The sequence below is a fragment of the Protomyctophum bolini genome (genome assembly GCF_963924005.1).
Source record: "Protomyctophum bolini genome assembly, chromosome: 4".
Lineage (NCBI taxonomy): Eukaryota > Metazoa > Chordata > Actinopteri > Myctophiformes > Myctophidae > Protomyctophum > Protomyctophum bolini.
Window position 1 is genome coordinate 33,506,481 of NC_137865.1, and position 72,089 is coordinate 33,578,569.

General features: G+C 45.6%; 1 protein-coding gene across 1 annotated transcript; it reads right to left on the minus strand.

Moving 5' to 3' along the window:
• Window positions 1-6,306: 6,306 nt before the first annotated feature.
• Window positions 6,307-29,578, minus strand: tle3a (TLE family member 3, transcriptional corepressor a). Its single transcript, XM_080761545.1, has 21 exons — window positions 29,196-29,578; window positions 28,548-28,728; window positions 27,853-27,953; window positions 27,563-27,626; window positions 26,018-26,062; window positions 21,235-21,297; window positions 20,846-20,950; window positions 15,794-16,002; window positions 15,009-15,012; window positions 13,399-13,521; window positions 12,764-12,814; window positions 12,133-12,285; window positions 11,523-11,655; window positions 10,425-10,600; window positions 10,221-10,294; window positions 9,860-10,109; window positions 9,217-9,464; window positions 8,935-9,082; window positions 8,641-8,791; window positions 8,245-8,321; window positions 6,307-7,098 (listed from the first exon to the last, which is right to left on the minus strand). Exons 2-21 carry the CDS (start codon window positions 28,569-28,571, stop codon window positions 6,991-6,993), a joined length of 2,307 nt encoding a protein of 768 aa, XP_080617671.1. The 5' UTR covers window positions 28,572-28,728; window positions 29,196-29,578; the 3' UTR covers window positions 6,307-6,990.
• Between the last annotated feature and the right edge of the window lie 42,511 nt (window positions 29,579-72,089).

Here is a 72,089-nt window from a genome sequence, read left to right on the forward strand (position 1 = left end):
CAGCCTCCAGCCTTCCCCAGAAGACATGGCCCTGTTTATTTGATCAACGCCGGAAAGCAAACAGTTTCTCCATGATACACAAACAGGCTGGCCCGGGCTGGGCCGGGCTGGGCTGGGCCTGCTGGGTGGCCACGGAGCATGGGCTGAGGACACGCACGCAGATAACCACCCCTGTCACGTCCACCATGTCCATTAAAAGGGGGGAGGGTAGTTTGGAGGCAGAAGAGACACAATGTGAATAATGATATTGCTCAACGCACAGTAAATAAAGGTCACACAGCATCATAGAGATGTATTACGCCTCTCCGTGCTCCCTCCTTCCCATCCAATTTAGTTCTCAGGTCATACATTTACAACTCGGGAGAGGAGGGGGAGGAGTTATAGAGAGGAAACGCTGCTCTTCACCGGGAATAGAGACAGGCTAAAGTAAAGAGGGGGAACAAATGAGGTCTGTGATCCTGCCTCCGCCTCCGCCTCCCCCTCCCCCTCCAGCCCCAATCAGGCTGAACCGCTGCTCTCAGTGCGACAGCCAGGCCTTTGTTGCCATCTGAATGGAGGTTAAATATCCCTCGAAATCAGAGCTCTTTGGCTTTCTGGATGCATAGTCAGAGCCCTGGTGCCTTTCACATGCTAATACTCGTGTTTTTTTATTTCCTTTGTAACCATGGTTAGACAGCGGTATCACGCTGAAGGGCGATGAATAAAGCTGGTGAATTTGGGTTTTTCTCAGCTTATATTGCTCCCGCTTTCTCTCTGCTCTTTCTCCCATCCCTCCCTCCCTCTTTCCCCTCTCTGCCTCTTTCCTCTCTCCCTTTTATCGTCATCTCTTCGAGCCAGGGCACATTCCACCCCCCCTCCTGCAGGGTTTTTAAGAAAGCACAGATGGTCTCTGCTGACCCGCTATTCATCATTGTGTCAAAAGCTTTGTCAGAGTGATGCTTCTCAACAACAAGCCGAGCCATTTTTATTTGTTTCTATTGACGGGGCCCGTTAATTTCACAGACTTCTCATTAGGCTTAAACCAGCAATTAATTTCTTTTGTTCTCATTAAATGGCTAATTCTACACATGAAAACCGTGCTATGACAATGAGTGGCGCTCAGAGATGCCGTTCGGAACCAGACAGTGCTGCTCTCGCCACAGCCGCTGGAGCGTGAAGCAGACAGGTAGAGAGGGAGAAAATTGAAGAGCAGGAGGAGAGGGGGAGGAAAAAAGAACAAGGAGATAGGAGGTGAGGGAGGAGGGGTTGAGTGAGGGGAGAGAGGAGGGGAGCCATGACAAAAGCCTCTGTTAATTTGTAGATGCCCTTAACACTAGGCATGGATGGCAACTCATTAACTGCTCGCACATGTTTTTTTTCCCCAGTCGGGGGATCAAGTGGCTCTCAGGAGTAAAGGTTGCAATCATCTGTTGGTGGCAGCAGCCAGTACTCAGCTCTGAATAACAACGAAAATAAAAATGATAGCAGAATAAATCAAAATACAAATGGGAGTATGGGGGTGGGGTGGAAAAAATAAAGGAAAGGAAAACGCAGTCTGGGAACCAAGGCGGTAATTTTTCTATTGGAAGCGCGTTCACAAAAACTATCTTGTGCCTGCACTCCATTATGGCAGTGCAAGCTGTCATTACGGCTGAGGATATACGGGAGCCTCGTAATATCCAGAGATTGGTAGTTTGTTAGACAGGACTGTACAATTTGCTGCAGCCTTGAAGCATCCTTGAGCCTCTCTTGACGATTTACCGAGGGAATTGCCGGAGCGTTGCCTTTTGTCTGCTGGAGACACAGGGGCAATTATCCAGCCTCCTGTAATGTTTCCCTGACTTTAATCTCCTGGCTGAGAGTGGAAAGCAGAATGGGCTAAGGTTTCAGAGTGCCTCTGGGTTCTATTAACACACAACTGCTGTTCCTGCTCAGGCCGGGCAGCCGAGAGAAGGCTGCAATCTGACAGCCAGGCCTCTCCTGGGCCTTTAGGGGAGAAAACATGATTATGTCATAATATATTTTCGAAAAGAGATCCATTTGAAAGATTGCTCCTCTGTCTTTTCAATCTAACATGGCTCTGCTTTTGTCAGGCACAGTGGGAGTACTGTGAATGACAGATGCTTCAATGAACCAAGTAGGACTGGAAATGCAGTGTTTTGGTGTCTTAGCCAGAAAACATACAAAATGCTGGAGACGGAGGGGGAATCATATTTCATGTGCAATTTGCAGTGCCCTGTATATTTATAGGTTTCCTTCAATTTAGTTATTACAGAAGCATACCCAAACTTATAGGTATAACTCATGACTTAAGTCAAATGTATTTTTTTGGGTACAAAAACACTAGCAATGAACAATGAACAACTATATTTTAGATCAAAGGTGTGAGTGCTTCTTTGCTTGAGATCCATTGGGCATCACTGTTCCAAGCGCATATATTTCGGTTTCAAGGATGCCACTTTAGTTTTCAGTATATTTGCACAACTCTCCAGGATAGACATCACACAGCTACTCCATCCACCTCTGGGTTCAAGAGCTCTCCTAAAGCTAAAAGCCAAGCGACAAGTATGGGCAATTTTGTGATCAAAGTGCACCCCTCTCAGCATGCACTTTCCACCATACTCTAGTGATGACCACTAGAGGCTACATCATAAAAAGGAAAAAAGAAAGAAAGAAAAAAAAACACCTCACTGAAGAAAGAGAAATGTCCACTGTTACAGCAAATAAAAGCAAGAGAAACTAAGCCAACTTGGGTTAATTGAGTAATAATTATCTCTCAGGTGTTGTCATAGTGTCCTACTTAGCAATCTATGGCAAGAAAATAACCTATGAAGATTCTTGGCCCAGATCCACTTAAGGAAGCTTATTTATAGTAAAATTGTGAAAATAAAAATAAATCTAGAGTAAACACAGGCAGAGGAAGTGGCCAAGGGATTCCAGCTCCAACCACTTGAGCACAATACCACCATTTCCTTTCGTAATTAGTCGTGTAGCTTTTACACCTCCAGCTGTGCTTAAATCAAAGAACTTGTGTGGAAATATAATTAACATGTTAGCATAATGCATATAATAAGAGTTCTTGTAGTTGTCTTGATCTTGACATCAAAGAGCAGGCTTCTTCTTTCTCAGGACGTAAGTATCACAATAATCTAATTACTGTTGATATTGAATTACTGGAGTCTTCTGCAGATATTTGGAATGGACACAAAGGAAGGTCCTGACGGTGAGTTGACTTTCTAAATTTATCCATAGAAAACAGGCAATACCGAGAAGGCATACACAGGAAGCACGCGGTGAAACAACATCCTGATGATGTGTGGGGAGATCTTGAGGAATGGTGCTTTGTCAGCCTTCAAGCACCCTTCCTTCTCACCTCCCCATTTGTGGAGACACAAACCTGCCTGCCACAGATAGTTCCTTGACCTCAATATCTAAAATGGCAGCCATTCTATTACCGTACCTGTGTCCTCTGACTAAGCTCAGAGACTCGACAAGGGTGAACTGCGACATCAAGCTCTAATGTAAAAGGTCTTGTGGACATCAGTAGTCTGAGCACAATAGCAACAGCAACAGCAGCAACGAAGGCGGAGTCAGAAGCAAGCTGCAATCCAGCCTAATCCAAATGAATCCAGGACTCCCAGGTTTACTCATGCTGGTTGGAGGGTGATGACTGCTCTGCTGGGGTGCTTATCTGCCAGCGGTGGTCGGTGGGTGTACAGGCCCCCGTGTTATCGGGGCTCAGCTTGCTTGGGGATTGGAGGGCCCGTGGAAAGTAAACATAGAACCTGTCCTCTGCTTATCTCTCCCAGGAGAGAGAGAGAGAGCGTGTGTGCATGTGAGAGAGAAAGAGAAAGGGAGAGGAAAAACTCGTTTCCATGGCAACCTCCTCCCTTAACCCGCACCACCCCACTCCTCCCCTCCCCTCCGGAGGAGAGCCCTGGTGGTCTTTGTGTAATGCGATTCCACTAGAATGCACTGTGGATTAGAGCAGCACTGCCTTCAGGCCCTAGGCAGGGCAACAGTAAAGACATTATTACCCAGATCAAACGCTGTAATCACTCGGCACTGGGGGCTTTCACATCCATTGCAGATAAAACCCAGCACTGGCAATGCTCAGGTGATTAGGGGATTATTATTCTGCATTTCAGCATGGTGCCAGTCCCTTTGCCATTGAAAAAAGGAAAAAAAGGCCCTGATTCTCCATTTGATGGATGGGGGAGTGAAACACAGTATACCAGCCAAAATGAACCAGCCAGACTTCTGGTGGACTGAGATCAATGCCTGGCAGCTAAAACTAAGAAAGCCTATTGAGTCAGGGGGGGTGGATGCGCTCACCCCTACATTTTGGCATTATATGGAACCCCTGATCCTCTGTAATGTCTTTTGAGTCTTGCTCAAGCAGTCTAAGCAGAATTAGAGGAACGGGTTAGGTTCTTATGTTCAGAGCTGCTGTAAAACACTTAGGCCACTCTAGCATCTTATGCTGGCGCTGTGGCCACCCCTAAATAGAGCCAGGGCAGCGCCAGGCCTTTCACATGAGAACCTGCTGAAAGCTCTCCACTGAGAGGTGGATGAGCGGAAGGCGAGACAATGACCCCTCAGTGTTCAGCGACAGACCCCGAGAGCCACAACCTTTCATCTCCAGATATTCCAGTGTTTGATTAAGTGAAGAGGAAAAAAATTCAGGCTCGAGCAAGGAGCTCGGCCTTACAAACGCTCTCAGGAAGTGCACTTCAGGGATGTGGGAAAAGAAAGACTATAGCCTGTAACAAATGAGCCCGTGAGAGCGGAGCACCGTGGTTGGCTCCACGCTGAAAGCATCCGGCCTTGCTTTTATAATCCAACAACAACATCTCTGAAGTGGTGGCCCGGGCCGTGTGAGGGGCTCGCAGCTTCAGGGACAGAGTCCTAAGAGCCTCAGACTTTGGAGTGGAGGCTGGAGGGACAGGGCCATTCATCTCAACCCACCCCAAAAGCACTCAACTGCCAAAAGACCACTCAAGAGGGCTGGAGAGCAAAGGGTTTGCGTCACGCACCTGAAGTGGCACCGCATACTTATGCGGCTTATTGTATCACTGTTCAATTGCAATATGACCACACAACATACAGACAGAATAAAAATAGTAACCGAATCAACCACAAGTGCACAGGGCTGCTGCCCACTTGATCCAAGTTCATATCTCAAATATTAACGGGATGCTCTGTCATTTCATAAAGCCATTGCTATCTGTGATCCTTTACTGCTTCGAACATAAGGAAGGACTTCCTCCAGAATTCCTTCCTGGGTCCTCACAGGGCAGTTGTCAACTACTATCTGGACGTACTTGCATCCATTTCCCGTTGTAGTTCCATTAAATGTACTTCTGTACGGAGAGCATGAGGAGTGCGAGGCTGAGCCTTCCCTGGTTGCCGTTTTCAGAAGAGAAAAGTAAGGATGAGCACGTTCATTCAGTGGACAACCACACACACACACACAAACATGGCTTGCCCGTACAGTCATTACAGGAAGACTAAAACCCCACAGCTTTGTTTCCACATGTATCCTCCACATGTTTCCTCACTCTGAGAAGAGAACACGGCAACTTTAATCTGTCAGTCTACAGCCAAAATGTCAGCCTTTCCAAGCCACACCTGTGCGGCACCACAGAAATTCAGTCAAAAAGATAGTTTCTTTTTTAATATAAAAACAGTTTATTGAAATATCAACAACTGTACAATCCTTGGTGATGATGACATGTGTTTTGCTACATGGTCTGACGTGTGTTGGAGCAGAGTCCATTTCGGTCTATGACAGCAGAGAACAGTGATCGGATATCAATGAAAGTACGGAAGAAAATTAGAGCATACCCAAACACATAGAATGTGGTCATGACTTTGACTGCCACCAGCGTGAGTAACCGTGAAAAAGCCTTTGCATATCAGTCACAGATAGTCAAAAGAGAAGGGCAATGATTAACTCTTACAGGTCGATGGCTAACGGCGAACACTTTTGTTGCAGAGCATACACATATTCATAATCCTTAAGAGCCAACAGTGATAGAAACCGAGGCGCCATCTGCTTGTCCACCAAGTCCAAACCCACCCCCCCTCCAGATGAGCTGCCATTTGATCCATCTTTGCAGTCATTAAAAGCAACCAATGTTCTGGGATAAACTCTGCATTTCAGAGACAAATTAAAAGGTCAGATTTTAGGGGAGGGAAAGAGGCTCTGACGTTAGCGATTCCTCTCCCTACCCGCGTACTCCCACCATGTAGTCTGAGGAAATGGACATCTCCCAGAATGCTCCACTGCTAAAATCCCAAACGGACAAATTGTGTCCTAGCAAATTGTGAAGGAGGGGGAGGGGGTGGGTCGCCTCCGAATTAGATTTCCGAAAAGGTCATCCTGGACAACGAACATGAAAAAAGGCAGAGGGAGGGAAAAAAAATGAAATAGAATATCCTCTTACAAAGTCCTAATCTAATTTCCATCCCCCAGTGGGGACAGAAAATCAAGGAGAACAAGAAAGAACCATCACAAGCGTAACTGGACACCAAAATATAAATCTATAAAAGGCCTTTTATTACTCCATTATGTACACTTTACACAGGACCTCCAGGGAGAAGCTCCAGAGTGAAGCGCCGCTTCTACTTGCGTCACGGAACCTTCATCTCCACGTTAAAAAGACAAAAAAAAAGGAAATATCCGACAAAAAACAAAAAAAAAACAGCAAGACAATATTTTCTTCTCTGAATGCGTGGAAAACCGCACTCACTGTACAAGTGTTAGTCTCATGTAATGAAGGTCGAGGGCGGAATCGGAGGAACGCGGCACCCATAGACACAACGGTACCGACATGTGGTGCAGTCTTGGCGCAGCCCACTCCAAGTTCAGCCCCAAAACTGCGAAAAACCAGCCAGTCGGGTAACATAACATCCATGCTGTCGTTGCGTGCGAGGAAGGGTAGATGAAGTTCCGTCGTGTTCCTCCTGAGCATCGAGCGTGCTCCCGAGTTCAACGACCAGTCAGTCCTAATAGATCACTTCATACACGGTGGCCTTCTTGTCACCGGAGCCCGTCACAATATACTTGTCATCCGCGGAGATGTCACAGCTCAGGACGGACGAGGATTCCTTGGACTGTTTTAAAAGAGAGAGACACAAACATTATGTTATGTAAGGCTGGCTGGAGACAGAGCGCAGGAAGGGAAAGGCAGTTAGAGGCTATATATATATATATATATATCATTCATTGGCATCCGTCAGTCTCGAGAGACTATGGAGTCGTGCTCTGGAAAGGGGTTCTTTGGCTTTTGGTGCAGCGTTCAGTGTGTGATATATATATATATATATATATATATATATATATATATATGGTTCCCTCACATCTTTACCAATGAATTTACAAAGCTTTTCTAAAATACTTTTACAGAATATCTTCCCCAATTACCAGGCCTATATAATAATTCAGCGCAATAATGATTCTCTTAGTCCTATAGTATGTGCAATGACCAAAGACAGGCAGTCAGTGTAGCAAAAATAAAGCATAGAAAATAGAATGGTATAATTCCATTCCAAATTCAAATTGTCTTTGCTACGCCACCTCTCTTGTATTCACGCACCGGTGCACATTAGGCTGCAATCACACAGCCCTTATGTTAAGCCCATCACACACCGTCTGCGACCGCCGCGCGTCAAAACAGCCGCCTCCATTATTTTCAATGAACCTATCGCACACCGGCTCCGTCGCGCCGCGTCGCCTGGCGCGCCGATAGAACCAGTTCTATTTTCCAGGCTGCGCCGCACAGCAACGCGTCGCGCCGCATCGGACGGAGCCGGTGTGTTGGGCTTTACATTACATATTTCGTGAATTTCAGGAAATTCATGACCCAATAATATATACTGCATTATCTTTTTATGGTAAAAGGCAACATTACGGTCACATGACCGTACTCAGGCGAGGGAAGAGACAGTGCGTAGTTTTTATGAGGAAGAAAAAAGAAACGACAATTCGGTCTTGGTAGCAGGCAGCACGATGAACTACATTTGAGGTTAAGTGGTGCAGAACAGCTGACTACAGGGCTAGATGAGATTCTAATGACATCAAATTCTGGCCCGGTGCCCCATCGGAAAAAAAATAGAGTTCTTTGTCAGGTCAATATTTCAGGTTCGGTTTTCACTGATAGGAGAGCCCTGTCAAGACAGCGGTCGCTGTGTCCTTCCTCTCAGAGACTAGCCATGCATACGTTTGGACCGGCTGCAGACGGAGCGCATCGATCTGCATACCTGGAATATGCTGGCGCCATAAGGAGTCCTCCAAGCATTCAACAGATTGTCCTTCCCAGTGCTTACGAACCATTTACCTGCGGAGCAAAAGAGCAATAGAATCAACAGCCTACCTTGAATGAGGCATCAATGGAAATAGCAAAAAGAATGCACTTCAAATAATGACCTTGCCAAGACACACAAAGCAAGCCCTCGAGTTATAAAAAAGGGCATTGCAGTATTACCGTCAAATCAGTTATAAAGGGACTGTGGTCCCCTCGCTGTATAGTGAAGTTTGTGTGTGTGTGTGTGTGTGTGTGTGTGTGTGTGTGTGTGTGTGTGTGTGTGCGTGCGTGCGTGCGTGCGTGCGTGCGTGCGTGCGTGCGTGCGTGCGTGCGTGTGTGTGTGAAATCATACCGCAGTAGGCGAACTTGAGGGAGAGGACACAGCTTTCGTGCAAGTGGAGCTGATATTTGTCAGGCTTGGTGTGGTGGAGCACCTCCACATTGCTGCTCTCCATGCCCACAGCCAGCCACTCCCCGGTCGGGCAGTAGCCCAGGGAGAAGATCTGTGAAAGGGTGACAACTTTAGTGACCGCATGAATTAAATCTGGCATTTGACAGTTGAGTATGCATAGGGCATTTTTGTGTTCCATTAATTCCTTTGTTCAATCATACAATTAGAAGTTCATTCTATGTTAGCGTCTTGTACCTGTGAGGTGAAGTCATGCTGCTGCAGCTGTCGACCCTCTCTTAGATCCCAGGAGCGGACAGTGTTGTCAAGACCGCCCGTCCACAGTTTGGTGCCGTCGTGGGAGATATCGATGCAGCTCGCGCCATCCGTATGGCCCTGGAACTGCCTGCAATACAGATTATAGGAAAGAGCCGTAAACATTCCTGAAGCGAACATCCCTGGAAAGTTTGGTAGACTTGATCGACCGCAGAGGCAATTCTGCTGTGGGGCCACAAGTCACAAAGTGTGCTGCTATCTCACCTAACGAGAGTCTGGTTGTGGAGATCCCATACAGCAATGTTTCCGTCACTGCAGCACGAGAAGCAGACCTTGGCGTCGGGGCTGATGGCCAGGGCGTAGCAGGCCGGGGCCGAGGAGGTGAGCTCGGCCTTGATGCGAGGCGTCTGCGAGGCCAGGTCCCAGATGGTCAGCGTGCTGGCCTCGCCTCCCACAATCAATGTGCGGCCATCGGGTAGCAGCTTACACGAACGAATGTAGTTATCCCTGTTCTGTTGTACACACACACACAGCAAATCAATGGATAAGTTCAGAGCAATAGGTTTACTACAAACTAGGCAATTAATAGGGATGTGGTGGGAAGGCTGGAGGTGATGAAGACAGTGTCCTGCCACTGTAATCTCTTAACATCAAGGTAGTAGCTCGCACGACTCCAACTCGTCTAAAACTCTGAGCATTCTTACCGGGTCAGTTAATTAACTGAACCAAAAAATCTCTAAGAGAAAACCAGCACCCACGGAACTCTCAGTTTAAGGCAGTTTAAGGCAAGGCAACGCTGATGAAGGCTTGAGAGCTGAAACACGTATGTTTTCTCTTTAAGAGTTTTTTCTGCCACTGAAATGAACCAATCAACAGTTAGCGATGTGTGTGTGGTGGATGTCCTCACCAGGCAGTCCAGCTGGGACACAGGGCTCTTGCTTCCTGGTTGGCTGATGTCCCAGATCTTCACACAGCCCTTGCCGCCCGTGTACACGTGCCGCGTGGGGTTGCTGATGGTGACGGCGCACACCACCTCGCCGTGGCTCAGTGTGTTGATCTGCCGGGCGTGGCGGGGAATGCCAGGCCCAATCAGCGCATCGGGAGGAAAGGGCACGGGCTGCATTTGACCGTCGGCACTCACGTGGAAGGAGTAGGCTCTGTGAACATTTAGTAGAGCTTTACGTTGGCATTTCTGATCATCATCACTAATAGATAGACTTTTGTTTGACCAAAATGCAGTAGGAGAGTGTCCGTCTGAGTTTACTCACGGCTTGCCACCAGAAATGGACGTCAAGCTGGTTGGGAGACCTGGAGCTCTCATGTGGGTGTGAGGGTCAAAGCCCTGAAGGTGAGGAGACAGAAGCTGTTGAACAACTGAAAATGGTTGGTGAATTCTGATCACAAAGTTATACCTCTAGTAAAGCTGCTATAAACCACAGATATGATCTGACCAAGAGGAGGGTAACAATTACCATTGGTGAGCGTCCATAAGCTGCAGCGGCTGCAGCACTCATCTGAGGGGAGATGTGCAGGCCAGCATACACACCAGGACTGGTCAGGCCTCCATTCATCTCATGGTGTCCCATCATGGCAAAGGGAGTAGGGTATGAGCCCGCGATGGACAGAGGGGTACGCAGAGCAGGGGCTGCTGCAGAAAAAGTGCGACAGAAAGTAAGTTTATTTGCTCTAAAGTTTTTATCCCTTGATTCAGCAACACATTTTTTTCCACCCAGTGTCAATAAGTGCCTTTCTTGGCCCCACCTCTCTCCCTTTGTTTATATTGTGTTTTAGGATCCAAGATGGCCACAGCACCAGGAGGGAGTGGGGCGGAGGTGAGCAGGTGGGGTCGACATATGCCCTCACATATGCGTTCACAAATTCAAGACACCTGTGTTACTATGTCTTGTGTCTGTGTTTAATGGCCACTCCAATTAATTTCCAACGGAAGCCCATATGGTTTGACCAAACATTTTGTTTGATGGGGAGCAGAACACATCCATCAAAGCTGTGTTCAGACACAAGTCAGGTGTCAGACACAAGGCAAGTGTCTTGAATGCAGCCCAGTAAGGCCATATGTTGACCCCGCCCACTCACCTCCGCCCACCCCCTCCTGGTGCTGCGGCCATCTTGGATCCTAAAACACAATATAAACAAAGGGAAAAGGGTGGGGCCAAGAAAGGTCCTCATTACCTAATGTAATCCTGGGCGCTACACTCCCTCTTCCAATCTGGAGAGAGCAACGGACTGACCTCATGCTTCCTTCTATGCATGTTCTTCTTTTCACCTGACAGAGGGGAGTTTCTCCGGTTGGACACAGCTGGAACACGTTATTCCAACCAGTTCCTTTCCCCTCCATCAGGCCCCCCGGTCGGCCATGGGGAGGCAGTATAGAGACCAGGATTACTGCATGTTTCTTGTGAGGGTAACTACCCTAGGGGAACATGAAACTCTGCCCTTTTGCCAAACCAACCCAGGGTATGGGTGAAAGTAGGTTTATATCAGAATGGAACACAGGGAAGAGGAAAGGAGCAAAGGCTTCATGAGACCAAAGATTGGAAAGTGGAACTAACCCAGAGCCTCCATGCCTGGTGGCTTTCCCAGGATTGGCCTTAGCCCGGGAGTGGAGCTGGTGCCAGGGGTCGGGGCATCGTTGCGGGGCGTGGGGGTGTTGGACTTGAGGCCTGGTGTGGAGGATTTGTCATTCTGTTGGATGGAAGAGAGAGAGAAAGCGGGCATGTTCACAATCTCCGAGAGCAGACACTGTGCAGACTGACAATGTGAGAGCAAACTGAACCTAATCCAATCTAATTCTGACAACCCCTATGGTCGTGCCGAGCTATAAACTGCTATTTATTCCAAAACCTATTACAACCACAATGACGATGGGGGTCGTTTTTATCCCTTCACTGCTATGGCTTTAATCTTTCCCCGAGTGAGGGGAGGGGGGTGTGGTGGGGGTGGCTGGAGGATAAAAATCCTGAAATAGTTGAATACATTGAGCTATTACAGGGAAGACCTGACTGATCCCTATGCAGGACAACATTATCCCTGACATTTAGTCATGCACTTAAAGCAGCGACAACCACTCGTAATCCACTGCATAGACGGCCTAGATTTATTTGCACATATCCCTCCCTCTCTCTCACTGTCCCAGTGTGTCTCTCTCTCTCTGTGTCTTACGTGACTGAGCTCCTTGGCCTTGGAGGACGGAGTGCTGCCAGAAGAGGCGACAGATGCGGGGCTGTTGGGCGTGTCCTTCTTAGGAGGGCGGGGCTTGTCAATGCCGTTTTCAGGTGGGGAGTGTGCAGGGCTCGCCCGCGGGGTGGCAGGGTCCTGAATGAAAACACAAAAACTGGATGTTTATTTTTACTGTCAACAAAAATAGGCCTTATCCTATGTATAAAACATTATAGTCTAATAATAATGAATTAATAGTAAAGCACTACATTTTGTGAGCCTTAGTACTGCTTATGTAACTTGAAACTCCTTCAAGGTAAAAGTCAATGTAGTGCACGTATGCTTTTTGCACAAGCAAATTTCGCAAACCACGCCCCGTCACCGTAATTTTAACATCACTTGACAGCAAGGCAGACATGCCAACAGCTAGTTGAGCCTCGCGTGTCGTCCGAGTTGGTGGCGGATAGGTTAACGCCCATTTCCAAATAGTACTTGACAATGACATGCGTGTACTCGTGTAGGCTACTTAATGTTAGCAGGATAGCTAGCTAATTACATAATAATGTAAACAAATTGGCTGTAACCTGGAGGACAGCGTAGCCAATGAAAGTGATGGTGCTGAATGCATGCTCACCTCATTTGACACGTCCACAACGAGGTCATCACTTTTCTCTCCATCACTGTCCTGTAAGGCAAGCGGGAAAATAAATTAATTAAATCAGCAAATCAACCAGGATCCTAAATCTTATTCAGCAAATCTTGGCCTTTTATTGAATTCACCCTTTCTCTAATGATGGAAGTGATGCTGTATCTTGGCTGAAATAATTAAATAGGAAATCATTGCTATCATGACATGATCTTTTTCCTGTTTACTACTCTTTAACTCTTTCAACGTTTCCTTTTTTTGGTAACGTGTATGAATCACAACCTCGCAGCCGTTGTTTTCGTTCGTTTGCAAGGTTCTTTTGTTGGTTAAATCACTGTTTTGTTATGGCTTTCCTGCTCTATAGTTAGCTCAAAACATTAGCCGTTGGCTGCTCCGCTCCCATAAAAGCTTAGAAGGCAGCCAAGCATGACTAGGTCGCTACGTGATTGGCTACACGAGTGGTTCAGACTCACATTGGCTTAGGCAGTATGGGGTAAGACTCCCATTGGCTTAGGGGGCAGTCAATCATGACTAGGTCGCTAATAAAAACAGGCCTGTTGTATGTCAGGTTTCACCAGACAAAAAATAAATCTATGCTGTTGGGGGAGTGCACAGTAACGTACATATCTGCTCATGCTGTCCTTCTCCTCCACTTTGCGTTTCTTAGAGTCAAGACTATAGTCAGAGGAGCTGCGGTGTTTCTCACTGGCCGTGCGCAGGCTGTCCGACGGGGATATGGAATTATTCTGCAAATAAAATAAAAATAAAAGAATAAAAGTTAAAACAAACACAGGCATCATTGTCATTGGTCTTCATTCACAGATGGTGAAAGCAGAGCAGTGCTCATTCACTAAATGCATATTCACAGAGACCACTGCCAATCCAACCACTAAAAGAAATGTCTCATTCACAACCACTGTGGATGCGACAGACTCTTAAAAAAGGCAGCTGGAAGGCCAGTTCCACATAGTACCATGACACCAGCCAAAGCCCCGTCTCTCACACACACAAGCCTGTCCCTGGCCACGGGGACAGAAAGGCCGTTATCTGCACTAAAGGGGGGGCTTGTTTTCCAAGCCGGGCTCCCTCCTCCTCCACATAACCGGACAACAAACAGCCTCACAGGGACATGAGCAGTGTGTTGAGGCCTGAACAGAGGCCCTTTTCTCTGGAGTCAGCCAGGCTGAGCGTGAGAGAGGAGGGAGGGAGAGAGACACAGACAGACAGACAGAAAGAGAGAGGAGGGGGAGGAGTGTGTGTGTGTGGTGGGCATTGATTGCCGTGGTGCCTGGGCACCATGTCAGTTCCACTCGGCTTTTAACGGCAGGCTTTGAGCGCCGAGATAAAGAAAGGGAGGGGGGCGATGGGGAGATCTATATCCTGCCAGTGGGCACAGCAGCGTGGGACTGACTGGTGCTTCAGCTTCTTTACGGAGCCTTGCCCACACAGGCTGGGACAGCTCACTCCAAAAAAACGCCAATAGAGTGGGGTGGAACTAGGCAGGTGTCCAGCAGGCCTTCACAAGAGCTTGCGATTGGCCTGCAAACCACCAAGCTTTCCACGATGCCCTCCCTGTCCCTTATACTGAGGGCAGAGGGGAGCGACATGGGCTAAGTCAGCGGCAGCCCCGGAGAGGAGAACAAAAGGCCGATGGACTAGCAGTCTGGGCAAAGGGCCACCGTCTGCATAATGGCTGACCTTTAAAGAGATGCTTAGCGTGACTCATTAACCAAAGTCACCACTCTGCTATCAGATGACCTAGGACAAGAGCACAGCAACAAAACAGGGCCTGCTAATCGCCCCAGGAGTTCCATTCCTTCAGACATGACTGCACCCATTCAGACAGCCTGGGCCGGCAGAAATACAATCTCACAGGCCCATCACAAGCCATCAGACATTGCAGACATTCAAATAAAATGCTCTAGCAGTTCCGGACCAGGCAGGGTGAAGGAAAAGGGTAAAGAAAGAGAGAAAAATTAATCTACAAATATGTTTATAAATATTCATTAAGAGGAGGATGGAGAGAGAGAAAAATACAGGGAGGAAGAAAGAGATACAGAGAGAGAGAGAGAGAGAGAGAGAGAGAGAGAGAGAGAGAGAGAGAGAGAGAGAGAGAGAGAGAGAGAGAGAGAGAGAGCAAGATTGATAATGGACTGGTAAACAGGGAGTCGAAGGATCAAAGAAATCCTTTAAGAGGGTTCCAAGTCTTCCTTCCTAATTGTGATGAAATTACAGTGCTAATTTCTCAGGCACGCGCACACAAACAGTCACATACAGTGCATCATGTCCTTGTTCATAGCAAAGTTAAGGACACTCACCGTGCTCTCTTCAGTCACAGGAATCATGATTGAGTTTGAGGGAGATGGCAGCAGTTCCAATCCAAGAGAAAGAGAAAAGAGTGAGTCACAGTAAAATCCTTATCCATCAGTATTGTAACACCCTACAAATGTAACCAAATGGATCAATTTGGTTACATTTGTACAATTGCAGGGTTAAGTGAACACAAAGGGTTTTACTGTGCAGTTAGTGTATTGCAACAGATGATGGTGGCTGAAGTTCTAGATATGGCTGGAAGGCACAAAGGTCCTCTTATCAGTGTGATGAGGACCTGTTGAATAGCTTGTGCTGTGGTGGGGCTGAGAATGTACCAGCTCATTACCCAGAGAGAATGTGAGCAGACAGGATGCACTCCTCACCTTCCTAGGGGCCCCCCAAGTAGTGAATTCTGGACATTCAGGATGTCACACACTACACTAAATTAGTCCTTCCACCCTTTTTATGCTCTTTTACTATGGTGCTAACGTTAGAAGCATGCCACCAAACAAGTGTAATGCTTTATTGGGTCGTCCATTCATAGTCAACAGTCTTTGTATTGAGTTGTGCTTGAAATGTACTGTTCAAGTTACAAACTGTTCAAGTTACAAACTGTTAATACATATTTCAATCAAACCATACCACTTTCCCCAGAGTAAAGTGGTAAAGCTGCTGATGTATCTACGCTGCGGTAGGTATCTGTACTCACCTCTGTGTTCAAGATCATGGTGGTTCTTCTCGTCCTTGACAGGGAGGTGGGCCTGGCTTCCCAGGGCCCCCAGCGCCAGCAGGCCCGAACCGGAGCCCGTCACAGGTGGGATGCCGGGGGGTTGCAGGCCCGAGGGATGCGGGGGCAGCTGGACGGGAGGCCCATGAGCCGCGTGTGAGAGGTGCTGGGCCTGGAGTTGCTGTTGCTGCACACAGATAGGGACAGACAAGATGGCAAGTGGGTCGGAGGGAAAAGCCAAAGACACGCCACACACTGAACATGATGCTGCTCAGTTGCTTTTACACAGGCTGGGTCAGATATTAGTACAATCACACGCCCATTACTGTTAGGATCAGGGATCAATCCCTTTTTTCAACAAGAGGGCAGGGTCACATAAGCACCGCCCCCACACACACACACACACCAGACGTGTGCCGAGGAAAGCAGACGTGACTAACGTTTGATTCTCAACAAATCTGATATATGAGATGTGGTGTGGGGGGGAGGGGGAAGATGGCTACAGTGCACAGCAGAGTTAGTCCACGCTGGGACGCGACACACAATGAAGGCAATGTTCGAATTAATGATAACCACAACAAAGTCTCAGCCAGCCCAGCCATGCAACTAACATCCAGATGAATCAGAGTTCTATTCATCCTTCCATTCAGTGTGAACTAGCAGAGCAGCAACACAACCCCTTTCAATAAGACCTCTTTCTAAAGGTAGCTCTCCACCGACGTCGGTCGTGGAAGGAGTTGGACAGTGTCCTGCCGACAACTCATCGTCGGCATGACACTATCGACAGGTAGGGACTTCTAGTCGGACGTCGATCGCCAACCAGACTTGTTTGGTCGGAGCCCGACAGGCTAAGCCCTGGGATGGTGAAAAGTGTTTTGTTTTGGTATAGATAAGGAGGCTCCAGTGTTGCCAGATTCTTTGAGTGAAACAAGCGACCAGGTCTAAGTCCAAAAGAAGCATCCGGTTTCAGCACTTGAACTCTATTACCCCATCAGCTATTTTAAAAAATAATTTTGAAAGCAAGCCTAAAATCCTTCAGAAATAAGCTAAAACTAAAGCAACTAAGAATATTTACAGGAGAAAGCAAGGCCAAAGTCGCTTATAATAAGACGACATGGCAACACTGCAGGCTACTTTGCATGTGCAAAAACAATGTTTCATCTCTTGGAGTTGGAAACAGTCTTTAATGGAGGGACACCTTAAGCTGTCACGACTCTAGGTCACACCCCTTACGGAAGGAGAGTTCCCCAGCGGGTGGAGCAATCTGTCAGTCTGTGGTCTAAACTACCTGCTTTTTTAAACACTTCAAAACACAGCCTGCCTTTATTTGCTCCTCTCACATTCACATCCCGGGATTAACAACCCATGATGAGTCACCCACACGTCCAAACTTTGAGATCGACCCAACAGCAAGTGCCAGCAGCTGTCGCACTGTGTGTACTTGCGTGTGAGATAAAGACTATGTGTGTGTGTGTGTGTGTGTGTGTGTGTGTGTGTGTGTGTGTGTGTGTGTGTGTGTGCGCACACTCCAGCAGCCAAGACCAGGGGTCCCATGCTGGCACTCACTCAAGCCTCCAATATTGCCATCAATATTTGAAAGGCACAGGGAAATGGACGGGAGTTAAAAGGCACTCAGAATGGACATACGCAGTTTAAAGCATGGTTAAATAATACTTAGCCAAGTCACCAATAAAGACGTTTGCAATTTATTACCAGTCTACAAGGCTAGCTGAATAATTCAGGTGCTGCAATGGCATGCACCTCCCTTCTCTCTTATACAATGCTCAATCAGCATCAGTGACCATCAGACTATAAATGCAATATCTGTGTCTGTAGTAGTTCACGACACTTCACGTATCACTTGAACATCTCTCCTGAGTATAGTCTTACAATAAATGTGTAAGATCTCTGTAAGTCTGTCTGTACGGCTGTACGTCCGTGTAGTTTGTTTATCCCGAGGGGGGGGGGGGGGGGGGGGTGTTTCAGCTGCCATGTTTTCCCGGCACCCCAGAGCTCCTATTTTGAAGGAATCCCGGGAATGATTGTGTTAAAAAGTGCATGCCCCATAGACACAATGTTATGAGCGGGCGAGCGACATGTAGCAAGATGGCAACAACATAGCGACGTCACAATGTATTGGCCAGCAGCCATCTAGTCTTTCTTATATACGTCTATGGACGGTACAACAGGTTCTCTGACAACGGGCATTGCCTGACCGGATGGGGCATGCATTCCCAACTTGTTCCCGACTTGCATTGTTCCACAGTAGTGGTGCCTGTTATTATGGTAATTTACAGAATATTAGGTAATAAGGAATGTTAATGGCTTGGGATGTGGTCAAGGACAAGGTACAGTACACTATGCTGTGTATCTCTGTAAGTCTATGCCCATCACATGGTATGAACTATTAACAGCCTGGACATTCATTAGTTTAAGCACGAGTGCTATTATGAGTACATATTACTTCAATATGTCCATAAAAATCATATCCGAGTGTTTTAATTGCTTATGTCCTTACTTATTATCTACACGGCAGGTGGTGTGGAATGGCTTGCAAAATGGCAGTTACAGGTCACTGGGGATGTGGACTTGCAACCTTGCCCCCTACTCCACAGAAGGGCTGTCAATCCAATTATAAAATGTGCATGGGAGACAGGAAAGGAGAGAGAGAGCGAGCAGGTGAGACAGAAAGAGTGTGTATGTGTGCGCATGAGTGTGTGAGGGAGAGAGTTATGATATTATGTCCATGAGGGAAATTAAGGAGCCAGTTCATTGGCAGGGGAGAGTCAGCCTTGCTCATTGTGCTTAATGAGGCACTGATGGCTAATATGCATGGCTGATCAGCCAGAGCCCTCATTAGAGGGCCATAAATGAAGACAATAATAAATAAAGAACGGAGGCTGCCCTATTCACTCTAATTTAATATTCCTAGATAAAGACCTACACTTTTTGTTCCCGTTCCCCCCCCCCCCCCCCCTGCAGTGAATACATGTACCTACAGAGCCAATTTGAAGCTCAATGTTGTAAGCACACAAGCAAAACTGGCCCAATCCCATTCTCTGCACATAGAAAATATAAACCAACACAATCAACAACATATGTGTGGCACCGGCAGTGGCAACTAGGCACAGTCGGCAGGACTAATGTCATGCAACATGCACAAGCCCCTCAAGCTCCTTGTCTGTGGGCAAACACACCAATTCCATAACGTTCAGCATGGCACACACAGACATCTCAGGATGCCACTGACCATGAGAGCTGGGTAGGCAGCGTGCTGCTGCTGCGGGGGGAAGGAGGACAGAGGCTGGTCAGGGATAAACACTATTATTAACTTGGTGTAAAGTCCTATCCTACGTATGTTTGGTTTATACTAGTTTCATATCATCTGTCCTGGAGGCAGCATCCAGGAGGGTGAAGAAATGTACTTTGCTGATTTTTTTCATTTTTTTTTAAAGGGGAGGGGTTTTTAATCAAGCAGAGTTTGCTACCAGTCAGCAGGTTCATCTCGGACACCACCAGCAGCTTGTCCTAGATGCATCCTATTAATGGCCTTCAGGCCCATCAATAACACATGCGGCTGGCTCCTGGTTGCTGCCCCTGTCTGTCTGCTTGCCTGGCACGTGCTCTTTCACCCTACCTTTCCTTACAATATGCATGAGGCTCTTGGCATGCCTACACTGCTGCTTCTCTCAATGAATAACTAATAAGAGAGGTATTCGTAAACATTGCTACATTTCCACCCTCACACAGACATACAGACATGTACGATTGTACGTGCAAGATGACCTGGGCATGAGTGAGAGGAGGCCCAGTGGCTTTGCCACATTGAAGCCACGTATGTAAATCATGTATGGATTACTGCAATATTTAATCATTTTCGAAACCTTCTGCAAGCACGTGCGTGCGCAGATAGCAAGAGCTTAAGTGAGCATGGAGCCTAATCCAAAGCTAGAGCAATGCTAGTACAGAAATGATAATGATCATACAATTCAAACCTTATAATGAATCACACCTTAAAAATTGCTTTCCTTAACACTACTCTGTCTAGTCTTTTAGAGTAATAATGGATGTGCTTCAGTCTGCCAAACAAACAAAAAAGACAAAAAACAGCTCTCCATCACCTGGAGACACCTACTCTGAGAAATTCCAGGGAGCAATTATCCTGGAATGAAAGGTCACCATGGGGGCATTAATTGAATTCCGATATGTGCCTCCAGTCATCCATCCGGGCAGGGCCTCTTGTGCATGTTAAAGACCCTGACTCCACTAATAAGATCACTGATAGTGTGAGCTCTTGGATTGGGAGGTGAAACCAATCAGTTGTGTGGTAGGAGGACAGGCCTGCTGCTGTTGATCACTGCTGTTGATCAATGAGGAGCAGATGGTCAGGCCAGAGCCATGATGAAAACCATACATTATAGCACTGCGTTGCTGCGGCCAGCAGACTGCGGACTGGGCTGTGATGGCTGACTGCTGTGCTTTGTGTGCTGTTCTGTCTCGGTCTAGCTTAGCAGTGCTGGCACTAGTGTTGTGCTCAGCCCCACAGACTTTTAATTCCCACAGCTATCCAGGTCAGCAGTGAGGGATGAGCCTCCTCGTTAAAACCTTAGCCAATTAAAGCAATACAGGCTGGCGAGGCAGGATCTCAAGAGCTCCCAGGCTCACATTTATAAACACACAACAAGGCAGTGAAGATACCACTGAGACCCAGTATGGAACAACAGGCCGACTCTCTGGCCCGACCCACTCATTGTGTATACGGCTCAGATTCATTACTCAGAAACAAAACATTTGATTGGAACAGAACAATATTAAAGAAATTAGATAAAAGAATCAATGGCTGAGGCAAATCTGCACTTTATTGCTTCAGTGGGTTCGGCTTAAGTTGATCGCACTCTATACTCTAAACAGTTTTGTTCTACTTGGCGCAACGAGGCGGTATGGGAGATTAGGAAAGAAGTGATGTACATGCGTGCAGATTTGCCTCTAGCCCCAAGGTCAAATAAAGGAATAAAAGAAGGAATACACACGGTGAGAGGCAGATTGGGAAGTCCACGTACCCCGATGATGGCATTCAGCTCAGTCATAGTCACCTGCTTTGCTCTCTCTACTGCCTGAGCCACCTGCTGTTGGTGCTGGTGGAAAAAAGGGCATGGTTAATATGACGTGGCAGCATCATTGACCAACAATACTTTCACACATTGTTAACCATACATGTACTATTCTAGCTTTGACTGACACCATTATATAAAAGAGGCATGAGTCACACAATGATTTTGAAGTGTCTAACCTTCCATGTTTTTAAAGGCTGTAACTTTAGAGCAGAACGTGTGGCTCCTGAATAAAGACCATAACGGCCAATTGCTCTTTTGTACTTACAGTGATTACAAGGTACAGTAGGCACATAAAAAAACCTCACCTCTTGTGACAGGAAAGGCATAATTTGAGCTAAAATGGCGTTGAGACGTTTGGCGATCTCCGTCTGGAAAAACAAGAGTAGCAGACCGTAGATGAGTATGAAACAGTGGCTTCACATAGTCCCCCCCATACCCCCCCCCCCCCCTTTAATGTTTACACCGATTAAGTCAATTACTGCGGCAATCAGAACTGCTTGACTCAACATCCTCTAAACAGCATGATATTGACATTTGAAATATTTAAAACATTAGGAGAGCCCAAGGGGATGGAGCACAGCTGTGCTGAGAGTGCACTCCATGCTAAACGGATATGAACAGGCGGAGTGCGGCTGACTTAAGAGCATCCTCTCTCTCTTCTACTCAGTCTGGCCTCTTCCCCTCCATCTAGCACTCTGCTGTCCTGCAGTTAACCTCAGAGATCAACCGCGCCCAGGAAGTAAGCCCTGCTGACCACACTTCCCCGTTTATTTACATATGACTCCAGTGCAGACTAATTACACTATGGCTGCCCAATGGCTGACGGTTGAGTAAAGTGTAAGGACCATAATGACCTTTTAGTACAACACGTTCACCTCAAAAAGTCTATGATCAATACCATTAGAACACAACAGCTGGCCACTGAATATTGAGACTGTGGTTTTTCCACAGGCTGGTCTTCCTGAGAGCAACGTGTGAAGGTTGTTTCTCAATGCAGTCGACTGCCTCCCCGGCCCCCTCCCCCAGCCCACCCATCCATCCATCCACTGTGTCTCGGCCTCCATTCTTCTGCCTGTCTACCCACTACCATGGCAACAGCTGCAGCCCTATCTGGCTAGGATCATTATGCAAATGGCACCTCTGCCTGACCGTAACAGGGTTTAAAATCATATTACGTGCTTGGAGGCAGGTCATTAAATTGAATTTTCAGCCTGTCGATCAGATGAACAGGGCAAATGAATGGTGGATAAAAAGGAGCAGTGGGAGGAGGTGTAAAGGAGGGGTGCGTGCATGCGTGATCTACCGACCCTCCCCCACTCCTGTAAAAACACTGCATGGGCGAGCCTCTCCTCTGCCTCCCTTGTCCAGGGAGGGCAGAGCAGACAACAGCAGATTCTGAAGTTGGTAGGGATTTTTCTGCACCGGGAGAGCAGAGAAAATACCAGTGCCAAAGCTACATCATATATGGAATTTATGAGCTGCAGTTCAACCCAGGGCCACTGCAGAACACAAACACATCAGAGGGATTTTCTCCAATTTTTCATTCGGAGCAACACACACAATGTACTTTGCAGGCTGCCAGCTTTATTTATTACATATAACACAAATGCCAGGCTGTTTTGGCAGCAGGACATATTACCGCCGAACACCGCCAAGGAGATTGGAGAGTAATGTTGGCCCGAGCAAGGCCTGCTGACCCAACCTACAATAGCATAGACACTTTACCCAGCAGGCTAGTAGTGGCACAAATGCTAAGATAATTTTTTGTATTTCAGATGCACAACGGGCAGTAATCTGAATTACACATATGGTGTCATTACATACCACACAAACTGATTTAAGAGGGACTCTAGTGCACCGAAAAAAAACAGACATATAAAGCTGAAGAGCTAGACCTGGCTGTAATCTATATCTAATAAAGACGGATTAACGAGGTTGGGATATATATAGGTTGCATGATGCATCATGGGCATTAGCATTAGAGCTATAAAGTAAATGCTTTAGAAAGCTGCTGTGCTTGAATAATCTTTGTTTGTTGAGATGAGCCATGTCAATAGCAGTTGAACATTTGACAGGATTTGTGGAAAGGCCCCTGGCACATAGTCCATTCCTCTGAAGCTTAGTGTCATGGTGACAGCTGGCTGAGAGGTCAGGAGGTGGGCAACCCTAGCACGACCAAAACAATCGCCTGCTTCTACACTCTCTCACAGTACAAGATGCAAATACATGGAAATAACTAACGACTCAGCGGGCAAACGCTGTCAAAATAGATACAGTGCAGAGGCACGCTTTTAGCTCTGTCGGCAGATGGGGGTGAAAAAGAGGAAGAACAGAAAGGGGCTGTTGTCGCTTTAAGCAGATGACAGCCTAGCCCTCGAGGGGCCAGCTTTGCGCTCGACTACACAATTACAGGTACTCGGACCTGTCTAGCACCACTTTAAGAGCACTCTCAGGCCAGCCTGTCAGCAGCACGCAGAAAGCTATTTGTCTGTTGCTATCAGCAATGGGAGAATGGAGTGAGACACTGATGAGCATTAAATACACAGCCACAACAACTGGTGGTGTTGGTCACGTGATCCATGCATAAACATCACTTGACCCAGTCATTTGGAGAGGACCTCCATTTTCTCCAAGATGACAAGAATTCTCTCTCCCAGTCATGAGAAAATTGTGGCCGTTCTTCCAATACTATCCCATCTAAGGTGAGGCCTGACAGAAGTTTCCGCCAGCCAGATTGAGATGTTGCACTGAACATCGAAGCCTTGTTTAAAGTGTGGTGAGTTGAGGCCAAATTGTTAATTGACATCTGAATTTACCTGTATCGATTTGTACCAACCTGAGGCCAAGGGCCTGGCCTCTAAATAGGCTGCATGGATCGCTACAGCGATTTAACGCCACTATCATCAACAGGCATAAGAGGTTCTCAAGTAAATGAATACGACAACTTCCAACTGTTAAAACCAGTGCGACAATGATAACAAAAAGAAACACAATCGTCTTGTAATGCAAATCTAATATTAAAAAAAATCCGTTACATGTCTCTGTCTAGCTTTGAAGCCCTGACTGCTCTCAACAATTACACAGCTCCACTCCAGCAGGCAGAAACAGATGACTGATGGGAGATGGCTGGGAAGGAGGTCTAGCGACGCTTCCTCAGCCACTCGTCATCACTACGCTTCTCTTTTGGAAGAACACTGTTAACTCACTCCGCGGGCTGACCAAGTTTGTTTTGGCCTCCCCACATGCCAGATAGTTAGCTCCTTCGCAAATAATTCCTTAAGGCCCCTGAATATAAATCATTCATCTCTCAACACACACACACACACACACACACACACACACACACACACACACACACACACACACACACACACACACACACACACACACACACACACACACACACACACACACACACACACACACACACACACACACACACACACACACACACACACACACACACACGATGTATGTGGCCTCAAGTGAGCTCTGTGACTATGCTGGAACAGGTAAAGGCCTGAAACTGTTGGGAGACTTAATGGACACCCAGGCCTTCGACCCTCTCCACCCCAGGGCAGCTCCCGGAAACAAGTGGCAGACATGGAAATTACAGGCCGACAGCACAGGCCAGAAATTAGCTGTATTTTTCTACATAGTGCTGTGCCTGACGGGACAGGATCAGACAGCACAGCACTACCACATCAGCCCATCTGCGATGTGCTGCTGTGTACTCTGAAATCAGCATTATGTCTCTGCACAGTAATGAAAAAGCCACCTTAGGGGGAATGGATTTCCTCACAACAAAATAAATCCCCTGGCAGGAAAATAATATGCCTATGTGCATCCAATAATCCGGCCCAACCCTGCCTGTTAACCACTCCCTGTCTCCCCCCACCCACGCGCTCTATGCTGGGGGTGGGGGGGTAGTAGTATTGTGGGGGAGCAATAGGGTCGGGGGCCCACTGCACTGTTTGCCTACAAACACGCTGTTCAGCAGGTTAGGGCCCTGCCGATGAATTATTCAACGTCTTCCATCAGCTCTGTTGAGGCTCCTGATAAAAGTCAGGCGCTAAAATGGATCAGTCGATTAACCTGTTTACACAAAGCGGGGCCTGCCGCCCTTCCCCCCCCCCCAGCGCTACTCTTCAACTGGCCTCCCCCAACCCCTCCTCTGCTCTCCTGGTTGGAGATAAGTGCCTGACAGAAGCTATCAGAGAGGCCCCAGGCCTGACAGACATGTGGCAGTGTGACACCCCAGCCCAGAGACACTGATGGATCACCCCCACCACTCCAATCCACCACATCCCCAGTGCTGTCATTAACCAGCCCAACCCACTACTGGGGGGACAGAGGAGGGACAGCATTACTGGTTTCAAAGCAGCCTGGGAATCTATGGATTTCCGAATCGTGTGTGTTCCTTACCTCTCCAAGCATGTCAATGCAATTGATCCTAGTGATCAGTGGTGGGGTGACTTAATGGTGAAAAGTCATACACACACACATATATATATATATATACATATATATATATGCTAGCCTGAGTGTGTGTGTATATATGTGTGTGTGTGTGTGTGTGTGTGTGTATGTATATATATATATATATATATATATATATATATATATATATACTGTATATATATATATACACTATATATAGTTTTTTACCTGCCCTGCCTGGAATTTGCCATGAATTTAAAAAAGCCGACTTATCACCTCTTTTTTTTGCCGACTTTATCACCTCTCTTTTATCATTAAGTCAAAGGCTGTCCTTGCCAAAGTCTGCCTTTAATCTTATCAAAGCGGTTTAACAAATCTTGCCTTTTACACAAATTCCAAAGGGAAGGCGACAGCGGTAGTATATGCTAGTCTGAGTGTGTGTGTTGCCTCCTTCACACCCTGTGCAGTGACCCCTTCTGTTTACAGCCTACTATCATCAAAGTACATTTCAGCTCTCAGCCCCATGAGTGGCTCCTGTCATACTGCACACGTGCATGCACGCGCACGCACACCCACCCACACACCCGCACACACACATGCACAGAGAAAAAAATTATTGGGCTCAGACAGGATCCCAGTGGTACCTACCTGTTTGTGCATCTCTATGTTCAACCCATAGGACATCTCGTAATACTAGAAAAAAAAATAACCTTTTGTTTAGTTAATCATCATGATGACTCCACATCAATCAGTCGCACTCACAAGTAAGTGCTTTTCTGAGTAATTACTACTAGCATTTATAAAAACAGCCATTCATTCAACTTGTTGAATAATTATAATAACCTTAATGTAACTTGCGTGGTGGCAATATCGTTACACATAATCTGATGAAATCAATTAAGATCCATTACAGTGTTCTGTCAATGATGTTCTCATTCACAGGATTAAAGAGCAAGTTCATCAGGCAAAACATTGTATAAGAAGCAGTACAGTGTTCAAAGTCTACTCTGACGTCTTGCAGTGTGGGCACAGGGAAGAAAGGGTTAGATTTATTGATTGATGCCTTAAGCCCCCCCTCCCAGGTTGCTGAGATGTCTTGTTTACTCAGCTTAACGCCCGTTGCTCAACGTTCCTGATATTCTCAAGCCAGGTCAGTCTGTCTGGCTGAAATGTAATCCACGGAGCCCGCGAGTGGTGGTCAGGGCCGAAATGGCTTTCCAGTCAGCGTCTATTTGATGAGGCCAATGCATTATTCAGTCCATTAGCTTCTTCGAAAATTACCCTCAAACAAGAGAGCCATTCTGTCTGAGATCAGAGCCCTCGCAGCCCTCAACGTAACATGACACCCGAGGGCCCACAGCGCTGGCTGTGGGATACTTCCTACATGTTTACCTAACCTCCTCCCTGTCAGCCTGACATGTTTTTTCCTGTGAAAAGAATGTTTAACTTAAGTCTCAGTGTATTGGTTTAAGTCATCCCCTGCGTGTTTACCTAGGATAAGAAGAATACACTGGCCATGGAAGACACACTGATTGCATCACGTCTGAGACAAAATTTCTGTTTCATGGGCACAACTTGAGTAATAATAATCACTAACATTAAAACATATATAGGTTAAGGATGCTACCGTAGCAAAGAACAGGGGACTGATGTTTTGTAAAGAATAACTACTTCTTGCTCCACGTCCTCCATCTTGTGTGCAGTGGTACATTTTCCCACACGCTGCCCTGGCCCTCCTCCGTCAGTGCTCACCTAATTTATGGCTGTGCATATGTCTGAGCGCGGTGTCTCCTAGGAGAATAATCAGATCAGCACACACAGAGGGCAACGCTGTAGTCATTGACCCTTGGAGATCAGGGGCGCTCTCAGAATGGAGCCTCAGCCGACTGCCTCCCTGCTCGCCTGTCTGTCAGAAAAAGGGTTCTTCTGCAGCAACAGCCAGATACACGGAGCCCCTCCCCCCCCCCCCCCCCCCCCCCCCTACACGCCCAATGCCCTGGAGGGACTTTCAAACAGGCCCATACCTGGCTGACACTCACCTATACCCAAACCTCCACACACACACTCCACACCACACATACACCCACCCACAGGTAAACACAAAGGCCCCTGTCTCACTCCACCTCTAACTAGATCTCCTACAAGCCTCACAATTTGGAAACATAATTGCTTCCTATTGTAACATAATCTTACCATGACATAGTGGCGCTGCATCTCCGTCTTCTCATTGGCCAGCTTGTCATACTCCACCTTAAGACTAAAATAGAAGACAAGGTGTCAATTTCCAGGCGTCTTCTGACCCTTCCAATAAATCACTCACTCTTAACCACTTGACTACAGTGTGCTGAGAATGAAAACCGTATTCTGGTTTTTGTTTGGTTTCCTCCCCTGTGTGGAAGTTGACAGCAAATATTTGTTGATAAATCTTTTTATACTTGAACTATGAGCGTAAAATTGCCATTGGTTTCGTGTTCAATTATTACCTGTGATACTGGGCTTGCAGGAACTGAAATTCATCTTTGATTCTGTCACAAGACTCTGCTACAGTGAATTTGAAGCCAGGCTGACCTGGCTGATGGGGAGCCTGAAAGAAGGTTGCACACTCACATCAGACCATCAACACAAGAAAGACTACCCCTCCCAATCTGCAGAATGGTGGCTCATAAGCTCCTGCCTCAATTTGTAAATTTGATACACTTTTATCATCCCTCTAGGGAAAGCTTACATTTAGACATTAGTGTAATGTGTACAAATAGTGTTATGATAATGATTACACTGTTTTTGAGGCAAACCTCCCTAATGCAGTAAACCAGAGCCATATTGTCATTACCAGAGCAATAGAGGTGGGTCAAAAAATACAAAACTTGGCATAATAATGGCAATATATGGCTGAGTATGTAAACACTGTGCAGTCAGAAGGTATGAGTATGTAAACAAACATGTCCTACTGAAAGCCTCCATGTTACCATAGCTATAAACGGCATTATAGTACTAATTGCAACATTATTTCGGGGTTTACAGCAAATGTGTGGTAATATAACTGAGTTGTAGTAGTTGAAGGTTACGAAATTATATAGGCTGAGGCTTCTCAACATAGTGGCCGTGCCACCACCTCATGCGATGTTGTCAAGATAAATATAAAGCTGCTATAATTTAGATGCATGGGACAAGGTCTTACCGGATGCCGGCCTTGTGGATACATTTTGAAATGTATCCCTTTGTTTAACTATCCAATGCGCTGGTCCTTCGGCAAAATGGTTGAAATGTGTGTTATGGTATCACCACCAGCAGCGCTCAACACCCTGAAATCCGTAGTCGTGTGAACTGGTCAAATTTCCTCGTCGTAGCTGCTGTTAAATCTATTGGTATAACAGAACAAAAGGAGTTTTTTTAGTACACACTGCAAGGCAAGTCACTGTGTTTACACGATTACAGCTAAGTAGATGAAAAGAATAATACCGTCGGTCGCGGAAAAAACAGCAGCAGTCAACAGCTTCTTTTCTTTGATGACCTTATTCAGTCAGTCAACACAGAACGACGTCCTCCAACAAATATACCCGTTCACACAAAAGTGATGCGGTCACAAACTACTGAATTCAATGGCGTTAAATAACCTCCTGGAAATGTTACGTCGCTATGGCGAGAAAAGATCTTCATTGGCGTTTTTTCAAAAGAGCCAATATTTGGTGTGGAAAAACCCTCTACTTATCTCCTGTTCGCTTTACAGCCATGCATGCAGAGTTCCCTATCATACCACCTACTGTTTGGTGGAGCCGCGTCCGAGGTCAGAATTCTAAAATCAAAGCCATTATAGAGAAATACGTACCCGTACGTAAATCCGGAAAAAGAGGAGTAGGCTACAAATCATGCGTCGAATCTGGTTTAATCCTTCTCGATGTAACGTTACGCACCACGGTGCATCCTCTCCAAAGCGTACCCACGACCCAGTCCGATGAGTCGAGATGTAGGGTCTACTACTCGGGGAAGAAATGTGGTGCGGTCGGGTCTCGATTAAACTTTCTTCTCAACCAACCACGAACATCCAAGGAATGCGCCTTTTGTGGCGCGAGTAAATCCCAAAATATGTTCCCAAAATCTTTCTTCCGATTCGAAGAGGTTTGTTGAGTTTTTTCCCCCCTTCTTCTTCTTAAAAGCGTAACATGGTACTCCACAATCTCACATTTCCCGTGCTTGTTGTCCGACTCTAGCCCCGTGTGCCACACACAGGCAGGCAGTAGGGCTGAACCGCCGTGCACAGCCGCCTATCTGTCCAATCGGATCAGTCCAATCGGATTACTCCGAAGGACCACGGCTTCCATCTGCCTATCGGAGGACGACGGCCCCCACGTGGGGACTCAATGATACATGACATCATCTCATGGATTTACAAGGCATCATCCCTCTCTGATGTGCAACAACAGCACTAATGCGCCGACAACGATTTAAAAAAAACCAAAAGAGCCCCACAGACTTTATATCCGCAGTGTATTAACATGATTTATTTATTTATTTATTTATTTTTTACCAGATAGTTAATATTATGCTTTAGATTGGTGTGATGGGCAGGGGGTTAAACAACTATGCCTTAAAATGTAGCACTGTGGTTTTAGCATAGCTACTGTGAGGGGACACTTTATTTCTGTGCACCACATTGCCATGAAATATCAACTGGTATTGCGCTTTAAAATGTTTCAAGCATCCGCAAAAAACAGGAAGATTCGTGTTAACAGACCCCAAGGACACAATAACGTCCAATCGATCGACGACACCGACCAAATTGCCTAGGCAACCCGACATAAATTGTGTGCTTAAATTGCGCCTGATTTTTCGTTTTCTTTTAGTTTTTTACAAAACATATGTGTCACTACCCTATCGACATTGGGACGATAGTGTGGTGTACTACTGTAGGGACCGAGATTATTGCTTTTGTCTGATAGACTGATATGAACATCAGCCATGTCTGAGCAGTACGAGAGCACAACCTATCGCTTGTTTTGAAGGTTCACTCTTCCCCACGTGGGACTTCTCTGTGGCTTTAAGATGTTCTGTCCAATGGCAGCGCGGTACACTTACTCGCTGGCTAGCGATTGGCCGGGACATGTCAAGTCTGTCATTCAGGGAGCGGTGTTGTCAATCAATACCACGCGGGGTCAAGCGCTGACAAATGCCTGTGCTCCTCGGTCCTCTGCCTGTGAATAGTGCCTGGAATGGCTGCTTAATTAGCTTCGAATGGCTTTTCTCTCCAGTTCAAACAATCTGTTACCACCACGTGGTAATGAGAGCCTACATTAAACAAAGGAAGAAAGGAAGCATGCAAACAGTTGTAACATCACAACCTGTAGTTTTCCTTTACATATAGGCCTATATAACGAGCAGACAATGGAATCTTGTTTGCCATTATTATAAAGGCAATCAGCCTGTAATAACTTTAAACATGGGTGAAAGCATAACCAATGTCTGACTGGGCTATATAGATATAGTGGCATGGTGCCATTACATTTGAAGGTCTTATTTGTATTTTGAAATGCAGATTCAAGTTAAATAAACGTCATGATTTAGTTTTGTATTGTCGTCGTCGTCGTCCCCCCCCCCACACACACACACACACAGTGTCACACACACACACACACACACACACACACACACACACACACACACACACACACTTCACACAAATGTAGGATTTGTATCCTGTGCATTTGTTTTTTGTTTTTGTTGACATAAGGACATCAGTTCAGTTATATGTGATACGATGTCTGTGAAAATTGCTGTATGAGTCCGTTTCATGTGTCATGACTCATGTGCACACGAACTTCCGAGAAGAGGTATAGGCATGTTAAGTCTTTATGCTGTTCGACAGGTAATGATCAGCACATTATACACTAAGTTGATTAATGTCCTCCTTATTCTCTGCTGACTTTTCGAAATGCACATAAAACAACTGAATAAATCAGGTGTCTGTTTGTTTTTTTGTATGATTTCTTTATTTTTTGAATTTATCAGGCACAATCGCAGCCGCTCATGATTGCCCAACAAGTCTAGTTAGTTGCCATTCTTGTCAGCCACCACAAGGATGTGGGATAAGCATGTTATTTCCCAAAGCATAGAGGCAGTCTGTGAGAAAACTCAGGCACACACAAGAGCCAGCGGGCTAATCTCACCCAGGCACCACCCCCATGCTTTTCAATAGAGAGTGCTTGGATTAAAGGCAACAAAAGGCTGCATGGGCCCAGCCCCGGGAGGGGAGGTGGTGGTGGTGGTGGAGGTGGAGGGGTGTCTCCACCCACTGAGACCTCCTCACTGTTTATTTACACGGAAACCCCAGCCTCAGTGAAACTCCCACCCTCAGGCATTACACACTGGCCTATTTGCAGAGGTGGTGCTAATTCTTCACAGAACAGGGATTGTCCTTCTCGCTCCCTGCCACTTTGAACTGAGTACTGCGGCTCACTTTTCCACGCGGCTCAGATGTAGGTGGCTGGTAAACAAATGGTTTGGCTACTTCTGGAGAACAATACTGATCTAGGGGTCATGCTGTCCTTCTGCACAACATCCAACCAAGGTAGTGTTTGCACACTGCATGCATTTGTGTGAAATAAATGGTCTCATTCCACGGTTTGAATGCACAGTTCTGCCGTATACAAGAACAGGGCAGAGATCAATGATATGGTGGAACTATTTTTCACAGGCCCTATATTGGTTATATTTGCAGATTACACAGTATAGAGGGTATGCGCGTGACATCATCATCATACCAGGAAGTTCTGTGGAAATGCCTACTGAGTAGCAAAAAACAACTTTCTGGCTTTGACAGCCCATACATCCAAACAGAAAAGTCATATTTGATTGCCTTAAATTACTTTAATCAACATTAAAATCACTTTGTCACTCACTTTGCCACTCGATTTGCCACTCGATCTGCCATTCACTTTATGCATGCGCATACCTTTTATTGGGTCATTAATATGACTTGCAGTTAATAAATTAGTTTCTGGAGTTTCTTTTCTCTCACATTCAGGCTCAGTTTCCTGTTCAAGGAGTAGAAAATGAGGGCCTCATTTCTGCAAAAGGTCTGGTTTGTATTGCAAAGGTTCACACTTGAGGTTATTAGCATGCCTTTTGTATGGAGATGTGCACACTACTACTACACTCACACATAAATAGGCCTACACATAATATTACAGGCATGCATGTGTCCTTCGACGCGCGCGCGCGCACACACACACACACACACACACACACACACACACACACACACACACACACACACACACACACACACACACACACACACACACACACACACACACACACACACACACACACTACACATGGAAATGCACAGACATTCCTTTGAACAAAGGGCCTAGTGTGTGGTGGCAAGATGAATTGCCTGTACTGTATCAGAGTGTAATCAATGCAAACAGGATGAAAGGCCTCATCAAAAGGGACGAATTCAGACATGAACAGTGACACAAAACAAAATGATGAGGCCTTTGGCAGGAACCTCTGGGCAGTATTCAGCCTTCTGCAACTGAGTGGTCACGGAGCCAAGTGCCACTCTGAGTTAGATTTTCTATCTGCAGTCACTCACCGCAGTATTTTTATCCTCTGAAATTGTTGTCTAGTCGACTAAATATCAAAATCTTAGTCTTTAGTGTTCATTTTGAATTAAATACTGATTTAGTCTCAGTCTTTTGAATAAAACACCATTTAGTTTTAGTCCTACTTAGTCATCTGAAATGGTTTAGTCTTTCAGTCTTAAGCCCAAACCGCACGAAAGCAACTGTAGTCGCAACTCCTTGCAACAAAACAGTTTTGAGGACACTCCACACCAATGGTTGCATGCAACATGCAACTATACTCGCAACCGTTTGTTTGCAAGGAGTTTTATGGCGAATCATTGGTGTGTTTTGGGCTTTGGTCAACACAATGAACACTGACTCACCGTTAACACATTGACGTGAACCGGAAGTAAATAAATGCTGTGTAAAGTGACAGGCAATCTTATATTTTCGTTCACCTGGAAAATACATTTTGAAACCGCGATCAATCGGTTCTTTAGTTATGGGCCGTGAATAAAGCTTGTTTTGACCAAAAAGAAAAGAATCTGAGATAAATCCATTTTAGTAAATCCATTTGACAAACAAAATAGCTGGAGCTACAATGCATTACTCAAATAACGCATAGCTAAAATACTATGTATTTGCTATGTAGCCAAATGAGCCAAACTAAAAGTTGACCTTTGAATGTTTGTTGTAGCTTCAAAATTGTGCTACTGGAGATTATTCAATGTATGGAGATATTACATCTGTAGTTTTCATTGTCTTTACGATCAATAGTTGATGTAATTCAGTGCAGTTAATACAATAAAGTAATAAAATGATGCCTGCAGGCCCCAATTAATGGCTGTTGCGTGTGGGCTTTTAGTTCAGCGATGAAGCACCTTGTGTGTTATTATTTACAAATCATACACGTCTCTTTTTGAGACGTGTGTGATGCTAGCTCCAGTGTTGAAATCAGACACATTTAAAATTATTCAGAGCAAGCATAGCTGTGTAATTTAAAGATGAAAACCTCTTGGCAAATGAAACCAAAGCCAAGTGTTGTGGGTACATCTGTGATAACATCACTATTCGCTTCAGAATTGATTTTAAGATTTTATTGTTTGTTTCACTGAATGGTTTGGTACCTCTCTGATCTCATAAAAGGTTTATACTCCCTCAAGGCCATTGTAGTCTGCAGGCCATTTGAATCTTGAGGTCACAAAGAAGACATGTTTAAAGACAAGAGGTGACCGAGCCTTTTCTGTCATAGCCCTCAAATTGTGGAATGATTAAGACCCACCTTTACACCTTGGCTTTTAATTCCATTTCAGATCAAGTTTCTGTGGTCTATGTTTTTGTGTGGTTTTGTTATATGTAGGGGTGCACGATTATGAAATTATGACCGATATCCGATCTCCGATTATTTACAGGGTCATTTCTGCCGAGTGCCGATACAGATTCTGACCGATTCCGATATTGTACGGAATGGATTATGCTTCCTTCAAACATTAGAAATACACAAAACAAAACCGACGGAGCTATTGACGGTCACATTATTATTGCGTCATCAATATCGGTAAAAATAATCTGGATTATTTTGAGACCGATCCAATACAGATATGGCATTTTTATGGCCGATTTCGATATGCAATTGATTATATCGTGCATCACTAGTTATGTGCTCTTTTTCACTGTGAGATCTTGCTGTTGTTTGTGTGTTTTAGATTAGATAGATTTAGATAGACAGTGTATTTTTTAACTTTCTGTACAGCACTTTGTAAACCTTGAGTTGAGAAATGTGCTTTATAAATAAACTGGATTTGATTGGATCATTGTCAGGAAACTGGTTGATTAAACGAACATGGTTGGTAACATCAAGCTTGGCCACATGATGGTGAAACTATCTATCAGTGTAACTGTAAAACTGAGTCTGTGCGTATAGCAAGAGGCCAAGATAGCCTCATATTCCAATGAATCACTCATTGTAGAAAACCCACTTGATTGTAATTCTGATCAAAGGCCACATGGTGCTGCTGGGCACGTTCACAGGCGTACACATATACCGGCATGTGCCCACTGCCCAGCTATAGGACACAAAAGCAGTGTTTGTGCCCTGTGTTCAATCAGTGACAGGTCCTAGTGCTGAACCAGCAAGACTCTTACAACAGCTGATACCCCAACACTTCCTGCTCTACAGCGTCATCCTCGTACACAAAAAGCTGCTATCTCCATGTGTGATTGTTGCATGTCCACCATTCACACCAGAGCTGGAGTGCGGCCAGTTGTGTTCTTATCCCCTCCATTTCAGCGACCCACTTCCGGAGGGCTGGGGGGGCAGCACATGGTAACCCTTCACACACCCTTTACACTGGTGTAATCAGCAGTCACAAGTGCGACATCGAGAAACTCGGCTCGGAGGTTGCATGGTGCATCGGCCATGTGATGACGACAAACCGTGCCAATTGTAGCTATTTAATTAAAGTAGAGGCTACTTTAGAGGCACACAGCTGGGCTGAGTTGCATCCTCCTGGATGCGTTCCATTAGTGAGGACACAAATAGCATGACAACACTAAGCATTCAACTAATCAGTGATCAAGTGCTACTAATTGATTGAGGGGAACTTGCGTTCCTCATCAAAGATTTTGTCACTCTAATCTAGTTTGCTAAATGGCTGATGTGATTAAAAGTTCTTTGGGACTAAATTCAGTTATGGTTCATGATTACATTCACATGATATGGGAATGGTTTCACATGACTGTCTGGCAGAAAGTAGCCTACGTTGTCAAGGGAACAGCCACACGAAACGCCACTGAGAACAAAATAGCAGTAACAGTTAAGTTGGGCTGCATTTAATTCTGAGGAAAAATAAACTGAGTACAGTTGAGTAGCTTTGTAGAATTCTAGTGGTGGAATTAGGTGTCATCCTGAATTCATCACAAAATACCGTAACATTATCATTGGAACATTTTGTAATACAATGAACACCCAAGCACAGACATTGGACCGGGTCCCATATCCCAGGAAGCAGAAATGTATGGATTAGAGATCTCACACATGTCTGTCCACGTACAGTATACCACATCTCACCACTGCCATTCTGAGGAGCATTTCATATTCCCTGGCACACAGTAATATAGCCCTCCTCCTCCATGCCAAATTGACTCCACACAAGTGCTTCTATACCTGCTGACTGACACATGCTCGGTGAAAATGATTCCTCAGCCAGCAGCCAGCGTTGCTGCTTGCTCAGGAGGGGTACTTGATTCCATTATTAAGTTGAAAAGAAGAGATGGAGAAGGGAGGGAGGGAGTGAGGGGTGAGAGAGCTTGGCCGGGAATGGGGGAAATAATAGAGAGCAGAGGAAGTTATCAGGGCCACGGAGAGAAAGCCAGCCTTTCTGACAGGAGATCAGAGCGTTCCTCCAGCTGGAACCCACTGCTCATGAGCCGAGCCCAGCACAGCCGACTGGGATGATGAGCTCTGCTGGACAGGACAGGCCAGGTCAGAATACTACCACCTATACACATCAATCCCATAACCACTGCACAGGCACCATGCTATTCTGCAGAAAGAGCATCTGCTAAATGGGTAGGGAGTCTGTAGCAGTGTATAGTCCAGTATGTATTTCAACAGATCAATTGCTCTTAAATTGTTTCACCCAAGTAAAGGGCAATCAGTGTAATTCTTTCCCCATTAATTATGCCCTACGAGCTACGAAAGGACACTAAGGGTTAAAGAATTGTGGAAGCAGCGCTCCTGAGAGGGAGAGCGAGACCACATCAACAAATTAATGCCTCTCCTATGAGAGGCTAATCCTCTTATTCTTTTTATTTTTTTCAAATGAGGATGGAAATTGACTTCCTTATTAAATCTAATTATTAGCCGGTGCCCTCCAAAAGTCTTCTAAAACCGCCTAGAGCGACCGGGTATTAGCATAAACACTACCACTGGCAAGCTTAAAACAAATGGTATATTTAGCCTGTGTTAATGGGATTAGAGAGTGTGCTGGATTGGACAGTGGTTCTGCTAACAGTGAGCATCACATCTTCATTATGGTTGCCCTGACTTCTCCATTTCCAGCCCTTTTGTTTGCATTTCATTCCACTCCACTGCCTCCCTCCCTCTCCGCTCAGTTATTCAACAGATTGTGTTCAATCTTGATCCAAAAAAATAAAAAAAAAGAAAGAAAGAAAAGAAAACCCAGACAATCATAAATAATAAAGGATTACACCAATCTCCACAAAAAGCTGGTGGCACGCCAGCGGCAATGCGCACACAGAGAAATAATTGTTGGCCATCTGTGCAGCAGATTGGTAAGAGAAAGGGTAAACAAAGAGCACAGTGTACCTGCTACAGCTACACCCCCACTCCCATCTCCCCATCCTCTCCCCTCCTCTCCGCTCCCTCCAGCCAGGGAACATGAAAGGCTCTGATGACGTTCGCTCCTGCAGAATCCACTGGCTCGCTTCGAGAGATTTTTCGATTAGGGGGAAGGTTTCAAAACCACAGGCTGACAAGCCATGCCTGTCAGGAAATCTAACAAGGCTCGGGGTTATCTCTCTATCACCATCCAAACAGTGTTGAAACGCCACACGCCGTCAGCCCGACCGAGCTAGGGATGGAGGGATAATTGACTAGGGCCTAAGCAAATGATCACATTTACATGCAACATACACAATTCTCCAGAAAGGAAAGTGATGTCATGAAAGCTTACCCTCTGCAGGCTCATAAATCACTCCTTCTTGTGAGCCAAGATTGAATGTACTGGCACCATGTTAATCATGCACTGCCAGATCTACCATGGGGGATGCATAAACCCGGGCCCGACCATCAGGAATCCTTATTAGGAAAATTGATCTTGTTGTTAAAGATTGTGCTGGGGTCAATCAATGTATTTTGATGCGAGCTGTAAAGTTAATTGTGATACACTTTAGATTTATGGGTCAGAGAATAAATCAATGCGTGGGATGGATTTCACACGCAGGCTCCTGTCGTCTATTCAACGGCATGATGGATTCTGAGTCATTGTCTCGTGATTAAGACTCATTTGATATCTACCATCACATCTCCCGCTTGGATAATGACCTCCAAATGTTAGATTTCTCAGTGTGAAATACGGATCATTTCAGCCGCTGATGTTTCCACCTAATAAAGTGAAAGTGAAAAACAAGCAGCTGTGTTTTTCCCCTTATACATATGTATTGTTTATAAAGCTGCCTGTGGCTCTGGCTCAGTCTCTAAGGGGCCCGAAAAATGACCCCCACCCTTCCCATCCATTCCCACTGGAGATAATTCATTATGCACTATAGCCTATATATATATATATATATATATATATATATCTCACACACACACACACACACACACACACACACACACACACACACACACACACACACACACAAGATCAAGACGGATAGAGGGGTGTTATGGAGCAGGGAAGAGGATAGAGGAGTGGATAGGAGTGAGTGGTAATGAGCTGTGTTTATGTGCTAGCCTTGTTTGGCCTGTTGACAGTGGCTAATGAAGTTGAGTACAGTTAGCAGGAGAATCTGCTGGCACTAATTAAACCTGCTCTCATTAGCATCCTCAGCAAGGGGAGGAACTGCAGTGTGAGTAGGAGGAGTGAAGATACCAAGGCAGGTGCAACCGTTGCAGTTACACACACACGCACGCACACACACTGGAGCTATGTGGATATGGGTTTTGGGTATAACTGTTTGATACAGAAAACCCCTGAGCTTGCATTTAGGTTTTATACTCTGATAGTATATATCACTAGAATTTCGCCGGCCTTCGGCCGGCGAATCCTAGTTACATTGCAGCGCAATATGGGAAGAAGGAAATTCTCAGTAGTGTGCCCTGCACATATGTAGTAACGGATGGGTTATAAAGTATTAATAATAACAGAAAGTGTTTTTTATTTCTCATAAATACGCAAACATGGTGAAACAACTACAGTCACAGAGAGCAGTGCCAAGGTAGCTGCTGCCTGCTAACGATGCAAACAACAGCCTTGCCTGTCGTGTGTGTGTGTGTGTGTGTGTGTGTGTGTGTGGGGGGGGGGGATAGCACTAATTTTCGACATTTTACATATTTACATCTGTAGCCTATATTGTGATTACATTTGACCGTACATTTGACTCTTGTGTTATATTCTTGTGAAATATTCAGTAAAGTATTGTGGTGAAATATTCACCCCAAGTTGATAAGATATGCAGAGAATATAATACCAAGAACCCCCAGTTTGAAATGCATTAGGCCACAGACCCCCATTTGATACCATTTGCTCTCTGGGAAAATCAGGGTCCATTTGGTTCCATTTGTATGCTCTTGGAGTATGATGACTGCTAACAGTATTATCATAAAATATGTCTCAGTTTGAAGATTCAAAAAAACATATTTCATATGTGTGAGCTTGTAAAGTAGAACGTTCAACCTAGAGACAGTGTTGCCAAGTCTGATCATTATAAGCTACTTTGGACTTGTTTATCTATTGGTAGTCCTTGACATGGAAATGTTTGAGTTCCACTGCTCTGAAACAACATTAGACAACAAAGTTTGACAGTCAACACTATAATTGATTATTTTAAGACTAATTTCCGGACCATTTCTGATTTACCTACTTTGAACTGGCCTATTAACATTTTTATAGACCTGGTTGCTTGTTTCACTCTCACATCCACGATATGTGGCAACCCTGGTTTGTTTTGGTTTGCGTGTGGATGTGTTTTTGTGTTGCTTTAGCATCTTTATCACAGTAGCTATCAGAGGTTGCAGCAGCTGCTGCTGTCATGAAAACGCAAGTTTCTGTCCCAGAAGCTCACGTTAGGTCTGCGCACACTGTATGTTGCTATGGCAACCTGTCATCAAATGCTAACGTTGTGGTCAGCACTGTTAGCATGTGTGCTATCAGGCAAAAGCTGAGATAGATATAAAACTACTGGCCAAAATGTCATACAAAACACAACAACTAAAATCGGAATGTAATTGTGACCTACAGACCATCATGATTTGCTTGCTGGACCTATAATTAATTTATTTGCATTAAATTGCCACTCGCCCATATAAATAAAAAGCAATAGCCTGCATGTGTGTGTGTGTGTGTGTGTGTGTATGTGTGTGTGCGCGTGTGCGCAAGACAGACGTGCGTGTGTGTGCAGGCTGAGAGCTGGTGACTGTGATTGACGTGTGAGCTGGATAAATCAGTGAGAGTTGGAAAAAGCGCCCGCAGAGCCAACTCGCAGGCAGTGCCTCAGGCCAGATGGCCGAGAATCGGTACAGGAATCTCTGGGTCACCAGTTTTGGTGTGACACACACGGCTTCCACATTTAGCTTCATACTGGGTGAAAGTGGCGTTCCAAAAATTATTTTTCCCCTCGGAATTCTTATTCACAATGAGATGGAGTTGAGGTGTTTGTGTTTGCTTGCTGGAGCTATAATTAATGTATTTGCATTAAATGTCCACTCGCGCATCGAAGTAAAAAGCAAGATGGCTGCCGATTGCGAGCGGAGAGACGGTGAGAGTAGTGACGTGTGAGGCGGGGGCGGGCCTCTGACAACAGCATGAACACAGGGCAGTGTTGCCAGGTTTGCGAATTGTAAGCGAGTTGTAGTGTGTGCAAGTAGCCTGGTTAAAAGGCCTTGTTTCTGCCCGTGTTGGGGCAACAGAACATGTCGACCAGTTTCTGTCAACCGCTTTTGGTCAGGTGACCAACTCCACAAATGTTAAATTAGATGTTCCAAATGAGGCAGTTTATATATAAAAAAAGACTATAATTCATATATGTTCATATAACTACCACTGGAATGAGAAAAGCACAGATATGAGACTTGGACTGAACGTGAATCACAAAGAAAAACAGTCAGACGATATTAAGCTAAACAGTAGTCTGAGGGAATATCTTGCACCTCACTGAGCCCCACAGTGTGGATTGGCTGCCATGGAAGCCACAGCCCAGACATCTGGAAATGTTGCAGTCACCATTGAGCTGTTAGAGAAGTGGGAGAGAGCTCAATTGACTGTCACAGAGGCTGAGTGGAGCTCAGTGTGTGCCATGCAAACCGCAGCTCCATCGCAGCCTGTAATCCAGCTCAACCGCCAAAGCCACCGCTGCTGGCTGCCTGCACAGACCAAGCCTCACTGTTTGTTTATGCAGCACGTAGACCCGGCCATTAGAAGTGGGAAGCCTGTCAAAAATAAAAAGAGACTTTTCATGTTTGAGGGCTGCAATTGTGGCTCTTGTGTGATGTTTTTCCCCCACGCTGACCCCTTGCTCTGAGGTCGGGAAGCCGCTTAACCCTGGGCTATGGAGCCGACCAATTGGCCCGGCCAAAATGCAGTATTTTTAAATGTGGTGTGGCGTAAGGGCTGCCTCCGGCAGAGGTGCTGTGGTTGCGTTCTATGTCTATGGCTGTGTAACCGAGGCAGCTTACACATCATTATAATGGCTCCTTGGGCGAAGGAGCCAAAGATCCTTTGTAAATGTGCACATCATCCCCCTCATTACGTCCTAGTTACCTATCCTCATGTTCCCCAGACCCCTGTACAAAGCTCCACTAACCATGCAACAAGCCTGGTAGAGGCTATGAATCGCTGTGCTGATTGACGAAGGAGGAATAAAGGAATAATCTTCATTCCCGTGCTGAAATGCTTAACCACTAAAGCCCAATACTTCATCGTATGACAAATAGCAAAAATAACCAAGCTGCAAGACTCACGTGTATATATAATGTGTTTTCTATTTAATAGTATACATAAATAAATTTCCATGTATTTTGGTAATATTATTACTATTATTTTTATTATTATGTATTTATTTTATTATTATTATCATTATTTTTGAGGGGCGCTAGCACCTACAATGTCTGGCTTTTGAAATATGGCATATATATATCATATGGCAGCCATAGTCTATGGACTTTTAATGTTTGTACAGCAGTTAAACAAACATTACCAGCCCACGTAATGCCCAAGTGTGATTTTTATATTCAAATGTGCCCAAAAGGGTCAATGTGGTTAATATGGTTATATCAGCTGCATAAAGAAAAAAACACCCATCTACGCTTCACCAAAACATCCATTCAACCCTATACGACTCCCCACCAAACAATATGAGCTGTGCTGATGTGTATAATGTGTGGCTATTCCTATCTCTCGACCATACTAAAGTGACACAGGGAGAGAATGTGGAAATTTGCTACGCAGTTAACTTGCGACAGCCACCAATTAGGTTTACGATCCGGGCGCCTTTGGGCCACTGTCGCCAGGCCTCAGTCTCCCTCTGATGTCATTCCACAAATCTGTTGCTGCAGTCCGAAAGGAGCAAAGACGAGGCTCTGGGATAGACAGAGGTATTTTTTGGACTTTACTTGAGTATTTCCAATTTCCAATACTTTTACTTCTACATTTCACGTCAAAAAAGTTGTACTTTTACTCCATTACATTTCTATTTGAACACATTATAGTTACTTTGTAGATTTTTATTATTATTGCAAAACATAAATGAACCACTTTAGCCCTTTATAGCCTACATTTCGGCCATTTGAAAATAGCCGATCTACAAGCTCACAATGTGTCGCGATGCGACGCATTGTGAGCTTGTAGATCGGCTATTTTAAAAAGATTTGTATACATTTGAAAACTTGAAATGGGACATTCTGCACAATGAGTACTTTTACTTTTGGTACTTCAAGTACATTTTGATGCCAATATGTTCGTACTTTTAACCAAGTACATTTTTTATTCCGGACTTGTAACGGAGTAGTTCTACGTTGCAGTATTGATACTTTTACTTAAGTAAAACATTTGAGTGCTTTTTCCACCACTGGAGACAGAAAAAGGGGAAGTTTGCTCCATTCCTCGCCACTGATAGCAGCAGATAAGGGATCCTTGGGGCCTCTTATCTCATCTCTGGATTCTGTGTAAAAGCAAGGGGTTTAGTCTGGCAGATTACATCAGCAGAGGCTTCCGAGGACAGAGGCCAGCTACCTAGGGACCACCATGACTCCTCCTGCTGTGACAAATACATCCCCCTCTGCCCTCTTTGCTCTGACAAAGGAGGACCCAGTGCTACCGGGGCCGAGGGAGGCTTTCTCTCTCTCTGCCATCTAAATCTTGTCGCTAAAAGAAAGTGGAATTAAAGCTGTCCGCTTCCATTTAGTCCAACACCACCGCCCCCTCTCACACATGCACACAAGAACAGTGGTTGTTTTCATTGTCAGCTGCAGACCGTGCAAAGTGATACTGAAGGCAGAGGACGGAGCCGAGTCAAGATCAAAGTCAGTACTCTGTGTGTGCATGTGTGTATTTGTATATGAGAGAGTGTGTGTGTGTGTGTGTGTGTGTGAGTGTGTACGTGGAGAGACCACAGCAGTCCCTGTCAGTTGGCCGTACCTCCAGGCAGCTGATGTGTGACAGCGGCCTGTGTGGTGTGCAGGGACACAGAATGCCACATGGGTCTAAAAGGGTCATTTTAGGACACGTAAACACTCCCTCCCTGTGCTCCTGAATTTCCCTCTATATCCCTCTGCTGTGTGTACAGCGAGCACGTTCCATCGAAACAGACAGATAGACAGACAGACAGGCAGGCCACGTCTGGTGAGTGACCAATTGAAGCCCACCCCTCCTCCCTTCTCTTTCCCCCAGTTGCTCCGTCTTTCTCCCTCTCTCCCTCTCTCTGTCATCCCACCCAGAGAGGGGAAGTGGTGAGGTTACAGCGGTTGGCCAGACTCGGCCAGCTGTGTGTGACCACAGACCTCTGGGAGAGAGAGAGAGAGTTAGTTTGTTGGGAGGGGGCGGGGGGGGGGGGGGGGGGGGGGGGGGAGGATCCACAGGCCTTATTACAGACCTAGCACCACACTGGGCGTCACAAACAGCTACTTCATAGCTAACAGTGTCTGTCCGGCGTCTCCCACTAGCAGTGTACACTGCAGAATTTGTGCTATTTAAAAAAACACAAAGGCACTAAGGCAGACACCAGGAGAATTCATGCATTTGTGTAGTATATCCCATGCAATCAAAAGTTACATCAAATACATGCAACGGACGTCCTCATCTTATGTCTCCAGTTTCATTATGCATGCAGTGCTTTCATTCCCAGATGGTCCAGAGAGAGGCCGTGTAATTGACAGATTAAATATGAGATTGAAAACGACTAGCTCAACAAGGTGCTAGATGGTGTTAAATATAATCCTCACAGCTCTGGAGTTTTTCTTTTTTTAGGCCATAAATATGTGACAGTATATCATAGGCTTTTAGAAAACAGGCAGCTGCCAACTCCTCTCAGCTAACTGCATGGTCAGCCACACAGCACAGGTGTCATTAGAGTCTCAAAGTGATGATGTCACTGTTTTGCATTGGTTCCCCTGGCGGAGCGGATGTGATTTATGAGCTAATCTGAGGCTATCTCCCCCATCCTCCAGGTCTCTGTCTTTGTCCCTGGGGAGCTGCTAATGGGACAGTGGGCTGAAGGCAAGCCACCACCAGTCTTCTCCACTCCAGATACGTTGACATCCATCTCCATAATCAGACATCCCAAACATTGATAGGACAATGTTTACTTGCTTTGCAGCACAAGCACGCAGGTGCACGCATATGCACATACTGTACACCTGCTTGTGCTTGCACAAAGCTGCTTGCCTTGCGCACCCACATGAACCCACAGAAACACGCACGCACGCACGCACACACTCACGCACGCACGCACACACACACACACACACACAGCCCTGCAAGGAATAGAGCATAAATCAACTATTGCATATATAACCTTGGCTATTTGCAATTCTGTCATGTAGCCCGAGAAGAAAGATAATTGAGGCAACATCACAGTATGCAAATAGAATGATAATCAGCCAGCACTATTCTGTAGGAGCCACACGCACACGCACGCACACACACACACACACACACACACACACACACACACACACACACACACACACACACACACACACACACACACACACACACACACACACACACACACACACACACACACACACACACACACACACACACACACACACACACACACACACACACACAGAGAGAGAGAGGAAGGAAGGAAGGAAAAAAAACATTACATTGTTAGCAATTTCTAATAGAGGACACCTATTGACCCATTTTCTCTTGGAAAGCAATTTGTCCCTCCAAAATAAAACTAATAGGTGGCAAGATGAATGGATTAGAGGCGGCTAGGCCGGGTGCACTGTGCCACGAGGCACTAAATCACCAGATTATTAGTTTTATGAGCCAAGCCCATGAGAGAATAATTGCTAATGTTCCCAGAGTAACCAAGGGAAATAAAGGTAATGGAGCAATTTATAAATTCTGATTGGTATACATAGAGAACTTCCAGCCCGTCCCCTCTGTTATTTTACTGCTCTCGATAAAATACGCCCCGAGCCGCGCAAACACCAGGGCCAGCTATCAAAATCAATACAATCACGTTCAGCGGCACGAGTGCTGCTCCTTCGTTATTTTTAGTGCAACGCAGCCTGGCTGCATTATAAATCAAAGTAATGTGAAAGGGGGAAGGTTAAAAAAACAACAACAAAAAGTAAAGAGCATAAACATCAAACCTCACAAATGATTTTCTTTACTTCATTTAGCCTGTCTGGGAGAAATGTAGGGGGAGGGGGGGTGAGGACACCATACACAAACGCACACATGCACACGCATTCACACGCACTAACGTGCACACATGCACGGACGCATGCACGCACACGCACAATCTCACACACACATGCACGCACACACGCACACACACACACACACACACACACACACACACACACACACACACACACACACACACACACACACACACACACACACACACACACACACACACACACACACACACACACACACACACACACACACACACACACACACACACGTAGAAAAATGAATAACTGTCCTTCACTCATTCTGCTCTCTGTCTGAACCACATGACTTTCCATCACATGGAGTCAAATCCCTAATTTCCACCTCTTCACAGCTCTGTGAAGTTTAAATTGCAAGTTGTGCCGGGTCTAAATGTAGTCTGAAATGTTCTGCAGATGTAGGCCTTGTCTTATGTGGTTCATGAAAGCAAAGATTTATCTGGTTAGAAGGCTTCATTGCGCTAAAGCCGCAGTCTCTCTCCCCTCGTTCAAATCCAGGTGGGTGGTCTCATCAGTGTTTCCTCGCATGCATTTCTTTTTACTTTTTACATGGCAGTTCACCTAAACCGATCGATTTCCGTTGCGCCGTCTGATAGAACTCACTCACTCAGCTACAAACCCATTAAACACCGGGAGCCAAGCCAGTGTATACTGCTCAAACTAGAGATATGATTTGATGGGAAGTCATCGATAGGGTCAGAGTCTGATGAAACCCGATCCAGCGCTGTATTGAATTACACGCCGAGCTCAAGGTGAGAGACGGTAAAAGTGATTACTTCTGGAGAACAATATGGCACGATGGAGATGAGGTTACCGTATCAGCTCGTTTCCCAGCCCTGGGCAACTTGTCTATTGACGCATATGTGATAGATTTGCTCTGCCAGAGTGTTTGCAGCTGAGAACGGATGCCCTGCCACATGCTAATGTATAGCAGAGCACACACACACTGTAGCTTTTTATGTATACACCCATACATAAAATGTGCACGCACGCACACACACACACACACACACACACACACACACACACACACACACACACACACACACACACACACACACACACACACACACACACACACACACACACACACACACACACACACACACACACACACACGTGCACCCATGCGCATACTTGACCTTTATCCTGTGATGGTGACAGCTCACAAAGCCCTCTTGTAACTGCAAATCTCTCCACATACTTTCAAACCCACTTCCTGTTTTGTGTTGTGGTTGTATAGCTACATTGCATGCGCTCTTGTTCTCAGTTCCATGACTCACAAGTGTGAAGAAACATGGCAGTTGTGAGCTGTAACCTGTCCAACCTGTGTCTGTTCATACTTGTCAAGTAAAAAGATAAGTGGGCCTTTTGTGTATTCAACATTCATTCCTAAGTAGGTGATTCACTGGAGTGATTCAATGTTGTCTCCTGGCCAGTGTATGCAGAACTTATCAAGTGCAGACTCCCATGGTGCGGCGTGGTCACTGAAACGTCTGGGTGGTGTTTATTTTGTTAGCCGTAAAGATATCTGCTCTTTGTCATTCCATCTGTACTGTATAGTCCCACGGAGAGGGTGTTCTGGGGTCAGTGCGTCGGTTCATCAACACCTCACACTTCCTGTTATGAAATAGCACGACATCCGTCACAGACACACCGAGCAGTACAGAGGAAGAGGAAGCTGTGTGGGATGGCGGGAGCTCATCTCAAGGTGTGAAGACTCAATCCTGGCCTATTTTTTTCTCCCCAACTCTTTTATGCTGCCAGTAAAGTATTTCATCCAGGCCTCATTGTGTCATATAAAATGGGGGTAATTTTAAAGTGATTCCAGAACAACCTCAAATGTCATTTTAATTCCACACCAGGCTTTCAACAGCCACTGAGAGCCGGCCGCAAGCTGAGAGATGGAAATTGATTTTCCAATGGATTGATCTGCACTCCATCATTATGTTGATCCAGAGAGTGACACAGAGAGAGAGAGAGAGAGAGAGAGAGAGAGAGAGAGAGAGAGAGAGAGAGAGAGACTGTAATCACACATTCCGCGATCCCACAGTTTCTATACGACGCGGTTAGGTTTTATCCAAATGCAACAAGGCCTGTAATAAATCTTGTCTTCCTCCCATCAGCTTGCCAGCAGCTGGGAGCCGTCAAGGGAAGCCACCCCAAGCAAAATGTTATTCCAGCTTGTTAGTGTTTGAAGTCACAGCAAGCTGGGCTGCAGAAGCTGCTGCCTGTGGTTTATGGTTTGTGGGGTTGCTGAAGATATGGAGTCTCACTTTCCAAGTCAGGATGTCTCACCGCCATCGAAGCCACAACTGTAGCGGTGAGATAACGCCGGCTCGTCAAGAAGAAAAGGCTTCACAGCAGACATGTGGTCTTGACTCAGTGAGTGACAACACTGCTGTGCGAGTGTCTATATTGTGTGTATATGTGTGTGTTTAGGTGGCTGTGAGAGCATGCATGCACAAATGCACATGCCCCTCTGTATTTCCACTTCCTCTTACTGATGTAGTGATTCCCTGCAAACGCTTGCTGAAGCAAAGTGATTTCTTTGCCTTGATATACATTATTCTGTACACACACACACACACACACACACACACACACACACACACACACACACACACACACACACACACACACACACACACACACACACACACACACACACACACACACACACACACACACACACACACACACACACACACACACACACAAAAGATAAAAAGGCACTGCTCAGTTCACACAAGTGTTATTAGTGTGGTTGGTCACAGGGCAACCAGACTATTGTTATTCAGTTTATATCAGTTTATTGTATGTTTCTAGTACACTTCTGACGTCATGTGGGTCTATGGGGGTTTCCATCATTATGTCATCATGCTGATGCCATAATAATCTATGGGGTCTATGGGGTTTTACATTATTCCATTATTATGATGATCATGACATATGACACTAGCATCTCCACTTATTATAATACAAATATATATATACCAGAAGCAAGCACATACTTGAAATTACTAACGGCATCATTCTAGCTTTTGAGGGGCGCTAGCCCCACCTATGCACAGCTTTGTGGGTGTGTTTGTACGACAGAATGTGATGATTTCATTGGCTGAGCACAGAATGTGATGATGTATGGGGGTGCATACTTAGTTTAGACTAGTCATTGGTTAGACATAAGGTTGGTGAGGGGTGCGTTAAGACGACCGAATTAAGGTTGGTGAGGGCTGCGTTAAGGGTTGAGAGAGGGTTAAGGTTGCCCCTCACTTCACACGAGTATGATTCTTGAGTGGCGATATAGCCCCTCCTGTGTCCAGCTTTTGGTGTATGTGCTATCACAAACTTTGTCCTACACAAACATTAAATCCCATTGACAATGGAAGGACAATTTTGTAAACGCAAACATTGAAGACGAAGGTGAGGACACAAATTCCGATTGGCCGGAATGAGATGCTGTATGATGATGTACGATGATAAGATTGTCCCTCACTTCACACGGGTGTGATTTAATTTTGAATTTTTGAGTGATACAACATTTAAATATATTTGTGAAAGCATATTTTCAGTGCCATGTCATCTATACTGGCTCGGACCAGCATGGGTAATTTTTCATGTTCCATAAACCATGAACCAAGACCAGGCCACACACCATGTGTTCTGCAACTCAATCATGTCTGAGAATCAGCCTATAGCTGTTGCTCAGATCAGCGTCACAACTATTAGAGTGGTTGAATTTAAGCCACAAGAGGCCAAAGGTTGTCCGTCACCCAGTCTGTTCCCTACCAGTGCTCAGCTTCCAGCTGCCTCTGTTATTTCCTCTGTAATCCTCCATAATACATTTGCCACCATGGCATGCTGGGACTGTGTAATCCCTCTGATTCCTTCACATTCACAGCAAGATGGCTTCTGACAGCCCTGCTCCACATCTGGATTCAACACAGGAAAGTCCTCAGTGTTATTAACTAACTGACAAGTACATTTCCCATTCACTTGTCCGGGCACAAAAATCACTTGTCCAGAGCACGAGCACACACACAAATACATTTTAAATCAACTAACTGTAAGTTGGTGTTGGTGAATACATGTTTGAATATTAGATTAATATTCAAGTTAAGTTAATAGCCCTAGAATGTCTTTATCCACTTTTCCACAAGCTGCACACGGACAAGATTCTCTCTGGCGAGGGGCCCGGAATGAGTGCAGGACTGAACATATCAAAACTTCCTTTAGGAAGCACAAATGTATGGGCCACACAAAATAGATGGTGTGATCAATTACCCCACACCAATCACAACACACCTGTCAATTGTGTATTTGGAATATATGAAATGTATGTTGGATTACAGACATTCTAGGGCTCTTAACAATATTGGAAAGGTGATTATTAGGATAATAATGCCAGACAATATTGTTGGCTGCTATATAGGAGCGTCACAGAAAAAGTGAAATCAAGACTCACTTGTCCAACGGACAAGTACATTTTTAATGCACTTGTCCGGAAGGATTTATGACAAGCCTTAATGTCAAGCCCTGAAGTGTATACAAATGGCACCAAATGGCCCATTTGATTATTTTATATAGACTCTTAGTGTACAGCTACTTTACTGAAGATAGTTTACAACCCTTAGACGGAAGCTGGGTTTCTCATATATTTTTTTGTTTATCTACATAAGAATTTGCATTTTAGTAATACCACCAATCCAAGCAGTGACAGCCCAGTTTTTACCGTAATATGATCAACCGAGCGCATAAACAAATAAAACTCATATAAAGCATTAAGCAGCTATATTTTGGTGGCCTTGTGCTACTCAGTGCTAATGGAGAGAGTGATAATTGCCCATCCATGAATGAAATGGGAAGAGTCAATAGCCTGGTGATCATAATGCATACTTTAAAGGGAAAGTGGTGGTGGTGGGGGGGGGGGGTTCTATGCGAATGACAGGGGCGGATGTGAAAAAGTCTCTTATGTTCTACTATGAATAAACCATCAGAGCTTTAAGTGAAGGACATGCAAATACTAATTGGATATGCTTGGCCGATTCTATTACTCTGTGAAGATAGGACTGGGGTTGAGAGGTCGAGAGGGCAGTGTGACGCTCTATATGACTCAGTGAGAGTCATCTCTGCACACACTGTATGTGTGTGTGTGTGTGTGTGGGTGTGTGCGTGCGTGTGTGTATGTGTGTGACCCTCAGGTCAGAGCCCGAGGCTGCTGCTCCTACGGTTCCCGCGGGGGGGCTGCCGGGTTGGACAGGCTATTGATCAGCCAGACTATTATCAGAGCCCAAGCGGTTTATCATGGTGTCTGCCCTCAGCGGGGGAGCCTCTCGTCTCTAATGGACCGTAGCGTGGCGCTCCCCCGCACCTGTCCTTGTCACCCACCTCCCCCACCACCCCTCCCCTACCTTAAGCACCATCGATCCTGCCGTCAGCCGCCCTTGTCCCGACGGTGCCCTGCTCTCTGGGGGAAGGCCCGGCTCCTCCTGCCTTGTCAGGGCTGAAATATGCTCCTCGCCGGTCGCCGCCCTGCTGATGCATCTTCCCTCTGTCCTTTCAGGGCCCGCCGCTGTCGCTATGGCAGGGATGCTGGTGGTTGACCCTGGATACAATGACCAGCAGAACTGACATCACGCCACCTCTGGACACTGAGCAGAGAATAGCAAAACACAGAAAGAGAGAGAGAGAGAGAGAGAGAGAGAGAGAGAGAGTACACCAGGACAGTTTAAAGGTCATTAAGGTGATTCTACACTGCAATACTACTGTGGCGCATCATGTGAGACGCTCCTCAAAATGAGCTTGAAATCAATTTCTTGACGTTCTCAATATGATTACTGAAAGGGAGATGCATGCGCCTTGGTTTGCCGAGCGGATTTACCATTTACAGCAAGTGACAAGTGACTACTGTATGTATACTGTATGTATGTGCAGTGGATCAAGTTGATGGGATAAAACCATGTCTTGACGCACGCACACACACACACACACACACATACTGGCCTGTATGTACTGCATGGCTATTACACTGGCCTTATTATAGCACAGCCAGTAAACGTCAGGCAGGGGCGGCCGGGGCCGTAAACTAGCCAATGGACAGTGGTTACACTCAGAGGTCACGCAGAGCGCTTGGTCGACTGTGGCGGCTGATGGGGTGTGTGTGTGTGTGTGGGGGCAAAGTGATGAGGATTTAATGATATCCAGCTTTGTGGCTATTGATAGCCAGAGTCAATGGGCTGCACTGTGGGTGTCTCCCAGATACACAGCAGATTAGCGGGGCCTGTTGCTGGATGAAAACGTCAGGGATCAATAGGACACCGGGGAGAATCAATAATCATCCCACCACTCCGTGGCTTTCATTTGGTGGGTTGCAGTGGGTCCTTTACGGCCTTCTGCGCCCGTCACTGTGCCATTAACCACACTCATAAAACATGCATCACGGATCTGTCACGGGCATCATATATGTTAATGCCTGCTGTTAATGAATACGAATGTTCTGCTCATGAGCCTAGTTTCTGTCTCATTACATTGCTTTACACCTCAATAGGCCCGGAGAGCTTGCCTTGGACTAAATGTAAATCATGCCTTTATTGGGACAAAATGCATACTGTACGAAAAAAAAGGCCAGGCAGGTGAGAGCAAAATATACTCAGTCTGCAGTATAGCTATAGATCCATGTCCCTTGAAGGCAATGGCTGCAACAAAACGTTGACAGTGAGTAAGAGCAGCATCGCATGGGAATGAGGCAGGTAGTATTCTGTGTCCGTGATGTCACTAAACACTATAATTCAGCATTACCTGACTTGTCGCGCTTCATTATAGTCCAGAGATCTTAGATTAATTAGTATTATTGTGCAAAGTGAGTGCGAGAATTGGATAGTAATTACATTAACCTCCTGGATCGCACCTTGTATTTTAACAAGACATGTCTGAGTAAAAAAGATTGCTATTGCATAGATGATTACTCTTATCCTTGACAGCGTCTGCTTTCCAAATTGATCCAATTAGCTATTCAGGGATAATTTAATTACATGAGGTTGCTATAGCCTCTCTCCCTCCGTCCTTACCACTAGGATAAATGCTGGAACATTATCTTTGGTACATGCATGAAGAAAGTAACTTCAGTGTGAATTAACCCATTCTGGGCGGGAACCCCTTTTGGTGTTTTACCCCCTCAGGCCGGGAACCCATATTTGGGTTCTGTACAGTATGTACACTACAGTATTACTACCAGTAAGACGCGCAAACGCGGGAAGCGAACGCAGCTCGTACATATTTAAGTTAAGTTATTTTTAAGTTAAGTTTTAAACTCAGCCATAACCATATAAGGAGTCCCCAAAGCAGCTCCATATATGGGCACAAGTTGGACCACGCCATCACACTCATGTCACCATGACTCAGCCATAACCATATAAGGAGTCCCCAAAGCAGCTCCATATATGGGCACAAAAGCGTGACACACGGACACACAGACAGACAGACAGACAGACATGATCTGCTAGGTCTCATAGTAAGTGCTCAGTGCGTTCGCAATTACTACAGTAAAAATACAAAAAATTGATGCTGCTATATTTGAAGTTTTTCAGAAAACTTAGGTCAGGCTTTAGAAGGCGTTTTTAGAATCGACCTTAGGCCTAAATGTCCTGAACAAGACAGAGCAGAAACAGCCCTAATCCTTAGTTTTATTGTGATGATCTATTATAGTGCAATGGAGCAGTACAAAATTACAAATGAGAGATTGAGAGAAAAAAGGGTGGACAGTAAAATAGAGTGGGATTTGAACTCATGATTACCTTTGTGCCTGTGTAGTACACATAATATTTGTGCTACCAAGATCTCCACTCATCACTTAGTAGTATGCTTAAGGTCACATTCCCGCACCTAATACTTCGGTAGACTCGATGCGAATGGGCGGAGAAGTTGGAATTCTTCCATATTTAATTTGCTGCGGTTTGCCTTCACACTGGCTGTGTCAAGCGCAGCAAGGAAATGCAGCAGGGACCTTATCAATGTGTTCAATTCATAAACTATAGCCTACACAGTGAAATCTATGGTGTTAAAATTATAACGCCACACGTGCATGTGTCGTGCAGTCGGGGACTGGACCTCTCTCTCTCACCCTCGCTCTCTCTCTCTCTCACACTATACGCACGCAGCCACGCACTGTTCTTTTGGGCATGGAGGCACAGCGCTGAGTGCATTGAGAACAGACAGCAGCACAAAATGTTTATCGAGATCCTACTCCCCAGTCCCCACACAGTGACAGCACTCCATGTTTACGCACAGAGACAGACAGAATATTCTGTAGGCTACACTGCAGCTGCAGTGTTTTTATCCTTAAGCAATTGATAAATGTACTCGTCCTCATTTCGACCAGGGCTTCAGTCTCCTCATTCGACCACGTCTATCTGTTATAGCTCTATGGTCTATCCATGGTAATGGGACATCTTTGCGCTGCGTAAAATATGCCTTCTAAGTTCTCCGTCTCCAACTGTGTTTAGCTCCTCAGCCACCACAGTGTTTGCTTCATTTCCTTTATTATTGCATTCCCACCTGCACCGAAATCGTAATCAAGTGCGATTGGAAGCGAAGTGAAACCCCAGTTTTGGTCGAAGTAGAATGCAGTTCTTTGATGCGCATTAGGATTCGAATGATGCTTCAAACCTGCCAAACGAAGCGCACTTTCCGACAATGTGTAGCAGGATTCGTTTTAATCGCAGTAAAGCTTTCTGGTGTTAATGTCACCTAAGTCTAGCCACACAACAGTTCTCAGTAACTGCATTCCCTCACTTGATAACTTCTCTGGAATATCAATCACGTAAAAAAGGTTTTATTTTAGACACTAATGAAGGTGAGAGCTAGTCTGTATGATGGTGTATATTGATATAATTGTTATTCATGGACCAGACTCAAAGCTGATATTAGGCAAAACCATCTTCATGCACAGAGTAATTTTGTCTGCTTCATTTTGAGTACAGCAGAGGGACCACAGGCACGTACCAATCTCCCCTGCTTCAGCCTGGGGACAATATGGACCAGAAATGAGAGACGGAATCCATTGCATGGCCAGCAACATCCATAATTGGCAGGCAGAACAAGATGAGAATGAACTCTGGGCTTGGCTTGTCTTTGTTGTAATTAAGATGAAATTCGCCAATCACTTAAAACTCACAAATGGAGGCTCGACGGTGGCCAAGATCTTATTGAAACTATCTCTATTGGCATGCATTTTATCCCACATCTAGGTATTCAACAACTGTCATTGATGAACCATGGTGCCATAATCTACTGTATCTTAAGGGATATGTCTAGCCTGGCTCCAGCCCCTGAATTGCTAGCCACGCCCGATTAAAAATATATAGGCCTAGCTATGTTCTTGCAAGTGAAACAAAATGAAAATTCAGGCTGAGTGTCACGCTAGGATACGCCAGTTTATTTTTTAATCTGGGTCCTATTTTCCGATGCTATCGGAATTACCACTGTGGGCAACTGTCGAATACAATGTAAAGTACCAAACCAGACAAGTTGTATAAAGTATTTATGCAATTTCACTGCTACTACTTCCATAACCTTCCATAACATTTGAGATATTCAATGGGGACACCATTATATTTTATTCATGTATGTCAGGTTATTTTTAAGAATTGTTTTTATTTTGTATTTGTCATCATCGTCATGTTCCCCTCGTGTGCAGAGGTGGTGGTGTAGAGTAGACTAGAGTAAACAACCACATGCCACCAGCCACTTCTTTTCACATGACAGTGAGGAGTTTCACTGGGACAATTTAACACTCTCAGAGGTTTGTGCTATCGTCCCCACTTCCCCTACCTGCTGAACAGGCACCGTGCTAGTGCAGCGACACACACAACATCCCCCACCTTCAAAGTGTTTATTGTACCGGCAAGGCAGAGGCAATGCTGACGCCGGGGAAACAAACCCAGGCCTCTGCGGTAGTGGGCAAGTACTTCACCTCTGTGCCACCCGGACGCCCCCACATACTAAATATAGGGTGTTAATGTGTTGACACTTGACAGAATGTTTATTTTTATTAGTGTTTATATGGCTTGTCCCATTTTTGTCCCATTTGTCCCTAAATCAAAGATTGCAGCAAACCTCAAGCTTCAAGGTCAAGGTTCAACTGATATCTCAAGTTTAAGCTGAAAACATCTGTATTATGTTGATTTTTGGCAGGTGTGGTGTTAGCACAAACCACAGTAAATTCAAGCAATTGACTAGTTGTACATAATTCATGCCAACCTGCAATAGGCCAAGATTTGCATACTGTGCCAAAAAAAAGGGAACATCCCAAATGTGAACCATAAAATAAATCTACAGGAAACAAATCTTTCTGTTGAATATCCCTGGAAATTATTTGTTTCCCAGTCCCCCCACCCCTCCAGTAACCCAAGTCACGGGGGATTTGGTTCACAAGCATGACATGTTAGATTCAGGCCAAGTTGGGGAACTAATGAGCTGAAACACAAAGATCCAGAGGCACAGTGTAGCAGCACAATAGCCAATGGCAGTCACATTAAAACCAGAGTGTTTGCAGCTCGATCCGCTCAGCCTACTGGGGGTTCTCTTCAAGGCCTGCGTGGATGTGGGCCGGTCATGAAGGAAATGGATAAACAGTGCTTTAATCAGGGAATTGTTTGGGGAGAGCTTGTTTAATCTCTGATTATAACACCAGATCAATGTGATTCCTGCTCTGAGCCATGTCCGTGATAAAAAAAAAGAGGAGGATTTACATCAAATATTCATTGCCCTGCTCCTCTCTGAGGATTTCCCAACCAGAACACAACCACCACCACCACCACATACAACTACATTGTTACACCATGGAAAGCGCAGATGCAAAACAAAATCCTCAAAGACAGAGTCTGTTCCAAGTTTGGACTGGAGCGAGGTGAGTTACAAACTATACAGCAGTCGTCTACATCTACTGCTGCTTTACATTCTGTGCTCCTTGATCTGAGCAGAAAACAACATATTTTTGCCTTGTAAGAAAGAGCCAACCAAGTATGTTAATCATTGTTCAGCAACAGCAGTATACACTGGCCAAACAGTCATTCAAAGCAGTCTCCTGAGACCCAGTCCTTTATTCTTGCCTAGTCATCAGAAAGTGTTTGTTCTCTGCATATGCTTGCCTCTAAAGAGCTGGAGCATAACTAAAGAGTGGATGCTGTCTTTTAAGTGCCACAACAGCGCAATGAATAAAATATGATCACTAAATTACTATATGAACAATGACAATGTTACAGGGTTTAATACAGGATATGTCACCAACTGGTCCATGGTGTGCTCTTATCATTTTCTTTTAACAAAAGTCCATTCCTAAATGTAATGGCCGGATTACTTAAGTGTTTGAGGTTAACCATGACCCTATTTTGGACAAAGGCGAAGATTTCCCCAAAGTTTCATGAATTGTTCATGAATGTTCATGAATGGTTTTATTAATTGTTTTATTAAACAATAAAAAAACAATAGCAGATCTAAAAGTTCACAAACAGCTCAGCTGCTTTGTGGTTACAGTGTCTATCCTCAAATTGGGAGGTTGGGGGTTCAATCCCCTGCTGAGTCATACCAATGGTACCCAATGCCTCCCTGCTTGGTACTCGGGATCAAGGGTTGGAGTCACGGGGTGAGTCCCTGTGAGATGCTAGCATATAGGCAGTGGTGTAAAGTAACTAAGTACATTAGTACAAGTACTGTACTTATTTACATTTTTTAGGTATTTGTACTTTACTGGAGTATAAGCATACATACACGCACGCAAAACAGAGGGCTCTAAGAACTAAAGAACTAAATCAGCTCCTGTATATCACCCACTGGTAATTAATAATAATTGCTTTCTAATAAGGGCTATGCCATTAGCAAATTACCTCTCTGCAGGAATGCCAGGGTACAAAAATGTACTCCATTACAATTATTTGACAGCTTTAGTTACCATGTTACTTTGTAGATACCGGTATTGATTATTATTACAAAACATACAGTGACCACTTCAGCCATATATACATTTAGGCTTTTGGAAAATATCCGCTCTACAAGCTTTGAAATTCCCAAACACAAGAACCACATTGGTTCTCAACAAACCACTGTGCCATTTAAAACAAAAAATAACAAAGAAAAGCCACCACAAGCTATACCAGCAATGCAAGCAAATGTAATCTTTTTTAATGTTTGATGGTATTTGCTTGAAAGCAAACGCAACAAGTACATAATTATCTGTCTAATTAAGCTGCCAAAACACAAGCACGGCACCGGAGGACCTCTGAAACAGTGAGTGCACCATTCATTAGCATGTGCTGTAAGCTTATTAATCATCTAACAGCCAATTAGCACACTGTTACCGTTTGCAGTGGGTGTGTAAATAAATTCCTGGGTTAATTTCTTCCTCTGATAATAAAGGGAACATTATGAAAATTAGCTCTGTGACTATGTAAATGATCTATGTCGTTAATTGCACAGCCAGCGAGAGATGTTTGCCATGAACTGGATTGGTGATGCAACAAATATTTCCTGGGCTGTTAGAGAAATTAAACGGGTAGCTGCAGATTCCCCGGAGGAATCCACCGGCTACAATAATGACATTTACCCAGCCCTCTGGCACACTGATAATGACAATGTCGCCGCTTGGCAGCAGGCCAATGGGAGGTGAGGCGCCTGGTGGCAGTGGGGGGGCTGGCAATCATCTTCAAGAAAGACACACAGCCTGGAAAACACGCACGCACACGCGCACACACACACACACACACACACACACACACACACACACACACACACACACACACACACACACACACACACACACACACACACACACACACACACACACACACACACGAACAGTCAGATGCACAGTCAGCATGCACATTGCACACTCACACACATACACGCACGCACGCAAAACAGAGGGCTCTAAGAACTAAAGAACTAAATCAGCTCCTGTATATCACCCACTGGTAATTAATAATAATTGCTTTCTAATAAGGGCTATGCCATTAGCAAATTACCTCTCTGCAGGAATGCCACTGCAGCAACACATGCTGTTACTGAAGATGGAGTCTAATGGGATACACTTGACCAATATACTGTATATTATATACAGTAACAGTGAGACGCCTGTGGCGAGAAGCGACCTCGCCCGCTTCTTGTGCATGCATCCACCCTGGGTAACAGCAGACTGCTGGGGCAGCACTGGCGCTTTGGCATGGGGGGTAAGATTTTTCCGGGCCTGTTAAGAACTCTAGAAAAGTCCTATCTGATTGCATTAAACATTGTTAAACAATGTTAAACTCACTTTGCCTCTCACTTTGCCACTCGATTTGCCACTCGACTTTATGCATACACATACCCTCTATTGACCTGTACTTTCATTTGAAATGTATACCCATTCTGCATACTGTAAAAGAAAAAATCCAATCAATCAATCAAATTATGTATCATGGCTATCAAAATACTGTCATCCACATCTGCAGTATATGCTACGTATGCATTTTGTACAGGTTAACAAGACATGAGGGGGATTAACCGCAAGTGTGATTTTTGCTGGGAAGAGAATAGAGAGCCACAGGAGATGTTTGGATGGCAGAAAAATAAAAAAGCAAGGTGGGCTCTTTCCCTTTTGCTTCGCCTCCACACATTTCCCCCCCCCCCCCCCCCCGATATTCTGCCCTTGTGATAAATGCTCCAAGCTGGTCTTAATCATGCGTGTGACAGAAGAGGAAATGGGAGACCAGCACAGACAGACAGGATGAATGGAGCATTTACTACGGGTGGCTTCCATAAAACAACCCTCCATGCAATATTGCCCTCCAATACCACTGACAATGTCTGGCTACTCACAGTACAGACCAGACACTCCCTAGAACACAAAACAAATACACACAGCATGGCCTATTGTGTTACGTTAGGCCACACGCTACGCCAACAAAAAAATCAACTCTATGACTGGATTGGCCCCAAGAGATTTGGACTGCACGTGATGCAAGACAATCCCCAGGCCAACGGCTTTCGAACTTCCTTCATTCTGTGGAAAATGTTTACTCTCACTGGCTCATTATTGTGCTTTCATTTCCAAACCAGTGATTATAAAGAGATCAGACTATGCAGCATTAGGAGGAGATTATGTTTAGCTTGGTATTTGGAACATGGCGTATTTGTCGTAAGTGAATGTCCTAACTGCCACAGACAGAGCACAGTGGGCTTGGATTTTTACTGCAACCACTTCCTCCCTCCTTCTGTTACCCAATCAATTAACACAGGGGTAATACCAGGGCTATTGGAGTCAGCCAAGGCCATCCCAGCCCTGTCATCTGCTGTTGGAACAATTGCTTAATATAGCGCCAGGCTCAAAGGAGCACTTACCGGGGCCCAATCTTCTGGAATCAATAACAACCGGCAGGCTATATTGTTTCAAACAAGGAAACAGCGGGGGATGAGAGGGAGGGAAAATGAGAGAGAAAGGGGGTCAATACAAGCACCAGGGTTTCGGAGATGCTGGCTCAGCCTGTGAATACGGTGTGCTCTAAAGTGCTGCTGTCCTCTGATATGGATATGAGCACCACTTCCTGGGCATAGACAGAAGGGCAGGAGGTCCCATGGTGGCTGTCGTTTGGAAAAGTACACAGCCCGTCGTCAGGCTTCTCCACAAATAGGACAATGGCAGTGGGCGATTGACCTCTGGACAGCAGCACGACCTCTGGACAGCAGCACAACAGTGGAGGGCAGCGAGGGTAGGGCTGATTTAGCCCTAGTATTTAGGGTCATATAGAAGATTTAATTTCCTTGATGATAGTTCAAGAGGTGCTGTCAATCAAAGTTGATGAAAAGTTTGATTCAGCCGCCAGGAGCTGCTTACCGAGGCATTTGCCAGGCATGTAATACAAATGTCAGGCCCTCGCTAGCATAACAATGACAGTGCGGAGCCGCCCAGCCAGGCTAATAGAGAGCATTTTTGCGGTAAGTGCAACCGTGGTTTCTCTGGGGTCTGTCAATGTCAGCAGCCACATGGATCGTATCATTTCCTGTGCCAGCAGGTTGAGCCGGCTGGGGACACCACATGGGGTATCGATCTGTCTGTAATCACACAAGCAGTTTGAGCCTCAGAAAAACTTCATCCTGAAGTGCTTAGCTGTAAGAATCGTCCAATTTCTTTGCACAGTGCCGTAAAGGAGTGGGGTTAAGAGAGAGAGAGAGAGAGAGAGAGAGAGAGAGAGAGAGAGAGAGAGAAGAAGTCAGAGTCAGTGATCCTTGGAACCATAGAACAGAAAAAGCAGAAATCCACAGTGTCTGTCATCAGACCTTATGAGCACAGTGCTAGCCCTGGTTTGACCCAGTGGAAGCACTGCGTGGGTTCTAGCAGACCCCCAAATGCTTCAGCACATGGCCCCATTACAAATCCCTGCAGTTTATACAGTACACACTCTCACTTCCAGACTAGTGGTATTCAGGGCTTTGGCCCCAACAGCCAACTCTAGTATAAATAGCACCTGGGCTGAAGAGGCCATGATGTGTCTATTACCATTTTTCCTGCAGTGAGGTTGCGGTCTTTTAACTTAACTACACAGCAGCATCTAGGCGGGGAAACTCAAGGGAACGAGAGAGAGATGGGCGGAGCACTGGCGAAACAAAGACTGGCTTGGGAACAAGATGCCACATTCTTGGGATTCTGAGCTCTTTATTTCTGTTAGAAGGCTGTTTGAACTTGACCACTACATCAACAATTCCCGGAGAAAAGTTTGCAATGTAAATTATTTTACATTAATTGGCATTCTTTGCATGTAGAAGATAAGTATAGTAGTAAAAGTAGTGTTGTGTTGTGTTGGCTTGGTGGTTGTTGTTGATGACAAATGACAGGGAATTTATATTTTGAAAAGAGTGGCTCATCTATTGACTACCGAGCGAATGATCTCACCTGGCCTGCAGGATAAATAAAAACACCCAACCTCAATGAGCAGAAAATAGAGAGGGGAGGGTGATATAGAGAGTGGTAGAGAATGAAAAAAAAGAGTGGTAGAGAAAAGATAGCAGGTGTAGAGGAGGTGTGAGCTGCGGCTTTCTCCCCAGAGGGTGATTATTTCTGCCTCTCATCTTATCTCTCTTTGATGTGTTTGCTTGAAAAAGGGAGGAAAAAAACACTGAGTACAAGGTAGCTATGAAGCTCCAAACATAGGCTGTACAACTAATTGTGAAACATTATGGTACACATTGTGTTATGACAACAAAAGCAATTTCACCAACAGGATAAATGCTAACATATATTCAAATCACATACATAAATGATTTCTTTCGAAATTTAAATCCCACCACAGAGGAAACTTCATAATGCATTCCACATACTGTATAATAATGAGGAACATAGAGCATTTCCATGCTTTGAGACAAAACTATCTCACCATGTAATGGATCCCCATGTTTATAGCCTAGCCCTAAACCATACCTGTGTACAGTGTCTTATTCAATGGTGGTCGAGTGGTAACAGAAGAAAAACAAAAGGCGCTGGTATATCGCTCATTGAGGGCATAATACTGTATACCGTATGTAAAAAAAAACAACGTTAAAGGCCATTTGTCATGTTGCTTCAACGTAATGGTGCATAACCAGATGTGCTGAGGCCTGGCAGGCACGCACGCACGCACACACACGCACACACACACACACACACACACACCTGCTGCCGCTGTATATGGCTGCTGCTATCAGCTTAGCGCACCATGACTTCTCAGTGCTTAAATCATGCTACCTGCATACAGCTCTCCAGTTGCCATGGTAATAGAGGGCTGGCTTAAGAGGCAGAGGGCCAACCACAGACATCAGAAGCTGAGGACCAGAGAAGCATCGGGGCTCTACTAGTGGAGGTGATTTAATAAGCCTGCGGTCAAAGCCCATCTGCCATAACAAGCCCATAAGAACGCAATGGATCAAATACATTAAACAGCTCCAGAGAACCCCCGCTCTTCACTACACAACTATTACCCTTCGGCCGTGCACACACGGCAAGACGGCAAGACTGAATGAAATGACGCACAATGTGGCGTCATCATAATAAAAAGGACATGGATAATGCAAGGTCTGTATCTTATTTTACAAATGATCATGTTTATGTACAGAAGTATACAGAATTGGCCAGGCATAATTTGCCTATATAAATAATTGACATCTCCCATGTTCTATAATCTCAGGAGAGGTTTTCATTTTATTCATGAGAGGCTTGCATGGCAAATTAGCCTTTCAGAATCGTCTTGTCAAGTCCGCCACCATGCAAGCAGTGTGCATGCCGGGCTCCTCTCTACCATGCTCGTCCCTCCAGTAATAACCTTCAACTAACCTTTAAACCACAGTGAATAATTCAATCCTATTTTCATATCAATGGAGGAGTCAAGCCGGGCAATTATCTTTCATCCGTATTCTTTGCCGTCAGAGGAGAGAATAATAAAGTTTTCCCATGTGGAGGAGAGACGGGAGGAGGAGGAGGAAGAGGAGGAGGAGGAGGGGAGACGAGAGAAGGAGCACCAAAAAGGCGAGAGCGAAATGCCAGAGATGCTATCTAAAGACATTAATGCAGTGATGAATTATTCAGTAATGACTACAAGATCTGTCACGAGAGAAGACGAAGGGAAAAAATGGAGCCGCTAACATCTGCACTGTGTTCTGAAGGGGCTGAGCAGAGCAGGGCATCGACGCCAGAACGCCTCTGAAGATAAACATGACAAATTGGCAGATCATCTGTTCAATTAGGACAAGCAGAGCAGGTGCGCCAGCGAGGCGCCCATGCCGCAGGATGACACAGTTACCAGCCGAACCAGAGGCATGATGGGAAATACCTCGTTTGTGTGACAGTGATTTAGAGCGATGCACCAGAAGGATACCCTGTGAAAAAAAAAGGAAAAAAATAGGATATTCCCCTTGGTACTCATTAAAATTCGACTGCAGACGGCACCCTGCCCCCCCTTCTCCCTTCCCCTCCCCCATCTCCTCCCCCACCAATCCTGCTTTTTGGCTCCTCAACAGCTTGACTGGACCTTCCAAGCAGGATCATTTCTTATTAATCCATAAAACATACCATGCCAGTGATTGGACTGAAGGAGCACTGGACCAGCAAAACATGAGATATGGGAAAATATCACACATCTCAGCGAGCAAGCAGCCGGGCGGGGAGAGAGAGAGAGTGAGAGTGAGAGGGCAGAGTGTAGATGAGAAATAAGCGGCGAATAGGGAATGGGCTGTGTGTGCGAGAGAGAGAGAGATAGAGATGGAGGTGGGTGGATGAGATTCATGGAGGCAAGGGGGGTGGGAGAGGCGAGGTGGGGGTTAGTAAGAAACATGTTTTGAAATATTAATCTGCGGTTCTGGCCGTGGGCTGGTGCACAAAGATGAAAAAAACAGTGGGAACCTTTGAAGCGGGGGAGCGTTCCCCTGCATTCATGAAGGAGGCAGGCAGGCAGGCAGGCAGCGCAGGCGGCCATGTTTGGTAGAGAGAACAACTGGGCCAGGTGCAACGTGGCTCCCTCACATCTGAGAGTCCTTGTCTCCACTCCACCCCATACGGCTTATTGGCGCAGCGCTTATTTAGAGTGCTCCCTTTTCCCAGCCCTGACACAAACGAGATGAGTGTGGTACAGTCTCTTAATCCCCAGTGCCTTGTAAAGCCTTTGAAAGGAATACTTAATGCGGCATAAACTACCGTTCACAGTCTTAAAGCATTGGCTCTCTCTACTCTGAGGGATAGACAACTTATTTTGTGTGCGGCATCCAGCGGGGGTTTAGCATCAGCAGATTTTAGCCAGAAAGAGTGTAGAGCAGGATATACACGCGATCTTATTGAACCTTAATGACCTGGCGAGCCCCTGCTGAGGGACTAATGGATTCAGCGTTCCGTGTTCCCATTATAACCGCCTACAGACATGTCTCAGAAAGAAACATTGCACATGATCTCCTCACACCCATGACACCCAATGCCAACAATCCTCCGTCCACGGCACCCACAGCAGATCACAAGACCCATGCATGGACCACCGTGGTGGTGTACTAAGTCATACATGGGCAACTGGCGGCCCGGGGGCCACATGCGGCCCCCAACTTCACTTAATGTGGCCCTCAGGTTAATACCTGTCATGGTTTTATTTTTGGTGCCCCTCTGGTGGCCTTTTTGGACATTGTTTTTGCCTTGCATTTTGTGCTTTGTCTTCCCCACCTCCTGATTATTTACCACACCCATGTTAACCACCACACCTGAGTTCTGTTTCAGTGATTGCCTTGATTTGCCCCTATGTAAACCCGGTTTGTCTTTCAGTTGGTGCTTGGTTATTGTGTATCAGGGCCGTGCAGAGAGCACTGAGGGGGCAGGGGCTCAAACCCCAGAAAAGGGTACATGTGTGTTTTTTTTGTGGGGTCCGTCCCTTGTGCCATTTCACGTCATTGGACAGTAAAATAAGCAATACGTTCTCATTAGTCTGAAACTAAAACTGACTGATTTTACTTAAAAGTAAAATTTACTATGATAGTGGAATTATCATTACTTGTCAAATGTTCGTCTTGAAGGGCCAATTACACTTATTGCCCCCCCACACACAAGCCCTTATTGGCCCTCCACACAAGTCCTTATTGCCCCTCCACACAAGCCCTTATCGGCCACCCACGTAAGCCCTTATCGGCCTCCCACACAAGCCCTTATCGGCCCCCCACGTAAGCCCTTATCGGCCTCCCACATAAGCCCTTATTGGCCTCCCACACAAGCCTTTATTGGCCCCCACACAAGCCCTTATCGGCCCTCCACACAAGCCCTTATCGGCCTCCCACATAAGCCCGAATTTGCCCCCCACACAATCCCTTATTCGCCCCCCACATAATCCCTAATTTGCCCCCCACACAAGCCCTCATTGGCCCCCACATAAGCTCTTATTGGCCCCCCACACAAGCCTGAAGGACCTCCTGAGGCCCCCACTCCTCAGCCTGCAGCACCTCCTGAGGCCCCCAATCCTCAGCCTGCAACAGCTCCTGAGGCCCCCAAGCCTGCAGCACCTCCTGAGGCCCCCACTCCTCAGTCTGCAGCACCTCCTGAGGCCCCCACTCCTCAGCCTGCAACACCTCCTGAGGCCCCCAAGCCTGCAGCACCTCCTGAGGCCCCCACTCCTCAGTCTGCAGCACCTCCTGAGGCCCCCACTCCTCAGTCTGCAGCACCTCCTGAGGCCCCCGCTCCTCAGCCTGCAACACCTCCTGAGGCCCCCAAGCCTGCAGCACCTCCTGAGGCCCCCACTCCTCAGTCTGCAGCACCTCCTGAGGCCCCCACTCCTCAGCCTGCAACACCTCCTGAGGCCCCCAGGTCTGCAGCACCTCCTGAGGCCCCCGCTCCTCAGCCTGCAACACCTCCTGAGGCCCCCAAGCATGCAGCACCTCCTGAGGCCCCCACTCCTCAGTCTGCAGCACCTCCTGAGGCCCCCACTCCTTAGTCTGCAGCACCTCCTGAGGCCCCCGCTCCTCAGCCTGCAGCACCTCCTGAGGCCCCCACTCCTCACCCTGCAGCACCTCCTGAGGCCCCCACTCCTCAGCCTGCAGCACCTCCTGAGGCCCCAACTTCACTGCCAGTGTTCCAGACTCTTGGGGTTTCACCTGCGGACCGGTGCCCTTCGCACCTTGGCCAGCCACCTTGGTGTTCTGGGTTCCACCCTTCTGGGCGGCCTCCAGAGGCCTACCACCGACTTGGCCAGCCTCCTGAGGTGGCCCACCGACGTCACCGACCTCTAGACTTGTGTTGGAATTACAGACTCTCATCATGCTCGTCCTGATTATCTTGGAAACGTCAGCAGACATTCCTAGAGTGGGGGTCCTGTCATAGTTTGGGTTTTTGGTGCCCCTCTGGTGGCCTTTTTGGACATTGTTTTTGCCTTAGATTTTGTGTTTTCTCTTCCCCACCTCCTGATTATTTACCACACCCATGTTAACCACCAGACCCGAGTTCTGTTTCAGTGATTGCCTTGATTTGCCCCTATGTAAACCCTGTTTTCTTTCAGTTGGTGCTTGGTTCTTGTGTACTTTACAGATACAACAGAGGTCTTTGCAGGTTCACTCTCTCTAGTGTTTGGCGTTTCTTATGGTATGCTGTAGCTGACCTTCTTTGATTTTCAAACTGGTTTATTTTTTGCTTTTAGTGATCTCCTGGGATTTGACCTTTTGGATTTTTGTGCTTCAATAAATGTTGTTTTTCTTCTGCATCTGAGCTTCCACCCCTTGTATTTTTGAGGGTTGCCAACCCTGACAATACCAGAATACTGATAAATTAGTGGCTTAATGAGCAGTATTAAAATGCTATTGTACTCCGTACACAAGGCCTCGCTTTACGCGGACGACCTGCTCATATATATTTCAAATCCACTCGAATCCATCCCTCCGCTCATAGACATACTCAATCACTTTGGCAGGCTTTCAGGCTATAAATTGAATTTTTCTAAAAGTCTTTTTTTCCCAATTAACCACCTGGCCTTAGATCTTGACTATACCAACCTCCCATTCAAGCTAGAACTTCATTCCTTTACCTACTTGGGAATCTCCGTTACTCGTTCCTATAAGGATCTGTATGAACACAACTTTAAAAAGCTTCTAGACCGCACAAAATTGGATCTCGTGAGATGGGCTTCGTTGCCCGTTTCGTTAGCAGGCAGAGTTAACACAATTAAAATGACTGTCTTGCCCCGTTTTTTGTATCTATTCCAAATGATTCCTTTGTTCTTAACTAAAACCTTCTTCCGGGACCTTAATAGTTGTATTTCTACTTTTATTTGGAATAAAGCCCGTCCGCGTGCCAAAAAAGCTCTTTTGGAATTACCAAGACCATCAGGAGGCCTGGGATTGCCTAATTTTATGTTTTATTACTGGTCGGCAAATATTAAAAAGGTGAGTTATTGGGTTGCGGTCCATGAATACAAACATGGTCCAATTTGGGCCAGTATGGAAACTCTAACTGATCCCGGGATCTCTCTAGTGGCCATGTTGTGCTCCTCACTGCCAAATGGTAATTCCATACGCTCTAGCAATCCAGTAATAAATAGCTCTCTCAGAATCTGGCGCCAATTCAGAAAACACTTTGATTTTAATAATACGTGTGGCCATATGCCCGTGACCAACAATCATCTTTTTCCTCCCTCGCGAGAGGACTCAGCTTTTAAAACATGGCACGTCAATGGCTTGATTTTCTTTAGCGACTTATTCATAGATGGCACATTTGCATCCTTTAAAAACCTCCAAGATGACCATGAGCTACCAAATTCTCACTTTTTCAGATACCTCCAAGTTCGAAGTTTTGCTAAGGAACACTTTCCATTTCCAGCTATGCCAGATAAGAGTATAGTAGACACCATACTAGACTGGGACCCATACACCAAAGGTAGCATATCTAATATATATAAGGCTTTACAGGAGATTGGCCCTCCTCTCTTGGATAAAACAAAATCAGCCTGGGAACAGGACCTGAATTTAGAGCTGGAGGAAGAGTTGTGGGAACTCTCTTTGAGGCGTATTCATACAACCTCTTTATGTCTTAGACATTGCCTAATTCAATTCAAAATAGTACATCGTTTGCATTTCTCGAGAGAAAAACTATCTAAAATTTATCCTGACATTGACTCTACTTGTATAAGATGTCATCTGGAGCCAGCCTCTGTTGGACATATGTTCTGGGGATGCACTTCCTTGAACCCATTTTGGAATAGTATTTTTGATGCTTTCTCAACCATCTGTCATATGCCAATTGCGCCCAACCCGATAACTGCTATATTTGGAGTTCCCAACGACGATGCACCAATTACTTCTTCCCAAGCCAATTTCATAGCTTTTGCTTCACTCATAGCGAGGAGACTTATTCTCCGCAATTGGAAATCTGATAAACCTCCAACATTTACAAGTTGGGTCAAGGATGTTCTATCCTTTATTCCATTGGAGAAGCTCAGATACAACAGGTTCAAATCTCGCCAGAAATTTGTAAAGGCTTGGTCCCCTTTCCTTGAATTCACCCTCTCACTGTCCTCCGACTCACTGTCCTTTGATGATGTGTCCTAAGTGTTTTTCCTACATGTAATTTGGTTCACTGTGTAGCCCCTTAATCTAGTAAAAGGCAAAAAAATTATTTTATTGTATTTACTTAATTTATTATTTATATCCTTTAATACCTGTTTATTTTATTATGATGTTTTTTTTTTGTTTTTTTTTTTGTGTGTGTTGTTGTTGTCTTGCTTTGTGATGGAACCGGGGAGGGTGGGGTATATGTGGGGTTGTTTGTCTACAAAAAATGAAAATCTTATAAATAAAGTTATAAAAAAAAAAAAAAAATGCTATTGTCTTATGTCCAATGAATTTGTTTAAAAATTATACTTTTCAGGATTCCAATTCAAAAATAGGTTTTCAATTGAAATAATAGCAAAAATAGCTGATCTACAACCTCAAAATGTGCCTAAGTGCAACGTGTTTTGAGCTTGTAGATCAGCTATTTTTGCTATAATGCCATGTGGTGTGGAACTATAGTGGCTGCCCTATCCATCGTCAAAGTTACCCACCCCTGTACCTAAAAGGGGGTTCATTAAACCTGAAAGAAAATATTAATTTAGGTAAGATAACCTGTATACGCTACGTGCCGAATTTACCACGACAAACACATTTGACATTTTTTTACTTTAATGCAAATACATTAAACATTTAGAAAAATCTCATTGGGAAAAGTCATCATCATTAAATCACACTCGGGCTAGTGTATCTCAGATGAATTATGCTGCCGGCATCAAAAGACGGCGGGAATAACATTGAGTGTCTTTTCTTTTCTATATTGGCAGTGCCGTGCTGGGGAAACTCGGAATTACTCTCTGTCTGGCTATTTTCCACTAATAATAATAACTTCCCCCCCTACCTAATTATGCAAAGAACACTCAATTAGCATAACTCGTCCTCTGTGTCACTACAAACAGTAGAACACCCTGCGGGCCCATCATGGCTTCATCCTCTGCCTGTTGTTTTTTTCATTCTTCTTCCTCGTGTGAGTTAATGAAGATGTGTGTTAATGAAGATAACTATGTAGTGTGTGGGTGGTGGTGATGGTGGTGGTGAAAGTAGTGCAGGTAGAACGAGCCAGGGGGGTACTGCTGTGTGTGTGAGTGGGTGTGCGTGTGAACTGTGTCTGTGCATGGGCTGTGAGGGCGTTAGAGGGGCTTAGTATGCTGCCCTCTGCAGGAATCAGAAAGGCGTGCAGTGTTGCACAAGCCAGGCCCTGCTGCCTTCTACAAAGGCAGCGTATAGTGACACACTCCCTCGCACACTGCCTGCAGGAAAGATGTATGTTTAGGGCAGCTCAAATAGAATTCAGAATGCAACAGTCCCTACAGAGAAAGCAACACATTAAAATAAATTATTTAAATACGACTGTGCCCAAGGCGGCTTCGTCTGAGCCCGATGTCGGGCAGGCTGATAACGTCTATCAAACCCACTATCATCAAAAGATGCGGACATCATATGCAAAACAACGGTCGCAGTTTGAATGGGGGAGCCGTGGTTTTGTGTATTTAAGGACAAGGCCGGGGGGTAGGTAGGAACCGTGTGAGGAACAGCAAGCACACAATGTCACACGGCTGTTATAGGATGATTTTTGAGTGGTGCAACCACTCCTATAGACAGCTATGTGTGTGGCTGGGTCCCTGCGTTTGTCCCTGTGTCCCTGGCTGTGTCCGAGCACGAAAATAGCATTATAGCGTTTGTTCATAATAGTGTCACTGTTGCACAGCCTAAGACACAGACAGACACACACAGGCCAGGGAGGAGGGCTTGTACAGTACAGTACAGTACAGTACAGTACAGTACAGTACAGTACAGTACAGTACAGTACAGTACAGTACAGTACAGTACAGTACAGTACAGTACAGTACAGTACAGTACAGTACAGTACAGTACAGTACAGTACCACTTTAGGGTGGATAAAAATCATGGCACTCCATCTATAATAAGCAACTTAATGACGAGTTAGAAGGCGACAGCCAGTCCTCGTCGCAAGCCTCGGGTATGACAGTCCCGTTGGTGCAACGTGAGGCACTCATTTTCCATCCATAATAACACTAGTCAATGTACAGCACAGACAAAAGAAAAGATTAAACCAAAACTGAGCAACAAATGTGGTATGTGCACTAAGCACACAGTACCACTGACTGCCAATTGAAAGTGCCTGTTAACGCTGTAAAGACACTTGGACTCTGAACACCACAGACAATCCCAGGAGATCCCTGTCACCTCTCTCCATCGTCACCGCCTCCTCCTCCTCTCGGAGGAAGTGGTCGTTGTGGAGTGCAGGGAGGAAGGAACACCATTAAGGCCGCGCCGCGGGCAGCGGTGCACCATATTTGTTGAAGTCGATCCAGATGCTGCCGGGAAGCCTAGAGCCGCCGCCTTGAACAGGCCCGCCATGCGGCTCAGTTCTGCTGACATGGCGTTCCCACCGCGCGGCGGGTGCGTCCCGAACATCATATACCCTCCGGAGCAGTCACAGCTGAAGGCGCGAAGTGGACACCTCGCTACCACATGACACGCGATATCCAATCACCAAACAACGTTTTGACACATCAGCAGCACTCCAGAGTGCCTGTGTCGACTCAAGTGTCCAACATTCCTGCTCAGCGGGCACTGGGCCCGGGTAGAAACACACACACACACACACACCCCCACACACACACACAAACACACACTCACTCATTATTTTTCGGAGTCTCTCACAGACATGCTCCTATACGCATATACACACAGTGTCTGACATGTACACTGTGCAGGGCGGAGCCCCCTGTTTCCTGTGAGAAGTGGAGATGAAAGGTCACATCATGGTGTCAGATTAGACACGGCTTTGAGTCGGGCCCTCTCGCCGAGCTCCGGCAGACACACATTAGAGGGACATGTTTCCCCCTTTGCGTCATCTGAGGTGTGCTTGTGAACCCGCGGTTGAAATCCTCTCTCTCCTCCCCTCCTAACATCCCACTTCCATCGCCTTGGGCACTCTCCGAGAAAAAGAAGTGAGCTTGATGGAGATGGAGAGAGACAGACAGAGAGGGGGGGGGGGGGGGAAGGTGAGAAAGAAGAGAGGATTTTACGAATGCCTTCATCATTTAAACGGCTGTGCTGTCGCTGGAGTGTGCCATGAATAATTCAGTGAGACTGCTCCTTCTTCAAACAGACAAATAGAACAGGATTACTCCTCCACAAAGAAAATGGTAAACACCACAATCAAAACAACAGAATTAATTAGGTAATTAGGGAGACAAAATAAATGTGAAATAATGATAAACTCTTCTGAGACCGCATGCAGCTGCCTGGTACTCTGTTATAGTATGCAAATTTGCACATTCAAGAGTTCACAATACTACAAAAGCATTGTTTGGAATGAATGACAGTGGCTTCCGTTTCCTTTCCTCGAATGATGATGAGATTGAGTATGCGGCCCAAGATCTAAGCATGCTGTTGAGGAGGAATTTTAAATGTG

Excerpts from the sequence above, each read along its gene's own strand:
- tle3a (XM_080761545.1), bottom strand. The coding sequence starts at position 28,571 with ATGTATCCACAAGGCCGGCATCCG. Across the intron at positions 16,003-20,845 it reads TTCCCAATCTGCCTCTCACC|CAACAGCAACTCCAGGCCCA; the intron begins GTGTGTATTCCT and ends ATCTGTGTGCAG. Across the intron at positions 9,083-9,216 it reads CACAACCAGACTCTCGTTAG|GCAGTTCCAGGGCCATACGG; the intron begins GTGAGATAGCAG and ends TCTGTATTGCAG.